We start from the raw sequence: 64,243 nt of genomic DNA, 5'->3' as shown, positions 1-64,243 counted from the left end.
ATCTTCAGTCATTTTCACTCTCCTCTCAATTATTTTTCTTTGATAACGTGTTATATGTTTACATTACTTTTTTGTACGCAAAACGAGCGTTTAGAATATGTGAAAACGAAATATTATGTTAGGGAATTAGGGTATCAAAATAATAGCGGAAGCGGTTTATATAATTTTATATAATTTACCAAAAGCCGATTATATAAATTTGATTTATTAATTCGATTAAACAAATAAAAGGAATAAACAACCATAGAGGGTTTTAGTAATCAACCTTTGACGACTACACCGGAATTGTAACACGCGGGTTACAACGAATCCTCGCTAGTAGGAAGTTCACAACCGAGCACAAGATACCCGAGAGTAGAACCGGCCAAGAAGAAGACGCGGCGATGCTTGGTCGACGGCAAAAGGGTGGAGGCAAGCTTAGGAGGGTGGCTAAGGTTTTGTGGTTTTATAAAAGCGTATCTAGGGTTTCCACCTTAAACATCCTTTTATAAAACTCAATCTTACATTAAGGCCCTTTAAGATTATACAATTATAATCCTCTTAATAACACTAGTAAAAAAAAACAACTTTTAGAAGCGTTTGAAATTTTTTTTTGAAGCGGTTTTGATAAGCAAACGCTTCAAAAACCCAAAAGGAGCTAAATTACTACTATAACCCTAATAAAACCGCTACCTATATAAAGAGTCCGATTTACTTGATAAAAAAATCTATTTTAAATAATATTTTTTACATTGAAACGCTTCTAATAATCTCATAAACTCTATTTTAATTCAATTAATAATAGACCCCCAAAATACTCTTTTTTTAACAGCTTTAATCTTCTCTGTCCTCAATAACTCATTTAAAATAAATAACTACTTTTTTAAAACACAAATTTAATTTCAATCGATTTCTAAAGATATTAACTACAGCCATATTATTAAACCCAAAAATAATCAGTCGTCTTTAACTTCGTAACAAACGTCTTCAATCTCATAACAAAGATCTTCGTGTGATAGGTTTTAACATTAGATTATCTTATTACAAAGTTATTAATAAATTTATTTATGTACAATTATTTGTTTGTAGTTTTAATGACCGCCCAAAATTAATCAAGTTCAAACCGATTTTCAGAATTATTGGGTTTCCTTCTAAATTGGTGTATAGAGATGGATATGATCGGATGATTCCGTTGGTAGCACGATAATACTTTAGTAGTCCGTCACCGATTTAACTTTGGCGTTAAAAAAAACAACCATTTAATTACTCGAGGTTATTTTTTAGGCCAAATTACACTTTTCGTCCTTTATGTTTCAATGTTTCGACAGACGCTGTCCTTTAACTTTAAAAATTACACTGTATGTCCTTTATGTTTGCAATCATTAACGGGCGGTGTCCTTTCAGCTAAACACATTTAACTTTTTTATGGTAAAACCCCTCACGTGTAACTTTGTAAAACTCCTTAACAGCAGGGACCATATGTGTAACTTTCTAAAAGCCCACACCTGCAACCCATTTCCATTCTTCTCTTTATCATTAAGATGAAAAAGAAAACTTCATCTTGCTCTTCAATTATTTATATTACCAATGTCATCATCTCTCTCATTTCAACATCCTTGTCTAACAGTAGCCCGGTTTGTTCACCGACACCGTCCTCTTGTTCTCTCTTTCCATCGCTGATGAGTGTGTAGTGTAATATATTTTTAATGTATAATTAAGTCCTTTTTTTACACCTTTAGCCAAGTTTTAAATTTATAAAACACGATATTCACTAACACTAAACACACATATGGGCAAGTGCACCCATCGTGGACGTAGTATAGTGTTGGTAAGATACCGAGGTCGTCCAAGGACACAAGAGCTTTTAGTACCGGTTTATCCTCAACGTCTAATCAAATCAAAAAGTTAGAAAAATGTTTTTAAACTAAGAAAATAAAAAACTAACTAAATGCTGAAAAATAAAATAAAAATAAAAACAGATAGACAAGATGAATCACTTGGATCCGACTCGTGTATTAGTATAACCTTTGATTATTTTTGCACTTTTGCACTTGTTTAAGAGATTATCTTAGTTATTGTAGTAGGCCCCTCTTTTGAAGGCGACGTTACCCTCAACCTAGTAGTTTGAGTCAGCAAGGATACAATCCTAAAGGGTTGGATTATTGGAAGATAATGAATTAGGTTATTAATGCAAATTGTGGTAGGCCCCGCTTTTGGCGGTGACGTTACCCTCGGCTAAGTAGTCTGAGTCAGCAGGGATACAGTCCTAAATAGTCGGGTTATAGTATTAATAGTAGTTAACTTATGAGGGGGTCAAAGAGTTTGGATCCCCGCCATCCAATACCTATGGGCATTGAAGGAGATCCTACTAAATTTGACCCAGGTCCCTTGCAGGACCTCTAAACGCTGAACAAGGGCAAGACCCTTACCAAACCGTTCCCTTAACCCCCGACCAGGTAGCCAACATACCTCCATATAGACCGTGGAGATATGAATGGTGAAAATCTTTTATTTTATATAGACAGTAAAATAATGCCAAGACACCACGGACAAACGATAAGGAAAGATCACCTTCAACATAAGCAACTAGTTATTAAAGTCATTAATACAAAACCAAATAAAAAGTGCAAAAGATTAAAAATAAAAAGTATTATACTAAACACTTGTCTTCACCAAGTGATGTAAGAGACTTAGGCAAACATGGCCTTGATTGTCAATAACTCTTACTATCAATCTTGGATCCCGAGACGACTCACACACTCTACGATGGACAATGGATGATGGTGTTATGGTGGTGGTGGGTGGTGGATGAAGTGTGAGAGAGGTGGTGTGCCAAGGGATGGATTGGAATGAAACCAAGCACTCCTATTTATAGGCTGAACAGAAGGCTGGGCACGGCCCCGTGTCCGCTGGACACGCCTCCGTGCCCGTCTGACACTCTCTCTCTTCATTAATTGTAATTCGCAATTACAATTAATGCGCCTGCTGTACTTTCGCCACGCCCCCGTGCTCACTGGACACGGCCCCGTGGTGGGCAATAAAAGCTTCTACAGGTTTGTCTTTTCTGCTGCTTCTTGGGCACGGCCCCGTGCTGGCTGAGCACGGGGCGTGTTCAGGCTTCTGTTTTCTCTTCTTTGCTTGGGAAGATGCCGTTGAGGGTTCGGGCAGTCTACTTTTATTCCTTTTCTTGTATTTATGTTAGAATTAGCTGTCTTTTTGCTTCTTTTGTGAATTTGAGCTCGTTTCATCCTGAAAATACAAAAGGAAGACAAAAACACTCTTTTTCCAACATTAGTACTTAAAAAGGGTTAGTTTTATGCCTTAATTGATGTCATTTATATGTTGCATTTTACACACATCAACCGCCCAAAACCACCGCCATAAAACCCCTAGAACCATCGCCGCCAAGAAACCCTCAGCTGCCTACCACCATCTACTTCATCCCTAGATCCGGCCGGCCAAGCTAGGTTTACGGCAAACCTCCGGCGACCAGATCTAACCTTGCATACCTTATTATGATGTGGATCGACATCTTTAATCTGCATTTCTTGATCATAGTTTAAACGCCTTTGGCTCAATTTTTTAATTCATCGATGTCGTCTTGCTAGAGAACTCAGGTGATAATCGGTTTCATAATATCAAAATATGTTAATTACATTAAAATATCAGTAGGTAAATAATTTGCAAGTTCGTTGTTGATTAAAACGTTTTTTAATGCAAAAAAAGGCATTTTGGCCAAAGTTGGGCATAATATAGAAACTTGCATGTAAACTCATAATCTGATCATGATTGTGAGGTTCGTGTTATGATCGATTTCGTAACTCCGTTGAATGCGTAGATCACGTATCTTGTGCAGAATCCAAGTACGTGAGTGGATCAGACAAGAATCAAGTAATTAAATGTTGTTTTCTATTGATGACGTAAACGTACAATACCACGAAAACAAACGACAAGAGTTTCTTTCTGTCTCTAAAAGTACCAAATGAACAAGACTAACACTCATATATATAGGCCTAGTACATTCGCAGATACCCTGGAACGAACCTACAAGTTTGGCGCAGACCTACACTGAATGCGAATGGCCAATAAGCACGAATCAGCAACTGGCGCGGATCAGCATGCGCGGATCCGTGCGAACCAACTCCAAACCCTAGCTTTGCGCCCTTTCGTGCGAACCAGCATATACATGTGTGTATTCTTCAGTTTAACCAATGTCTTGTCCTATTTGCTTAGCTACGATAAGTTATTGATGCAAGTGATAGACATATGCGCTCACAGACTCCCCCTTTGATATTGATGCAGTCAATTTCGTAGCTTTTTCTTTCACTCTGAGTCTTTAGCAAGCTTTGACCTCTTCCACACCTAAGGACCCAGAACTTCCAGAGAGGATGATAGAATGATTTTAAGAATGGTGCACTTGAAAATCGAGGTCTAAGGTGCTATTTATACTTGGAGATCATGATTCTAATCATCACAGGTGTTAGCAAGAGTTAGGGGATGAGCACAAGTATCCCTTAACGTGGCAAGAGCAGCCATGAAGCCCTCTGGTTCGATTTAATGGTTTCATGCAGGTTTGCTTGGTGCCCACACATTTTTGTCGCTGGCGACCCTCTACGAATTGTAGAGGGTTCGCTTTTGCGCTCCGTAGAGGCCTGGGTGCACCAAGTTTTCACCACCTCCTTGCGGACCGTATAGACTAGTTGTCCACGGTCCGTAGACGACGACCAAAAAATCCAAAAATTTCATATGTTTCCATATATAGTCCCCCCATATGCTAACTTTTAAATATTGTCACAAATGGTCCCTCTCGTCCAATATTTGGCTCATCTGATAGTATTGGATCGACCGTATAGCATCAAGTTCGCGGTCCGTAAAGGGTCACTCAGAGGCATAGTTTCAGAATGTTGACACCTTTAGTCCATCCATATTCATACTTTCAGTAATTGCCAAAATTAGTCCCTCTCGGCAAACATTAGGCAAAATTAGAGTCAACCCGGTTGGGTTGGCGGTTTGACCCGTTTAACCCATTGTATAATATTATATTAATACGCTGAAAAAAAATTCGGGTTGAACGGGGGCCGGGTTCGGGTCAGCCTGTGAATATCCAGGTCAGGTTCGGGTTCATATAGATGAAACGATTTTCGGGTTCGGGTCGGGTTAAACCCGCGAACACGACTCGTTTAGCACCCCTATCTAGCTTTTACCCGCCGTGAACACGACCAGTTTGGCAACCCTATCTATCTTCTATGCTTTTTTTATAAATCAAGTTGTATTATATCATTTCTAAAATGTAATTTGAATTTTGAACTTAATTCATGATAGAAACGTAAGGGTGAGCGGGGCGTTTTGCGAGGAGGAGTTTGGTGAGGCGAGTCCCCGAGCGGGAACACCGCCGCCGACCCCTCGGGGAGGCTAAGCGGGGAGTGGGGAGTGGTGGGTGTTCACCGCATGAAGGGAGAGATGGAGAGGGTGGCCCACCAGATTTTCAACCAATCAAGTTATTTTCCTTTTTTTTCTTTTTGATTTTTTCAACTTAATTAAAAAATAAAAAAACAAGTCCCCCAAGAGAGGAGTGCCGCCATCAAATTGAGGGTGTGGGGGGCGGGGGAGTTAAGTGGGGAGTTAACGTGGCGCGTGCTGATTGGCTGTGGGTAAGAGAAGTCACTCCCCACTTAGACCATGTGTAGTGGTTAAGAAAAATAATGCCCCACCATGGGGCATTATCCGACACATGGCAATCCAGTTAGCATGGGGCGTTATTGCAAAAGTGGCATAGTGGGAATAATGCCCAAATAATCCCCCTTCCAATCATTAAACAAAAAAAAAGCTAACTAATTTCTTATTGGCCAGTCAAAGATCAGTCAACCCATCACACTCCCTTCTTGGCGTTTTAATAATAACGCTAACACAATTTTTTTTCAAAAATAACCTCCCAAAACGCCCTATGTAATGGGAGTGGGGGCGTTTTTTTTGGCTTTTTTTGAAAAATAACCCCCCACTACGGGTGGTCTTAGAGGAGTGCCCCTTACACCCTAAGCTAAATCTTTATACGTGGCAGGAACTTGTAAAGTAAAACTCCTAGGAACGTGGGCATCGAAAAATCTAAACCGCCAATGTTTAGCCTAAAATGCCAAACCGCGCGAAACAAAACCTTACTTTATTTTCATATCCCACTCGTCCACAGCTAGGGTTATTTCTTCACAACTTTTGCTACAAATCAGTTAGGGTTCTTTCAAATACGCGATTTCATCACAGATTTCCTCCAAGTCGCATTTAGGGCTTTTCAGAACTGTATTTTTATCGAAGGAAACAATTCATCTACTAAATCCACCTCAAATTGGTGATATTATTCTACCCTCTATTATACATTTCATATGTTTTGTGAGTTTGTCTGAATTGGATGATGATTTCATGTTAGGGTGAGCTTTTAACTTTTGAAATTAATCGTTGTAGGCAAAGTGTTGTTTGTGGAAGTGTAGAAAAGGTTCTACAGCAAGTGTTTTTGGTATATAGAGGGTTGGACGCAGGGGCGGATGCACCTTGTATCAAGGGGTAGCCTCCGCTACCGCTTGGTCGGAAAATTTTTGACGTATTTAGTGTAAATTTTGGAAAAATTTGACGTTTTTTCGATTTCGTTACCGCCTATTTATAAAACGTTCCCGCTTGGTCGGAATCCTAGATCTGCCACTGGTTGGACGGTAAGATCCCTTCTAGGAAGGCCCTTTAAAACAGATGTTTAAATATTGAAAATGTGATAAGGATTGAAATTGAATGAACTTGAAATTGATTAACAATGGTCAAGTCCTATTAACGCTCAGGGAACTTACTGATTGAATAAGATCCGAAAGTTCGTTAATGGTGGTTAAGAGAGAATTTAGGAGGGAAACTGATTATTATTTCACAAGATACCCTATACTATTACAACTATTACTATTTATATCCCCACCCCAACAACCCTACAACTGTCAGCTAACAATCTTTGTAACCGTTCAACTAACTAACAACCCCTGTTGTAACCACCCACTACTAACAACCCCTGTTGCTAACCTCTGTTACTAATACCCTCTGCTACTGATCCACTGTTAACTAATCACTGCTACTAATCCACTGTTATTAGTAACCCCTGTTGTACATTTATCCACTGATAACATCTCTATCCACTGCCCTTTAGCCCACTGATCATTTATCCGTATCAATACCCTCCCGATAACCTGATCCTTGACCCCAAGGATCAAAATTTGGAAATTTCTGCATCATCATCTTAGCATCTTCCCAAGTTGCATCTTCCACCCCACATGCTTCCATTTAATCAACCATTGCACCAACATTCTATTGAATTTTTTAAGAACCCTAGTGTCCACCACACTCTCAGGTTCCCTAACAGTGGTTTGCAGCACTTCTTCATTAACCACCGCTGTTGAAGTAGGCTCAGGACCATAATACTTTTTTAGCAATGATACGTGTACTGTAGGATGAATAGCAGACCCAGCTAGTAACTGCAATGTGTACGCTACTTCTCCTACCTTAAACAAAATCAAATATGGTCCAAAATATTTGGCTGTCAACTTTTGATTAAGCCGCTGAGTCACTGACTGCTGTCGGTAGTGTTGTATCTTCAAATATACCCAGTCTCCTATTTGGAAACTCCTTTCCGTTCGATGAGCATCAGCCAACTGTTTCATGCGTTGTTGCGACTTCTTCAAATTTTCTTTCAAAATATTAATCACCTCCTCCCTAATTACCAAACTTCTATCCATTGCTTCATTGTTACTTTCTCCCGGTAAATATGGTAAATGTATAAGTGGAGGCTGACCATAGATGACTTCAAATGGAGTGCACTGATAGCTGACTGATAAGTGGTATTATACCAATATTCTGCCAAGGGTAACCAATTAGCCCACTCATGAGGTTTTTCAAAACACATGCACCTCAAATAACCCTCCAAGCATCTGTTCAGCACCTCCGTTTGACCATCTGTTTGGGGATGGTATGAACTAGACATCTTCTGCTCTACCCCTTGCAGTAGCATCAGTTCCTTCCAAAAATTTCTAATAAACACCTTATCTCGGTCAGATATAATTGATTTAGGAGGGCCATGTAACCGATATATGTGATCCAAATATAGCTGAGCCACATCAACTGCAGTAAAAGGATGGTGTAAAGCGATAAAGTGGGCACCCTTGCTTAACCTCTCCACCACCACCAAAATGACATCTTTACCCTTGGATTTAGGCAACCCTTCAACAAAATCCATCGCTATATCTTCCCATACCCCTTGAGGAATTGGGAGAGGTTGTAACATCCCAGGATAAGCCACTGTTTCTGACTTACACTGCTGACAAACTACACAATTCTTAACATAAGCTTTCACCTCTTTGTGCAGCTTTGGCCAATAAAACAGTCTAGCAATTCTGCTAGTAGTAGCATGAATGCCAGAATACCCTCCTTGTCCTGAATCATGCATCCACTGCAGTATTTGCTGCCTTAAGGTTGTAGAACTACCAATGACCAACTTGCCCTTCCTTCTTAATTCTCCATTGGACCAACTATAATGACAGTGAGACATAGGATTCTGTTGAAGATCTTGAATGATTTTTAACAACTCCACATCATTAGACCACCCCTCTTTAATGGCTGCCTACATGTCTGTATGAACAGATGAGGCTGCTAATTGTAATATTTCCCCATGATTCACTCTTGATAATGCATCAGCCACTTTATTATCGACACCTTTTTTGTACATAATTTCAAAGTTGAATCCCATCAATTTAGATAACCACCTTTGCTGGAAAGGCGTGGAAATCTTACTATCCAACAAATATTTCAGACTATGTTGATCTGTTTTGATCACAAAGTGAGCATGAGCCAAATATGGTTGCCATTTTTAGACAGGATAAATGATAGCCAATAATTCTCTCTCGTAAGTGGACAAGGACATATGTCTTGGAGATAAGGCCTTACTGATATAAGCAATAGGGTGACCCTTTTGAATTAAAACAACACCTATTCCAAAACCAGATGCATCTGTTTCTACCACAAAGGTTTCTTGAAAGTTTGGCAGAGCTAATACTGGGGGTTGACACATACTCCTCTTCAAATGTTCAAAAGCTTGTTGAGCTGCTGACGACCACTGAAAAAAGTCTTTCTTAAGCAACTGAGTTAAGGGTTTGGTGATGCTTCCATACCCTTTCACAAATCTTCTATAATATCCAGTGAGGCCCAAAAATCCCCTCAACTCCTTAATATTAGTTGGTACCGGCCACTGTTGAATTGCAGAAACCTTTGATGGATCAGTTGCAACTCCCTGTTGAGATATTATATGCCCCAAATACTCCAATTGAGTAGCTCCAAATTCACACTTGCTTTTCTTAGCAACCAACTGATGTTGCCATAATACAGATAGGACATCTTTCAAATGAGATAAATGAGTATCCCAACAAGGACTATATACTAATATATCATCAAAGAAAACCAGTACATATTTCCTCAAATATTGTTTAAAAACCTGGTTCATTAAACCTTGAAAGGTAGATGGTGCATTAGTCAGCCCAAAAGGCATGACCAAAAACTCAAAATGACCATTATGACTTTTAAATGCTGTTTTATGGATGTCTGCATCATCCATTCTGATCTGATGGTACCCAGACTTGAGATCCAATTGAGAGAAAAATTTTGTACCATATAATTCATCCATCAAATCTTCCACCAATGGAATAGGAAACCTGTCAGGAATTGTAGCCTGATTCAGTTTCCTATAATCTATACACATCCTCCATGTACCATCTTTTTTCTTGACTAGAACCACTGGTGAAGCAAAAGAACTGGTACTGGACCGAATTACCCCTTGTTCTAACAAATCATTAGTCATTTTTTTATCACATCTTTTTGCACCACAGGATATTTATAAGGCCTTAAATTCACCCCATCAGTTCCTTGTTTCAATGGAATTCTATGATCATACTGGCCCCTAGATGGTGGTAGAGACTTTAAATCTTGGAAGACATCCCTGAAATCCTCCAATAGCCTTTGTAACTGGTGCTGTTGCTCCTTAGACTGCTGAGTTTTCTGTAGTACCATTGAAGTACTTATATTGCACCCTTCAATAGCATATACCTGTACCATAGACAATTCAGCCCTCTGCAGTTCCATTTTCTTCAAACTTCCCTTATTAAGTTGAGAAAACTTCTTTCCATACTGCCCTCTCAAAACTACCTTCTGACCATTAAACTTGAAAGCAATAGTTCTCTCATTATAATTCATTTTAATACTTCCCAGCTTTGTAAACCATTGTACCCCTAAAACCATATCACAACCTCCCAAAGGCATTACATACACATCAGCTGTGAATTGAATTCCTTGCATAATCCAGCAAAACCCTTTACCATCTGATCACAAACTTTTTCATGACCATTTGCTACTTTGACTAACATAGCCGGACCTTTAACCATCCTACACCCCAACTGTTTGGCTAATGCCATATCCAAAAACTTATGTGAGCTCCTCGTATCCATTAACAATTGCAATTCATATTTCCCGAAATGACCAGTGACCCTAATAGATTTATACCTGTCATTTCCTTCCACTGCATTTACTGAGATTTGAGCACACTCCATCTCAACTTCATTCTCTTCATCTCCATTAGGGGTGCAAACGAGCCGAGCTACTCGAGCTCGGCTCGAAAAAAAGCTCTAACGAGCCGAGCTTAAATGAGCTCGAGCTCGAGCCCGAGCCTAGAAAACAAGCTCGTTTAGTAAACGAGCCCGAGCCCGAGCTTCGCTTATCGAGCTCGAGCCGGCTCGCGAGCCTAAACGAGCTTTCTGTTTATATATTTTTTTATTAATATATTAAACATATATTTATATAATAATTACCATTTATATAAATATAAAAAAAATAACTTAATTATATGTATAATAATAATTATAATTAATATATATTAATTAATAAATACTAAACGAGTCGAGCCCGAGCCGAGCTCGAGCTTGAAAAATTACCTTCGAGCCGAGCTCGAGCTTAAGAAATAAAGCTTGAATCGAGCCGAGCTCGAGCTCGAGCTTTCATATGTTAAACGAGCTCGAGCTCGAGCCTGGTCGAGCTCGGGCTCGGCTCGGCTCGTTTGCACCCCTAATCTCCATCCTCTTCTTCTAGCCATTCAACCTCTATGTGATACAGCTGAGGTTTCTTATTACCCCTGCATATATGTTCTTGTGAATACTTCTCATCACAATTGAAACATAAGCCCTTAGACCTTCTTTCATCCATTTCACTTTTGGTCAAGGTCTTCCTAAACACATTCCTTTTAGGATCCAAACCTACTGACTTACTAAAGGGAACTGGTTGTTTATTGTTACTTGGGTTAGGTAAGATGGGTGGTTTAAAACCAACCCTTCCCTTCTTAGCTTTAATAGTGGCTTCTTGTAGTTTAGCCAAACAAAAGGCTTCTTGAATATTCTTAGGATTGAACATTCTTACCTGCAATTGTATCTCCTCTTCTAATCCTGCCATGAAGCAACTTAAAGCATACTCCATTGGCAATTGAAGCCTACTAATAATTGCATCAAACTTGTCATGATACTCTTGAACAGAACTGATTTGTTTCAAGTTCTTAAGATCAGTCATAGGGTCATCAAACAGCTTTCCAAATCTGACCTTCAAAGCTTCTACCAATTCCACCCAAGTCAAAACTTCTCCTTCAATTCTTTGTCTAGTAAAAGATTGATACCATTGTAATGCTTTTTCCTCAAAATGAATGGCTGCTAGTCTGACCTTTGTTGCATCAGACACTCTATCCAACTGAAAGAATTGTTCCACCTTAAACAACCATGAAGTTAAATCATCACCTTTAAACCGAGGAAGTTCAATTTTGGTCAATCTTGCTGCAAAATTGAATCCTTCTTCTTCATGTTGCGGACCTTGTCTTTGGTAATCTCTGCCATGGCCTTGGTTATTGACTATTTGAGTCAATTGTAAGGATAATCCAGTCACCATGTTCCTTAGTTTTTGGGTAAAGGGTTACCCCGGTGAATTTTATAAAGAATCAAAGAACAGGGTGTGACAAAAGTTGACACACACTACTAGACTTGACAGGCCAAGCCTAGGCACACAAAAACAAACGACCCAACACACCATGTTCCTTACTTCTTCTAATGCTTTTGTGTTTTCTTCGATCCGAGTGTTCATCTGCTGACTGCTTTCAGCATCATCGGTATCATTATGGCCATGTCTCTTTGTCATCTTTGAAAATGGAATTGATCTGAACAAGGATCAATTGGAAATTGAATTGAACGAACAACAATTGAAGGAATTCGATCGAAACAATGACCGAATTCAAGAATCGAAATTGAACGCAACAAATTCCCCAATTGACTGATTAGGGTTCAAAATTGAATTGAATCGAGAGTGTCCAAGGATAGACAGCTCTGATACCAATGATAAGGATTGAAATTGAATGAACTTGAAATTGATTAACAATGGTCATGTCCTATTAACGCTCAGGGAACTTACTGATTGAATAAGATCCGAAAGTTCGTTAATGGTGGTTAAGAGAGAATTTAGGAGGGAAACTGATTATTATTTCACAAGATACCCTATACTATTACAACTATTACTATTTATATCCCCACCCCAACAACCCTACAACTGTCAGCTAACAATCTTTGTAACCATTCAACTAACTAACAACCCCTGTTGTAACCACCCACTACTAACAACCCCTGTTGCTAACCTCTGTTACTAATACTCTGTGCTACTGATCCACTGTTAACTAATCACTGCTACTAATCCACTGTTATTAGTAACCCCTGTTGTACATTTATCCACTGATAACATTTCTATCCACTGCCCTTTAACCCACTGATCATTTATCCGTATCAAAATGCCTTTGATGGCAAGGGCAAGGCTACTTCTCTGCATAAAACTTTGGAGAATTTCAAGGAAACGACTTATCTTTGGCTTTCAAACAGGGCGAGCTCTTCGTTTCAGGTTTGGAGGATATGGGCCGGCCAAAATGTAGTTATGTGATTTGATTTTTTATGTTCTGTTTTTTTTTCCTGTTTGCTTGTAATTTTGTTCTCTCTCAGTTACTTGTTGGGAAGAGTTGTTTGGAATGAAAAGCCTTTCCATTAAAAAAGTTGCATTTTTTAGTAATCCTAGTAGCAAATCAACAGTTGTGAAGTTCTACTCTTTCTGATATTAATTTAGTTGTTATTAATTAATTATTTGGTGTTTGTTACATATGTCTGTTCTATATCCCGTTTCACTAATTATTCTTTGAGAATCGTAGATGACTTGATGGAAGTGCCTTGTAGGATTATCTCCTCTATTAGGCCAGTCGACACGGCAAACAAATAGAAATACGTGAAGTAAGGAAATAGGTGTCTTTTCCAAACGAAGATGAGCTTTGCAATTTGTTCCTGGATTAAGAGGTACATTTACTCAGCTACAAACTATCAGTACCTATATTCTATTTTCCTCAAACATATACTCTGCATTCCCCACATACATTTCATCTTCATACACATATAAGCTTATGAATACATATACTTATGCTTATATACACTTATATAGCTAACTTCTATAAACAGGGGAATGTTATGGAAGCTTATGCCACAAGTCGTCAATTTGAATCCAAAATATTTCTTCAGTCATGTTACAAGGTCTCTAATTGTATATCCATCAACCCAAGGGAATGCTACAACGTCGTTCCACAACCAGCAACAATCCAGCTTGGCAGAGGAACTTCATTTACCTCTATACTTGACTCTGGCTGCCCTCTTCACTATTTCAACTTTTACTATACTTATAGATTTTATCACTAAAAACTGTTAAAAGTAATATACTGTCTTTTGCACTCGATTTTTCAGATTACATTGGAAGATTTGACACTTTCAATTGCGATAAAAGAACAACATCTGGCAAAAGGCTTCTCAAGTTGTTGCTTCAAGATGAGAAGTAAGTAGTTACTCTCATTTATCATTACCTAACACTTAACGTACACTATAAACGTTGCTGTAACTACTAACTCAATCTTTTACCTTAGTGAAAAGTTGGATGAGGTACCATTATGGGAAGAAATTGCCAAAACAGTAGATAAAACAGCTTTAATACATGCCCCGTATCCGTGCATCGTGCTGTTACCTCAACGAAACTTACTGAATTCAGACGTATCCAGCTAACATGTACTACTGTTACTCACGTTTACATCAACCCGGCATAGAAGAGGCAAAGTATCTGGCTGCAAGGTTAAAACCTCTTGTTTTTACAAAGAGTATGTATCCTATTTGTAAATATAAATACTATATATACATTTATATCTATAATTGGTTACCAGGTTTAAAGAAAAATATAACGCTCTTTCCCCTGATGAAAAAACTCAAATGACACTAGCCAAACTCAAACAGAAGAATCCTGAAGAAATGAGTGTAATTTACAACTCCCTTTATAATTAAATTCATCCTTTCTTTATTTATACATATACTTTGATACTGTAATATAACTTTATCATATAATTTTACAGAAACGGAGTTTCACCTGCCAGCCTCAATTACAGATTTCATTGAAAACAGAACATGGTACTACAAAGGATGCACGCCCGTTGCAACAAGAAGCTAAAACAAGAGACGGCGTGTTAGTTTGCATCGACCATCTACACAAACAACAACCAAAATTCATGTAATACAATATACACACACACACACATTCATATACATATTAACGACAATTAAATCATTTGCATCCAACAGCAAAGATAAAGGACAGGACTGACGAAGCCACACAAACGCTATGTGATGATGCGGTTGTTCCCTTACGAAAAAGAATGCAGCCAGATAATTGTGCACGAAGGTACACTGATCCGGATGTTATACCTGACTCACTTCAAGCAATAAGGCACATCCCAAAAGTTTTCCAGCTTCAACTCAGCAACCGCATCCAACCAGGCTCACTAAGGTTTATTGTAAATCGTGTATTCGATTCCACTATCGTCCCACATGAGACATATACACCAATTGCTGCTAACAAAGGTAAAAAATCGCCTCACTTACATTTCACTTAGTTTATACTTGCAGCTTCTGATTAGACCATCAACTCATTTTTGTAGTGTCAACAACAGCTTTAGTGAACACCAACCCCAACAACATCGACCATCTCTCCGAGCACACAAACAATAACATCCGCTGTCAAAAGACAGCTCCAGTTCCCAGGTATGCATTCACTGAAATCCAAAAATTCAACTACTACATTACTACATCAAACCATAAACTGTACTACATCAACTTTTCCATGTATAGAGAGACCTTTCTAAGATTCTGGCATTTGCCACAGATGAAAACGCGGCCAAGAAAAAGGAGCAGTGAAGCACACTTCAACACCTATGATAACTTGTTGGCCTTTTTTTCACTGATGTAGATATACCTTTTGGGCAATGAAGAACCTCTGAAGTCCAACTTGAACACCGTCTTTACTGATGTAAATATACCTTTTGGGCAGTGAAGCATTTCTGAAGTCCAGCTTGAAGGCCTTTACTGATGTAAATAATATACCTTTTGGCTGGTTTACATATAAACCGTAAAACTTAGTTTTGGCGACTATAAATATACATATGCATATGTTTACTGGCACTACTCTTTATCTTAACTTTACTATGGACTTCTGAATCTATGTGCGCCTACCCGCAGCGTAGCACGGGTCCTGTTATTTGTTTCAATTAGATTAGCTGTTAATCTTTTTTATCTTCTTTATAGATTTATATCTTGTAGAAATTTGTGTATTGTTGGATTTGTGAACACAAGTAATTAATGTTATTTAATTTGAATTCGTAACTTCGTGAATTGGTGTAGTGATGTTTTAGCAAAATTGATTTTGGCTGGAAATACAATAAAAAATACATTCGTTATTTTGCAGCGTTTTCAAAATATTATATATTATTTATTTTATTGTTTTTAGCTTATGACAAAACCGCTGCTAAAGCTATTATTTATTATTTTAATTTATTTTTGGTAACCGCTGCTAAAATAACTTTGACAACGCTGCAAAAGACTGCGTATTTTTCGAGGCGCCAACTTTTGAAGCGCTCCATAAACGCTTCCAAAAATAAATTCCACCACTTCTAAAATTATGTTTTGTACTAATGTAGTAATCTAATTAATATTAAGTCCCTCGGGTTTAAACTATTATTATTTCACAAATAATAATCTACCTACTCGTGAACATATACGATTCGTGTACCAACGTGTAACTCTTCGGATCGTACCGAGTTAGTTACGTTGACTTTAATTAAGGTCGGACATACATATATCCAACAATCTCCCACTTGGACGATTTTAATTAAATGAGTCAACGTGTGCAGAGTTGGACGCCTAGCTGCATCGCACTGCTCTTAACACGGCATGACACTTTACAGTCGTCAACTAGTTCTTTGCGTTCAAGTAACACTTTACTTAACCAAATACTATAGCCCTGATAATTCTATCAATAAGTCCCTTCTTTATAGAACATTCGTTGATCATAAGACATGGATCATTCATTCTTATATAGTGATCAACCATTCTCTATTCTCGTCTTTAATTCAAAGTTGTTTAACGAACTACTTTTAGTCCGAGCGTGGCCACGCGTTTATTCCAGCTTGAGTTAACGAGGGCGCCAGAATGTCTAAACTTCTAATCCCATAGAAGTATAGAATTCCATCAGCATCATACAACTCCCACTTAACCTTGGATTCCTCCCAACGCTACCCGGATTACTACCCATGTTTCAGGACAGTGTTAGATAACATTAAAGATTGTCCTTGATCAATGTAGTTTAATATGTGCCTAAGGAAAAAGGACAGATTAAACATATCAATATCAAAACATCTCATGACTTAGATCCATGGAGATCGTTTTGAAGCGAGTCACATCCAATATCATTCCCTAGTGATATCTGTGAATTTTGATTCTCAAACTCTTGAGTTATTCATCTCATGAATACAATCATCCCAATTCACAATAGTCTTACATTCAAATTCATTCCCATGTAATTTGATCGACTACGGATATTTTAGAATACGCTTATTCAAGGATATAAACATACAAATAACGAACACAGTTACAAAATAATTAAACTTGCATTTAACCAATAAATCAAATAACTATTTCAATGTTACTGTTGTAGTTCAAAATTAAAACATCAATACTAACTACAGATCATGCCCACTGTCTAGCAAATCTAAGCCCTATTTTTCCAATATGCTCCTCATGTTTAGCTTGAGGTAGAGGCCTAGTAAAGGGGTCAGCCAGATTTAGATCCGTATGAACTTTGCTTATTACGATGTCTCCACGCTCTATTATCTCTCTAATATAGTGGAATTTCCTGAGTATATGCCTTGTGGTTTGATGCGACCTTGGTTCCTTTGCAAGGGTAATGGCACCAGTATTGTCACATAGCATCTCAATCGGTTTATTTATGTTAGGCACAACATCGAGATCAGTAATGAACTTCTTCATCCAGGCAGCCTCCTTAGCAGCATCCGATGTAGCATTGCATTCTGATTCACAGGTGGATTGAGAAACCACACTTTGCTTCGAGCTCTTCCGAGTAACAGCCCTACCATTCAGAATGAAAACATATCCCGTCTGTGATCTTGAATCGTCACGATCAGTCTGGAAACTTGCATCACTATAACACTTAACTGATAGCTCTTCATCCAGTCCTCCATATATTAAGAACATGTCCTTAGTCCTTCTTAAGTACTTAAGAATGTTCTTCACTGCAGCATAGTGACTCTCTCCTGGATTCTGTTGATATCTACCCGTCATGCTAAGAGCATACGAGACATTAGGTCTAGTACATAACATGGCGTACATGATGGAACCGATAGCAGAAGCATATGGAACTCTTTCCATTTTCTTCTTTTCCTCTTCGGTCTTAGCACACTGCTCGCCATTAAGAATGGTTCCATGTGCCATGGGCAAGAGCCCCCTTTTTGAGTCTTGCATTAAGAAGCGTCGTATGACCTTATCGATATATGTACTTTGACTTAAACCTAATAACCGCTTTGATCTATCTCTATAAATCTTTATTCCTAGAATATAAGCGGCTTCACCAAGATCTTTCATTGCGAAACATTTTCCCAACCAAGCCTTAACATCTTTTAGCATAGGGATATTGTTTCCAATGATTAGTATGTCATCTACATACAGAATTAGAAAAGTGATATAGCTCCCACTAGATTTCTTGTAAACAAACGGTTCATCTTCGTTTTTAATGAAGCCAAACTCTTTAATTTTCTGATCAAAACGAAGATTCCAGCTGCGAGATGCTTGCTTCAATCCATAGATGGATTTATCTAGCTTGCACACCTTATTAGGATTATTTGGATCGACAAAACCTTCAGGTTGAACCATATAGACATCTTCAAGTAAGTGTCCATTAAGGAACGCGGTCTTGACATCCATTTGCCATATCTCATAGTCATAATATGCAGCAATGGCAAGTAGAATTCTAATAGACTTAAGCATGGCTACTGGCGAGAAAGTTTCCTCATAATCAATTCCTTGAGTCTGAGTGAACCCTTTCGCTACAAGCCTTGCTTTGTAGGTTTGCACATTTCCATCCATGTCGGTCTTCTTCTTGAAGATCCATTTGTTTCCTACAGTCCGACCTTCGGTAGGAAGATCAACCAAATCCCAGACTTGGTTATCATGCATGGATTGCATCTCTGCATTCATGGCTTCTTGCCATTTCTTAGATTCTGAATCCAACATTGCAGCTTTGTAAGTAGCAGGTTCAGCTTCATCAATCATGAAGATATCGTCATACCTTTCTGGGGCACGACGATCCCTAATACTTCTTCGAACACTTGGTGTTTCTATTATTTCTTGAGTCCTCTCAGGCTCAACTTCAACAACTAGATCAGTTACTTCTGTTTCTGTCTGAACAACTGGTTCAGTCACCTGTGATTCTCAAATTTCTTTAAGATCCACATGGTTTTCTCCAATCCCTCGTGCCAGAAGCTCTTCCTCCAAGAAAGTGCCTCTGCGTTTAGTGAAAATCTTATTTTCAGCGGGATGGTAGAAAAGGTAACCGATCCTATTAGTGTATCCGACAAAAACCACTTTTTCGCCTCTGGGATCTAGTTTATCTGAAGATTCTAGAGTGACATAAGCGTTACATCCCCAGACCTTGAGATAGGATACTTTTGGTTTCTTTCCATGCCATATCTCATAAGGCGTTTTGTCAACCTTCTTCGTTGGAGCTATATTCACAAGTTTTGCGGCAGTTTCCAGATCATAACTCCAAAAGGAGCGTGAGAGGGTTGTTCGACACATCATTGATCGAACCATATCTAATAAAGTTCGATTTCTCCATTCAGACACACCATTATGTTGTGGCGTTCTAGGTGGAGTGAGCTGTGAAACTATTCCACAATCCTTTAGATGGTCGATGAACTCCTGACTAAGATATTCACCGCCTCGATCTGATCGAAGCATCTTAATAGTTCTATTTAGCTGATTCTCTACTTCGTTTTGGTGCTCCTTGAACTTTTCAAATGTCTCATGTTTATGCTTCATAAGATAAACATAACCATATCTACTAAAATCATCAGTGAATGTAACAAAGTATCTTTCTCCATGTCTTGACATTGTTCTGAATGGACAACATACATCTGTATGTACAAGTCCCAATAGATCATTAGCTCTTTCTCCAACATTTGAAAAAGGTGCTTTTGTTAACTTTCCACTTAAGCATGATTCGCATTTGCCAAACGTTTCCGAACCCTTAGAATCTAAGATTCATGCGGTTTTAAGTTGTTTAACACGGTTCTCGCTTATGTGACCAAGGTGGTGTTTGTTTTTTACAAGAAGAGCTTCTTGGCCTCTTCTGTCTGCACCGTGCAGACGCGAGAAGAGGTTTAGCCTCAGGAGAGTGTTTGTTTTTTTTTCTTTGAGAAGTGCTTTTTACCTCTCCCCACCTCTTTTTGAGGAATAGATAAACCTTGAGCTTTTTACCTCTTCCCGTCATTTTTTCTATTCCCCTTTTTTTCTAGGGTTCATCCTCTCCAAAAGCAAGCCACCACACCTTCCGCCACCGATTCCGCCGCCTCCCTCCTCCTCCTCCCTCCGCCACCAAGACCGCTGGCTCCCTCCTCCTCCTCCGTCCGCCACCAGGTAAGCAGATTCGTTTTTTGCTCTCTTCTTAACTGTGTTGCTAGGTGCCTTCTATGTGGTAATATGCATCATATGAAATTATGAATACGAAATAGTAGATGTTTTGTTGACAAAGTATTGATTAATTTGTTTATTCAAGTTCTATAAGCATATTCATTTTTTGATTTAGTTTTTTTTATTCAAGTTCTGTAAGCATATTCATTAGTGGATTTGTAAGCATATTCAAGTTCTGTAAGCATATTTATTAGTGGATTTGTAAACAAAAATTATTAAATGGTTCCATGACGATGTAGTGGATTTGTAAATAGAAATAAATATTTATTGAATTTCAATTTAAATATTGAGATGTTTGATGAAAAAAGGTCATCTAGTTTTTTTTTAGTGTAACTGAGATTTGGATGGAGATATGGCTCTACTTCTAGAATGTAAATGTGGTTATACATTTTGGTTGAATGATTGTTGTTTGATGAAAGTTTCGTTCTTTATCTTTGTTGAATGATTTTTTTTTAGTGTAACTGAGATTTGGATGTAGATGTTTGATGAAAGTTTCGTTCTTTATCTTTGTTGAATGATTGTTGTTGATTAATAGAAATGGGAGATAAACACGTTTGGTCAAACGATCAACTAAAATGCTTGCTTGAAACTTGCATTGAGGAGGTTAACAAAGTGGGTAGAAAAGGCTTGAGTTTGCACAAAGAATCTTGGACTAGGCTAGGAAACGTTCTCAAGGAAAGGTTTGGCATTGATTTGGCTCAAAAACAAATGAAAAACGCTCATGACAATCTTAAAGCCAAGTATGTAGGTTGGTGTTATTTGAGAGAAAAAACCGGTAACATATACAACCCGCAAACAAATATGTTTACATTAACCAATGAGGAATGGGAGGATTTTAAGAAGGTATGTTCGATTGCCTTTACCCGGTAACAAAAAAAATACTATTAACTTATAATTTTTTGAGAGAAAAAACCGGTAACAAAAAAATACTATTAACTCATAATTTTTTTTACTTCGGGCTTAGGGGCATCCGAAAGCTGGAGGTTTGAAAACGGGTCCGTTACCTTTCCCCGAACTATGCGCACAGCTGTTTGATGGTAACACCGCTACTGGGAATTCCAGGTGGACCCCAACCCAAGTGACATCGGGTGTTGGATCTAATAGTAATCGGGGTCAGTCACTGATGCTTATGGACTCTGTTTTTAATGAAGTGGAAGATGATGCTGGCACTTCAGAGGGCCCTACCGAGCCCACTGCCGAACCCACTCCTGAGCCTACTCATGAGCCTAACCCAGAGGGCAATCCAAAGAAAAAAGACAAAAACCTCCAAAAAAACTATCAACAGTGATGATTTAGCAGCTAACATGAACATGGCTTTGCAGACTTTAATCAAAGGCAAAGAAGGGTCAACATTCACTGATTGTGCTGAGAGGTTGAAGCTAGTTGGCTTAAACAAGATGGATCCTTTATTCTTAGTTGCTTTTAACATCTTTGGGAGAGGCTCGGATATGAGAGAGGCTTGGATGACATTGCCAGAAGATCCTGAGGTGTTACACGGGTGGATCACGATGACGGCAAAAAATTTAGGACTTATTAAGGAGTAGTAAACATTATGGTTGTTTGTTATTGTTTGCTTTTATGACTTTCTTGAAACATTGAAAACTTTGTATGACTTTTGTGACTTTCTTGAAACATTGAAAACTTTGTATGACTTTTGTGACTTTCTTGAAACATTGAAAACTTTGTATGACTTTTGTGACTTTCTCGATGCTTAATGGTTTGTTTTTAACGCAGGATCACGATGGACAATAATCAAAAATTACTTCTCGTTATTCTTATGTACTTGTATGTCCGTTTTTTTTGGAAGAGAGGTTTGAAAAGAATGCGAGACAATGATTCAAACATGACGGGGCATCAATACACGTTAGAGTTATTAACTGGAAATCCAAAACAATGCATTGAAATGCTTCGTATGTCACGTGAATCTTTTGTCCGACTATGCGCACATTTTAGAGTTAATTATTCGTTAGTTGATAGCAAACACGTATCGGTTGAGGAGAAAATGGCAATGTTTTTGATGGTAATCGGTCATAATCAACGGTACGTGGTTATCAAGCGTAGATTTCAACACTCGAAGCAAACAATCCATAAATTTTTTTATGAGGTTTTGGATAAAATGATGCTCTTCGCCAGAGACATGATAGTGCCAACTTCTTTCAACCCGAATCCCAATATACCAGGACATAACAAGAGACTTCGACGGGTTTTTAAAGGAGCGGTAGGTGCATTGGATGGAACTTTGATACATGCTGTTGTCCCTGCTAGTAAACAAGATTTATACAGAGGAAGGGGCAAAGGTGATTGTTATCAAAACGTATTAGCAATTTGTGACTTTAACATGATTTTTACGTTCATTGTGGCCGGCTGGGAAGGAGTAGCACATGATGCTAGAATATTATCCGAGGCACTTGTCGATCCACATGCACCATTCCCGATTCCACCACCAGGTATGTTTATGTTGGTTAATTATTCATATGTTAGATTACTAATCTAATAATTGAATTGTTTTACAGACAAATATTATCTTTGTGATGCCGCATATGCACACACTCGAGGGTTTATGGCTCCATATCGTAATGTGCGGTATTGGCTTGGTGATTTTCGTCGGAGACGCGCATTGACTAATAAAGAAAAGTTTAACCATGGACATGCAAAACTTCGGAACGTAATCGAGCGTTCATTTGGTGTCTTGAAAGCACGATTCCCTATATTGAAGCGGATGGCACCATTTCCTTTAATCACACAAAGAAACATTACCATTGCATGTTTCGCGCTACATAATTTTATAAGGAAAGCGGGTTTGAACGATGAATTGTTTACTGAATATGATCAACCCAATGTGTCGTTACATAATAGGCAAGTGCATGTTGATGCTGATGAAGACGAGGTTGGAGCACATGGTACTGCAGCTGATCGAGAATATATGACTCACTTACGTGATGAGATTGCCGAGCAACTAATGCAAAGTATGGAATAAACGATTAAAAAAACATTGTTCTGTTTAATAACTATTATTTCAATGTTGTGGTTTTATGAATATTATTTTAGTGTTACGTGGTTTTATGAAATATATTTCGGATTAATAAAACAGTTTTCTTTTTAAGTTGAGTCTCTTTCAGCAGACTGCAGAAGTTAAAAAAACAAACAGTCTTCTTCTTGCAGACTGCAGAGGTTTAGTCCACCTCTTCTCCTGTAGATGTCTGCAGATGTGGCCTGCAGCAGAAGAGGTTTTCATGCAGAAAAAACAAACAGCACCCAAGTCTACAATGCCACATATACGTATCGTTAAAGTCCAACTTATTATGTTTATGGGAGATGTTGCATAATATGTTATTGTTTTGGATTTCTATCTCACAGATTCCATTGTTTGGTTTTGTGTCAAAGTAAAATACATCATTAAAATAAGCAGAAATAAATTCACCATTAAAATGATGATTGAAACCTTGTCCATGCAAAGCAGAAACCGAAACAATATTTCTAGTAACACTAGGAATAAAATAAACATTGTTCAAAACAAGTTCTAAACCAGAAGGAAGTAAAAGAACATATTCTCCAATCGCCTTCACAGCAAGTCTTTGTCCATTTCCAACATGGACCTCCAAGTCGCCTTGTTTCAGCTTCTTAATCTTTCTTAGTCCCTGCAAAGCATTACAAATGTGAAAACCACATCCTGTGTCAAACACCCATGTTTTGCCAGAAAAAGAAAAGATTTCAATAACATATATACCTGAGGACTCTCCTCCTGAAGCCTTGGCTTGCTTCAGTTTAGCTAAATACTTAGCACAGTTCCTCTTCCAGTGCCCAATTTCATTACAATGAAAACACTTGGCATCCTTCTGAGGCTTCTTGTTTGCAACTAATTTGCCTTTGCCCTTCCCTTTGACCTGATTGCCCCTTTTCTTGGTGTTAGGTTTCTTAACATGACCCTCCTTGATCATCAACACTGGTGCAGTCTTGCTGGGTATATTCACCTCAGCAGTTTTGAGCATCTGATGCAGCTCTGCAAGTGTCTTCTCCATCCCATTCATATTGTAGTTCACAGTGAACTGATCATATGACTTAGGCAATGAGTTGAGGATGATATCCCCAGCTAATTCATCACTCAAGGGGGATTCCAGACGAGCCAAGTGATCAACATATGCCTTCATTTTTAGCACATGAGCACTAACTGATGTACCCTCTTGCATACGAGTGGTTATGAGTGATCTCATCACATCAAACCTCTCATGAGGAGCCTTCTGTTGGAACATTTCAACCAGGTGCTCATTCATCTCATATGCCATCTTGTCATCCATGGTCCTTTGAAGTTCAGGAATCATGGATGCTAACATTAAACATGAGACTTTCGTAGAGTCATCAAAGTGCTTTGCATAGTTTCTATATGCAACAGTTTGCTGATTGATGGGTTCATCAGGGACTGGCGTTTCAAGAACATACAGTTTGTTCTCCGCCTTGAGAACAATTTTCAAGTTGCGGTGCCAGTCCATGAAGTTGGAGTGGTTCAGTTTGTCCTTCTCTAAGATGGACTTGAGAGAAAATTGGGAGGAATTGTTTTCAGTTGACATCTACAAAGTTCAAAATTAATTAATTAGTATTTTATGTTTTTAATATCTTAATTTAATTTTATGACCCAAAAACAAAATTTTAATTAAGATGAGATCCCGATTCATCATATGACAGTGAATTGGCTTAAGCACTATCCACTGGTATGATTATGTAGGTAAACAACGATTGTTAATTGTGTCCACTACACAACTCTCCATTTGTGGTTATCGCTTAAAACGATGTATGTTTAACCCCAACTATGCCCATTTGATGAACAAGCGATGTTTTGTTCTTTACTGTTAACTGTAACACCGGCCTATGTTACACAGGAAACGCGATGATTACCTTTTTTCATGATGGACGCCCAGATGCAGGGTATAGCACTAACATTTGGGTTCGATTTAGAATGAAGTGTTAACTCGTTAAGGGTGGCATAAAACATCAATTTAAAATTTGGTATTTATTTTAATATTTACCAAAAATATTTTGAATAACTCGTAGCATGAGGCGAGTTACACAGTAGTTTATAAAATCCGATTTTATATAATTCGTGATAATAGAAACTCCTTTCCACGCTCGCACGATATAGTTTTAAATACCCTATTAAACTATGTCGGTCGTTTTATCGCGAATGATCTTGTTTTAAATATTAATAAAAACCTTTTATTAATTATACTTTTCAGTTTTATAAAACTTGTTTTAATAAAACCGTTGTCTTGATTGTGAAAAATTTGTTTATTTTGTGTTATCTAGATTATTTACAATAAATAAAACACAACCACAAAACACAAATAAAAAAAACGAGTCGAGCCCCCAATAGGTTGGCCGTTTCGTTTTAGCCAGAAACGAAACGAACTAGTCAAAAAGGGTTTCAAAAGCTAATTTTTGAAAGCTCCCACTTGACCCGCGATCTCTATTTTCATGGTACCTGTTCGCCATTTATCTTGATCTTGATCTTGTACTCGAAGGATTACAATAATAAATTTGAAAATACAATAAAACCAAATCTATTCTAATCCTATCTATTACATCGGATCCAATATCCGCAACAAAATACAAATCAAAAATACTATTACATCGGATCTAATATCCGAAAAAAATACAAATCAAAATAAAACCATAACCAACACAACCATGACAAAGGTCATAACCTAGGGCTCGATTCACATCACAATCCATAGACAACCAAAAGCTTTTAATCTTTTGTCAAAACAAATAATTTTTGACAAATAAAACATAGATCAAAATTGTAACTTTACCATCTATACGCGTGTAACCGTGGCTCTGATACCACTGTTGGGAATCATGCTATCAAAATAATAGCGGAAGCGGTTTATATAATTTACCAAAAGCCGATTATACAAATTTGATTTATTAATCCGATTAATAAATATTCCCAATCAGGATCAAGGTTATACGCGTATAAACAAATAAAATGAATAAACAACCATAGAGGGTTTTAGTAATCAACCTTTGACGACTACACCGGAATTGTAACACGCGGGTTACAACGAATCCTCGCTAGTAGGAAGTTCACAACCGAGCACAAGATACCCGAGAGTAGAACCGGCCAAGAAGAAGGCGGCGGCGATGCTTGGTCGACGACAAAAGGGTGGCGGCCAAGCTTAGGAGGGTGGCAAGGGTTTTGTGGCTTTATAAAAGCGTGTCTATGATTTCCACCTTAAACATCCTTTTATAAAATCCAATCTTACATTAAGGCCCTTTAAGATTATACAATTATAATCCTCTTAATAATAATCTAGTTAATATTTAGTCCCTCGGGTTTAAACTATTATTATTTCACAAATAATAATCTACCTACTCGTGAACATATATGATTCGTGTACCAACGTGTAACTCTTCGGATCGTACCGAGTTAGTTACGTTGACTTTAATTAAGGGCGGACATACATATATCCAATATATAACACATTGAAAAATGAAAAAAAAAATCATATACATAATCATAAACTTGGAAAATAACATATATATCTGACAAAAACTAACAAATATCATGTATACCTAGGGGTGTAAATGAGGTGGAGCGGCTCGAGAGCTGCTCGGTATCGAATCAGATTGGTAAAAAGCTAGAATGACCCGAGCCTTATTGAGCCATATGACTTGTTGAGTTATCGAGCCCCAGCTCGAGCTTTACATACAAAACTCTTATAGACTTGCGAGCCTAAACGAGCCCAAATAAATTTTATATTACGTTGTTATATATAATATACCTACTATTTAGCATTGGCAAGCCGAGCACTTGTTGAGCCTTGGCTCGTTAAGCTATCAAAGCGAGCTCAAGTCAAACTTTTAGCCCGTTTAGAATTGATTTCAAATTACCTCGAGCCGAAACAAGCCAAATTCGAGCTCTTGGGTTTTACTTTCGAGCTGAGCTCGATCTCAAAATAATAGGCTCAAACCGAGCCGAGCTCGAGCTTCATAATCGCATGATGAGCCTAGCTCGAGCCTAGTTGGACTTGGACTCGGGCTCAACTCGGCTCGTTTACACCCATATTAATATACCTAATTAAAGGAGATTTTACTTTATGACCATTTTACCCTTTTTCATGATTCTTTTATAATCTAATTTCTTTTATCCATATCCATATCAAAATCCAAAATCGTCTTTGTCTCTTCTCTCTTACGAGGCTCAGTGGCAATCGCCTTATGAAGAATCATTTTCGCTACGACTCCAGTGGGTTCCCTTAACCAAGCCAATGCTTATGAGTACCCGACTCATTCTCCAACAAGCACGCGGTTAAATGCCTGGATCCTCTCACTGCTTGGAAGCTTACGGGTTCATATTCTATTTCATTCCCCGATGGGGATTCTTTTCATCATTCCCTTATGGTACAACTTCGCTATCGGTCGATCACCCATGAGTATTTAGCCTTGTAAGGTGGTCCTTGTTGATACACACGGGATTCCACGTGCCTAGTGCTACTCAAGTTAGAGCGTAAGCTAGTAATGCTTTCGGCAACTTAACTTTCGCCCCTTAGGGTACAACATTCTACTACTTCGCTTAGCGGCATGACAAGAATCTAGTAATAGCGCAATTAATATTCCAATCATGTATTAATCACATCATATATCGCAAAAAGAAGTTGCATGAAAGCATAATCACATGGGTTCTGAACGTTTTTTATTCAACATTAGCGCAAATACATTTATATATTATATTGCAACAGATCTTCCAACCAACTTTTTGGAAGATTTTGGCTCTTTTAAGCCTTCAACTTTAAATCTCAGCCCTTTAAAGTCACTTAAAAACTTTTAGAAGCAGCAGTTGATGACAGTTTCACACATTCTCTCTCTCCTATTCCTATTCCTATTCCTATTCTTATGCATTTAGCGATGGTTAGAGTTACACAATTCTTTATATCTAGTTCCATCCACAATAGGCAAGTGTACCTATTATTTTTAGTAAAGTTTATATAAGAACCAAGTATCGAACCCAAAGAACATGACTTTTACTACTCAACTTTTTATGTTACCACCTAGTTAATTGAGTAAAATGCACAGATAGTCACTATGGTTTGGTGAAATTTCACTTTTAGTCCCCAACTTTTTAGAATTACACTTTTAGACCCTATGGTTTGACAAGTTGTTACTCGGATAGTCCATGTGGTTTGACAAGTTGTTACTCGGATAGTCCTCCATCTGCTTTGGGGACTATCCGAGTAACAACTTGTCAAACCACAGGGACTAAGATTGTAATTTTGAAAAGTTGGGGACTAAAGATGAAATTTCACCAAACCATAGGGACTATCCGTGCATTTTACTCTAGTTAATTACTTATCTTTTGCTTGTTTTTTTTGTCGACTAAACATAAAAGCTAGAAAATAAATGTGAGTAATAGTAATAAGTGGAGAATATCAAGATCACAAGAAGTATTGATTTAGGTATGGAATCCACTTGAGATTAATTATAGTTAAGTTATTGGTGTTGTGGTTTGGTGAACTTAATTGAATAGATCCGGCTCCTAGCTACGGTTACCGATGGGTTTTTATTAAATTTACAAATTATGTTTTTGATGTTAAAATGGAAGGGCTTCGGTTAAGGTTACCTCATTCCCTTAACCTAGAGGAAAGCTTGTTTATCAAGCCATCATCCTAGGTCTAGATTAAATATATCTAACTACGCTAAGTTGTCCCTTGATAAAGCGACATAAAGTTGTCCATGCGAAAATACTGAATCCGGAAGATAAACACCAACATGCGGAATTGTTTGACCTTGAGCTTTGTTGATTGTCATGGAAAAGCTAAGTCGAATGGGAAAGTGTTTTCTTTTCAGCTTGATTAGGAACATGTCGTCTTCATAAAGACACAATGGGATTCTTGGCAAAAATACTCTTTTTCCGGCATGTTGCCCGATAGTTATCTCTGCATCAATAACATTGCGTCGGAAGCCTTTACATATCAATCTAGTGCCATTACACAGACCATGTGATGGATCGATATTCCGCAAAAATATTATAGGGCAACCGATTTTTAAACGAAGTATATGAGGCGGCAAACCACTAACAGTTAGTAAGTTTAAGAACTCGACCGGCTAGAAGTTGTGCCGATCATCTTGGACTTTATCAAAACTGTAGTAAACCTTTTCATCCACTTGAAACATGTCAATCATTTGAGCATTGATTTTTACTTTGTTTGGCAATAGACATAGGTGTGCACTATTGTTATATATTTATAGGATAACTTTAATAGCACATTAGGGTTTAACTTTAAAAAGTTTGTATTTCTCGATTGGATTTCTATCAGATTTGGCACCCCTTTAGTTAGAAAGTTTGTTGTGTTTTTTATCCAGTTTTTGAAGATGTATTATGTTTAGATTACTGAGATTTTTCCTAAAAGTTTTTTGGTTGAAAACTTATTTACCAAACTTCTAAAAAACATTTTTATAAAAAAGTTTTTATGAAAACTAAAATTCCAATTTGTTGAATATGGTATTTTATGTATAAAGTTTTTTTAATTAGATTTTAAGACGAATATAATAGTTTTTATGTAGGTTTTTTTGAATTACATATTTAAGACGGATAAAAAGTTTCTACGATATGTTTATTAAAAGGTCTGGAAAATGAAGAAACTTCGTTGAACGTAGATTTAATTTTTCAGCCACCGACCACAACGAAATATAAAGCTATTTTTGTTGCGTTTAATATAATTTAGTGTATAGTTATTTCACTTGTAGGAGACATGTCTCTCATAAGAATAGTTCTCGTCTCTTTTTCATTCATGTTGCTATGTTATATAAATTACAAAAAGTTGAGAATCTTGAAGGCTTGATGATTTGGTTATTAATAAGGAAACTTAAATATGAAACTTAATACTTTTAGGAATTTGCATGGGTTGATCCGTGTCAGCTTTGGGCTTAAACCGAACCAAAACCGAAAATCCAGTTTCTAAGTTTTAGACTCTTATCCGGTTTTGGTTTTCTTGTTTTGGTTTTTGCGTGTGGGTTCGGTTTAGTTCAGTTATGATTTTGTTCATTTAGGTTTGAAATGTTTGGGCCTGTAAAAATATTCCAAAATAATTAGGCTTAAAACTTTTGTACTAAATTTTTGTTAATCATCTTTTTAATAAACTCGGGCTTAAAAACTCTTGGCCTAAAATAATGAAAGAACAATATATTTAATAATATAACTGAAATTGAAGCGTAACTACTGGTTAAAAAAGACCAAACTGTCAGTCATCAGCTTAGGTAAGTTTTTATGGTTTGCTTTTGTCAGCTCTTTCGATTTTGGTTCGTTAATCAATTATTTTAGTTGAGTTCTTTGTTATCGACCTTGTAAACTATCATTAATATTAATTACGAGCTACTATTTTTTATATAAAAGGAGGATTTCATTATGTTGTTTATGATTACTGACTTTGTCTTGTTTTTGTAAATAAACAATAGCATTTTTCAATGGCTTAGAAGACCATATTGAAATTATCTTCATGGCAATTTGGTGGACTCAGTCTTCTGCTCGTGGGTTTGTTGTTGATCTGGCTGTAGGCTTTTTTTGTTTTGTTTTGTTTTGTTTTGTTTTTTTTTTTTTTTGTCGTTATGCTTGTAGGAAACACGCTGAAAAGGGTTGGAATGTGACGGTGTAAACTGGACAAACCTGAACAGGGCACCGTTGTAAATTTTAATCCGCACAACACTTACGGTTGCAATTAAATATGTATAAGTAAAATGATATTATTTTATGGTGTTTACTTCTGTTCAACCTGCTTATCCTTTAAATAAAATATTATGGATATATAACGTGGATCTTCGACTAAAAAACGTAATGTAAATAACCTGCTAAAATCGAGAAAAAGGTTATTCCATTATTTAGGGGACATCATCTAATTCAAACAAGTGTGTTTTAGCCTATTAAAGGTTTCTCTTTTTCATTACGGCCACATACGAGTTCATTAGGTATAAAACATTAATTAGATGGAGAAAACAAATAAATTTTAATATATTCAATTAGATAAAACAAGTGAGCTTGTTTGATTTACTACCTGCGAACCCATATAAGTGTGTGCACCCAATCAAGTAAATACACAAACATACAGAATACGAACCAGGCTCACATCAAACCCGTATGTGCAAGGTTTCAAAATTTTATCTAGTCGCCAGAAGTGGTGAACAATCTTAATCAAACAAAAATCCGAGTGAAAATGGTTGGAATATTATTAAATTGATAATAATGACAACAACATAGAGAGTCTTGAGCATTTGAAATGTGATAGGACACATTGCTTTAATCACGTGTACACTAATGTATCATCTACTTGTACATTTTAATCCGCACAACAATAATGACCAAGACAACTATCGAAACGTCAACAAAAATGAGTAGGTCATCACGGTACCTTTGGATTTTTTTAAAACATTATAATTTGTAAGATTTGACAAAAATATGTAAAAGAATTCTACGTTTGTTGTGGAGGGGAAAAATGTAATTAATTAGCCATAATTTTGTTAAAATAAAAGAGATTTAAATGTAATAATATGAGGGATTAAAATATAATTAGTGTTTAAAAGACCAATTTACCCTCATTTTAGAGGTATTTTTATAAATAAAGAGAGAAAAAGTTCTTATTTTTTAGGTATATCATAATGCATGAGGGAGGGACATTTTAAGATACCCAAAAAATAATAACTTTTTCCCACTTAAATTGTAAATACAATTCTAAAATGATGGTAAATTGATCTTTTAAACAATAATTGTATTTTAGCCCCCTATTTATTACACTTAAATTCTTGAGTTTTAGCATAATTATGGGTAATTACTTACACTTTTCTCCCTCCACAACAACTTATAATTCTTTTACATATCCTTGCCATATCTTATAAACTATAATATTTTACAAAAATCCAAAAGTACCGTGATGACCTACTCATTTTTTTCGATATTTCGATAGTTGTCTTGGTTAGTATTGACGTATGGATTAAAAGGTATAAGTAGATGATGTCTTAGTGTATAAGTTATTAAAGGCCAACGTACTTAGCCATTATCCCAGAATGTTTAGCCATTATCCCAGAATGTCAAGTGATTAAATACCGTTAATTTAATCCTCTCATCTAGATTACACTTTAATCACTCATCTTTAACAAAATTATAGATAATTAGTTATTAGTTACAATTTATCCTCTAAAAAAACTAATTGTCCCTACGAGTTTTAAACGGTCATAACTTTTTGGTACGTTAATATTTTTTTTTTTAAATTACACTCTATAAACGAGTATTTTATTCTCTTTAATTTAAGTATAGTATTGATATAGTTTTTTTAAATTAAACACGGGTATTTTATTCTCTTTAATTTGAATATATCATTGCTATAGTTTTTTTTAATTAAAAAATTGATTTATTACGTGATTAACAATGTTTAAGGGTGAGTAATAACTGAATCGTAGTGCTGGCTTAAGGGATAGTCAAAACAAGCCATTGCTTTGGGCCTCCAATATTCAAGGGCCTCCAATGTTTAATTTATGTTATATGTATCTGCACTTTTATTATTTGGGCTTGGACTCTGGAAACCAGCAGAAGCTTGGGAAGTTAGGAAACATGTCTCAAACTGAAAAGGGGGGGGGGAATCGAAGCGCTCGTTTGAACAATGAAAGGTCGAACATTGAAATCACAACTGACTATTCCTTTATTCGAACATTGAAAGATAGTAAGGTAAAAAGAGCCGATATTAAACATGTTCTTGTCCTTTAAAATCGACCAATAAACTCTGTTATGTTGTATCGCCGTTCAGTAAATCGAAGTGCGAATTTGAAATCGAAGCTGTTAATCTGTCTTGCTGTAGTAATTTATTCTGTTCAAGCTATTGATTGTTGAAGACTTAAAAGGTACAATATTTTCTTGCCTAAATTATACTCCTAATTTTGTTTTGTTGACTGTTCTTTGAGTTCTTCAATAGAAAAGCAAATAATCTAACATGCTAACTCTTAATTTAGCATGTTGTAGTTTGTTGATTGTTCAAAGCTTTTTTTTATTGTTATTTTATAACTGTTAATTTAAGTTAAAGTATCTACATTTGTAAATATCTATTTGTTATCTGTTAATACTTAAAAAGTATTGTGCAGGTGTAGTCTGATTGCCAAATGAGTTACTTCTTTGTCTTTTAGGATCCTTGTAGCATAGAGTAATCTCATCCATACATTATTTTAAGAATGATAATGCATTTCTTTTATACATAAAGCTGAATTGAGATAACTAACTTGACCAAGATTTTGCACCCGTAGATGAACGCATTGTGACACAAATAGCACACCATGATCTAAATAGATGGGTAAAATGAGCGAGTGGGTTAAGTTGTCCATTTAACATGAAATATGTAAAAGGGCCCCAAGTTTCTACTTCCGCTTTAAGCCTTCAAAACGGTTGAGCTGGCCCTGCTGAATCGTTAACCGAAACCGAACCAAAATAAACCAAAAACTGAATTAACTGAAAACTGATTAACCAAAAACGGTTATCGATTTTTTGTACCCTCATTTAACCAAAATTAACTGAACCGAACCATTCATATTTTCATATATTTCTAGCATTTATACCTCCAGTCAATGTATTTCATATTTATACACTCATTTATGTATTTATACCTCCATTTCATGTACCTATATATCCATTTTATGTATTTATACCTAAATTTCATACATTTCTAATCAAAAGTTTAACCCAAGTTTGGTTTTGACTATTAACCGAAATTAAATGAATCAAACCAAAATTCGTCAATCTAACCGAATAAACCAAACCGATTAACTGAAAATGGATTGATTAACTAACCTCGATTTCGGTTGAGGATAATGATGTAACCAACTGAACACTGCACATTGTGGCAATGTCTGTGTTTCCTGCCGCATCGCGCACACACCTATCGATTACTAACCAAAATTGGTTATCGGTTAGCAATAACTAAAGCGTTAACTTAAACCAAGCGGAAAACAGGCGAAACCGAACCAAAATCAACCAAAAACTGAATTAGCTGAAAACTGAAAACCGAATTAACCAAAAACTGGTTATCAATTTTTTCGTACTCTCGTTGAACCAAAATTAGCTAAACCTCACCAAATCATTCATATTTTCATATATTTCGAGCTTTTATACCATCGATTCATATATTTCATATTACATATATCTCCATTTCATATATTTATACTTTCATTTCATGTATTTATACTTCAATTTCATATACCTATAAGCAAAAGTTTTAGCCCAAGTTTGGTTTTTGCTATTAACTTAAATTAAATAAACCAAACCAAAAACCGTCAATCTAATCGAATAAACCAATGTGATTAATCGAAAACCGATTGGTTAATAAAATAGACTAAACGATGACTTTGGTTTCGGCTTCGATTGAGGATAATAATCGAACCGACCGAACCATGCACAACACAATGAAATGGATTACCCGATTCCTTCGCTTTTGATGCATATCTATCACAATGATGCTACAATAAATATTATATGAATAAGAAAACTACCAAAAGCGAGTATCGCAATGCGATGTGTCGCTCCCCCGAGCATCCTGCTAGTAATATAGTATAGATGAGTGTCGGTATCATAACGAACTGATATTGATCAAATTCCCGCTGAGTAACGCTGAGGAATCCCATTTGTGATAACTTAAAAACAAAGACAAAAATATGGGGGTGTTTATGTCATCATCATCCTCATCCTCATCATACTCAGTAAATCCTACAAATAGCAAAACTAAGGTAGGGTCTGGGGAGTGTAAGATGTAAACAACCTTACCTCTACCCGATAGAAATAGAGAGGAGACTTCCAACAAAACCCTCGACTTAATAGTAATTTTGCATCAAGCCTTGGATATAATACACATAAAAGTCAAGACAAACGACGAACTGTATCCGAATTATAGTTGTGATTTTTAAATTGGTTTGACCAAATATCCGAATTATAAATATTGCATTTCCAAACTAGTCTGACCCGATGAAGGAATTATATAAATTATTGAGTAAACTGCAATTTTACCCCCTAGGGTTTGGGGTGATTGGCACCCTTACCCCCCTAACGAAACAATTGCAATTTTACCCTCCAACGTTCGCTGTTATGTCGCAACATTACCCCCCGGCCTCAAATTTGTTGACCGGTCAACTAATCTATGGAAGGGTCAAAGGGTAATCTTGTAATTTCACCAAAATTAGTACCTTATATATTATAATAACCCCTAAATATAACCTTCTATTCAACCTTACCCCCTAAGTTTCCACCCAATCCTTCTTCTTCACTCCCCCCACCACAGAGAGCACCACCACAGCTTTGGCTACCACCGTCTACATCTCCACCGCCACCGGGCGTCAGAATAACCACCAAATCGGCACCATCTACATCTCCACTCTCTCTCTCTCTCTCTGGCCAACAAATCTGTGAAGAATGAAGGTGGTGGCGTTGTGGTGTTCCGACCAATAAATTCTAGATCCGGGCTGCCATCTCAAATAACCATCATCACACCCATCGGCTTTCAGATCTATATTGTTTTTTTGAAGCTTTCAGATGTGTTGTTGAGTGGAATTCAAAGCTTTTAGATCTGTATTCTTCTCCGGTCATATTTGAACGGTGGCGGTGGTGCTTTGTTAGCAACTATAAAGATTTAGAAGAAATATTTTAGGCTATGTATCTGGGTCGGTGGTTGTACAACAAGGAACATCTGATTGCTTTGTAATTCGGGTCAAATTGTTGTGTAAAGATCGGTAGGTGAAAAGAATGGAAGAGTTTTAAGTTCTCAAGGGAGATTTATTGATTTGGGATTCTTTGACTAAATTTCTGAAAACAGAGCATGAATATGGATTTATTGAGTGAATTCTAGAAAGAGAACATGATTATTTCTGAAAACAGAGAATGGTGGTGGCTGGTGGTGTTTGAGGGAGAAATGGGTGAGAAAAAAAGAGAACATGATTATTTCTGTAGGGGCCATGCAAATATGGACCCTGACCTCAAGCAGAAGTGAAGAATGCACAAGTCCATTATTTCTGGTTCCAATTTATAACCCTTGGTGGTCCAAGTATGATCCTGCACCATCTGCCAACTCTGATCGAGCCACAAGTGATATGGTCCAACCTTTGTAATTTGAACATGGCAGTGGTGGTTGTGGTGGTGAATGGCGGTGGCAGGGGAGGAAGAAGATGGCAGTGGTGGTGGTTGTGGTGGTGAATGGCGGTGGCAGTGGTGGTTGAGGGTGGTGGCTGGAGGTGGCAATGGTGAATGGCGGTGGCAGGGGGTAAAATTACAGAGTAAACAAAACACAGGGGGGTAAAATAAAAGGGTAAAATAGTCATTTCACCACCAAGTCAACAGATCAGTCAACAAAATTGAGGTTAGGGGGTAAGGTTGCGACATAACAGTGAACAGTGGGGGGTAAAATTGCAATTATTTCCTTAGGAGGGGTAAGAGTGCCAATGACCCCTAACCTCAGGGGGGTAAAATTGCAGTTTACTCTTAATTATTTTTTCGTTCACTTTTTTCCCATGATTAGGGTTATTCGAATCAAGCCGAAATCAAGTTGCTTTCTCTGATTCTACTTGGAATTCAGTTTCAAAAATTTCACACTGAAAATTTCTCTAACCTTGTAGACGATTTGACCCACTCGGGGATTGGAATGCCATAAGTTTCTGCTCTTAGTATATATAGATGCTGCAATAACAAACTTCAGGTGACTTTGGTCGGTCTTCAACAGAAAACTCCAAGTGAAGGTCAGCTTTCTGTTTCACACGGTTAGCAAAGTAATCTTCAAACTTTAAGCATATTCCACAAACTCAATATCATCACTGACTGACGGAACTGAACCTCGTTGATCATCGAAAACACTCCGGAAAACCAACCAAAGTGAAGAAACAAGTTTGATTTATTTTATGCATCAAGGTAGATTTCAGTAAACAAGGGATCAAAGGTATGTTCTAACGACTCCAATTGGGGATTTTCTTTAAATCGAGACCTATGTTTAGATGATTGTTTCCATTCCTCAAAAGAAAATTGGTATAGAATACATGAAATTTCCCTTTCTGGTACTGTTTTCAGTTGTGTAGCTTGAAATGATTTGAGTTTTTTTTGGGTTTTGTAATTGCTGTGTTTCTTGTACACAAGGTGTTCGATGTATTGCTCCAGTGAACTTGTTAGTGTGTAACGTAATTTAGAAGTTAAGAACAACCTCAATCTCCGATGCCCAACATGTTTTTTTAATCTGGTTTTTTGATCATCGTTGATATGAAGTTTATCTCCCAAACGGGTTTACGAATAGTTGTATATAAAAACATGTGATTTTAACGTAGGCTGATGCTGTTAGTTTGGGACAAAATGCTTCCTGTATTGTTATTGTCATCTATTTATAATTGGTAAGTTTATAGTAGATGATAGATTCTCAAATTTCAAATTTGCATTACAAGAAATATGTATAAGGTTAACGTGGGGATTGTTTTTTTTTTTTTTTTTGAATTTTTGACTGACCATTTCGTGTATATCTCGCGTATGAAGCAAATGAGCGAACCAACACCAGGTGGTGTGAAAGAGGGCGACAATGTGGCTCTAGAGTACAACACGGACAATGTCAAGAAAGCGAGGCTAAATTCAACGCTAGCTGCGCTCCTTGATGATCCTGTACTTGCAGATGTACCCAAAAAGCCGACTCTATCAGATGTTGACACCCTAATCAGCTTGGAACTAGGGAGTGCTATGCGTGTTTCTGTACTTAAATTAGACGGCACATCTTTTGGTATAAAATTATGCTTGCTTCACTTTCTATGTTCAGCTTTAATATCATCAACGGTTGTTGGTTACTTGTATTGGACGCAGATGTTGCAGTGATGAATTCCGCAACAGTCAAAGACTTGAAACTTGCGGTCAAGAAAAAAGTCAACGACATGGAGCAGTCAAAGATGGGTCATCGCCACATTTCTTGGTTTCTCCCTTAACTTTATCATTTCTCGTTTTAAAAAGTTCTATCACAGTTAGAGGCTGTTTGTTTAGCTCTTAATGAGGCTCTTAATGGATCAGACCTCTTACCGGTTCAGCACTTAATGGTTCAGGCTGTTTGTTTCGAGAGCAGATGTTTGAATGATTCAGACATTTGCCTCTGAATGGTTAAGCATTATACAGAGTCTAAATGGTTAAGGCCTCTTATCTGAATTGGTCAGATATTTGCCTCTGAACAGTTAAGCATTATACTGACTCTTAATGGTTCAGACCTCTTACTGGTTTAGCACTTAATGGTTCAGACCTCTTACTAGTTCAGCGCTTACCCATTCAGAAGTTGCCAAACAGCCCCGTACTCTATTATTTGCAATAAAAATATAATAGAAAACAAAACATTTTTCCTATGAATAATAAATGTTATTTTGTGTTTGTTGAGCTTTCATTTGTTGCTTGTGTTTCCAGGAAGCATGTGTGGCGAAACTTCTGTCTATCACACCACAATGAAAAGCTTCTTAATGATGATGCAAACCTTCAAGATCATGACGTACGCAATCACTCTCAGGTACACACGTCGGTTAAATGTTACTTTTGTTGCGTGCTTTAGTCTCTAAATCATTCTGTATCTGCCGTTTTTATGGTCTTTGTTTGATTAATCGGGATTCTTGTTGCTTAGGTGCATTTTATTCCGTATGTAATGTCAAGAGCTTCGAAGCAGCATTCACGAAGAAGAAAGCATCGGTTTTTTCATGGTCTTAATAGACGGGAATGAACTGCTGATCCTTACCTATGTTTTTGGTGTTAGATGTTTTGTTTCATAGATGAAATGGACTAATAAGTCGATAACTAGATGTTCTGTTGATCCTTACTTTGAATTGTGACGAAAATTATTAAACTTGACTTTTAGATGTCGATGAATTAGAGAGCTAATCTCAATTTTAAGACGTAATTAATCTAAATATAGCTACTAATCGTGTGTGGCCGTATTTTTATAACATTATGAAACACTTGTTAAACTACTTGTAAGTGCATTGACTATGATTTAAGCCATAAAGTATGCTCACAAAAAACACCTCAATATAATCAAGTGTCGGTCGCATCTCTGAGGCAGGAAAACATAAAAACGGGTCAGGATAACCATGGGTTTATCTAATACTCTTCTTTTGGTATTTAGCTTCCGCGTCACTTGGTGAACTGGTATTTAGCTTCCACGTCATTGGGTCGTTCACCATTGCACTTCCGACAAACAACATTCCCGGCATAGTTGAGGAAATCACACCTATAATATATACCAGGTGTTAGTACGTGTGTCGTAAAAGTGGTTATGTAATTTTATATGATTTAAACAATGATAAAAAAAATTAAAAAAAAAAAAGCATTCCTGTGAGAAAACGCAAGACTTACGAGGGGCACTCCCACTCTCCGGCATTTAGTTGTCTCTTAGGACGGTGCTCTCGGCAACGTAAACACTTTGTGTTGCTTGCAAAATTCATAAATCGACACCTAAGAAAACATAACAAATATCATAGGTTAATAAAGTATTTACAAATATAATTAAGTGAGATGAATTGGGCTAGACAAACGCTAATCATGCCATATATAATGTGTGTGTTTAGCGCATATAATTATACAAATATATAAAGTAATGCATGAATTGCTTACTGTGGGCAGTTCCAGTCTCCTTTCTTCATTTCAATATCATCTGTTCCGACCCTCTTCGGCCCCTCCGTTTTGCATTTCAAGCATCTAATGTTTCTCGAAAAATTCATAAAATTGCACCTGCAATATAATTGAAGAGCATTTATATCGTTAAATATACAATCATTAAAACAACTAACAACTATCATCTGAGATTCATATGACATCATAATTGAAAATTTATGTTTTCCTCTTAAATTTAGTTTTAATTTAACACACGATGAAAATAACAAATAATGAACACGATAAGATTAAATGTAAATGCTTTATAACCACAACACCTCATTTACAAACTTACTGAGGACAAATCCAATCGCCTTTTTTCATTTCAACATCCTCATCACTAGCTTTTTTCGGACCATCTTCATTGCATTCACGGCATTTTGTATTCCGTGCAAAATTCAAGAAATTACACCTGCAAAAGATCCATGGAAATAATTATTCACTAGAACAAGTATGAACAAAAGAACCATAAGCCAACTATTAAAGAATTCATCTCAATGTAGCAATCTGTGAGCTAAAATTCTTACAATTGTAACCCTAGCGATTTCTGATTTCAGGAAACCTCATATTATAATTATAAAAAGAGTAAAATGCCATTTTCGTCGTCGAGGTTTGGCCAGTTTTGCGAATTTCGTCCAAAGGTTTGTTTTTCCGCACGTAGATCCAAAAGGTTTGAAATCTTGCCATTTTCATCCGGCTGGTTAACCCCATCCATTTTTCTCCATTAAGTCAGGGGTATTTTGGTCTTTTTTGTTAACTTAAAGGGCAATTCGGTCTAACGGATTCGGTCAAGGGTATTTTAAATGCTTGTAGATAAAGTGAAAAAGACCGAATTGCCCTTTAAGTTAACAAAAAGACAAAAATACCCCTGACTTAACAGAGAAAAATGGACGGAGTTAACGAGCCGGATGAAAATGGCAAGATTTCAAACCTTTTCGATCCAGATGCAGAAAAACAAACCTTTGCATGGAAGTCGCAAAACTGGCCAAACCTCACGGATGAAAATGGCATTTTACTATTACAAAAAATAACCAACAAGTGTAACTTAAACCATAAAGCAACATTAAAAAATATCGAAACATATACTCACTTGGGACACATCCAATCGCCTCTTTTCATTTCAACATTCCGTGATGAATCACGTTCCACATATTGAAAAGACGGTGCCTTTCGAGCAACAGGTGCAGCTGCTGGTCTTTGCAACTCAGGGTCAATGTTCGTGTCACTAAGCGTGGTCAACTCCAAAAGCAATTTTTTGGCAGATGCTTCAACGATATCTGCCCCTAAAGGCTTCTTACTCAAACCGACAACCGGATCGAGTGCATAGTTCAATAATATCCTCACAATATCCACAGTCCGCGCAGATGATTCAACGTCTTTTAGTATTACATATGCCCTATCACACGATCCACGAAGAACACAAACACCACATGCCTATAATCAAAACCAAAATTTACCATAATTAATCACAACGATCAGTTTATAACGATGAAATGCATAAGACTGAATCATATGAAAAAATAACTCACATCTCCTTCATCAAGTTGTAGATGTGCTCGTAACCGTTTCCCGGAGTTAACAGTCTTTCGGTTAATATTAGGGCAACCCTTTTCTACAAGAGTTTGGACATCTTGCATAGATAACGACCTACAATGCAATTTAACTCATTAAATGCAGGTTCGGCATTCTCAATCACACAACTAATCTATACCTAAGAAATAAGTAACTGGTTGTGTCACGTGTCAGTGTGTCACAAACTCACAATTATGTGGGCCCAAAATGAACCCACCAATGAGGGAGTGCCTCATTTTTACCCGGATTGAACCCGATTAACCCGAATTCCACTTTTCCATTTTCTAAATAAAAAATACATTATATAGTTTAAAACAAATATACACAGCTTCATTAACTTAAAATTAAAAAAAAAAAAAACATAAAAAGAAAGTCTTCATACGTTAAAATTCAAATTTAAATTACTAGAAATTAGAAAACACAAAAAAAAACTAGAAATCGCAAGACCAATTGCGATTCTCGGGTATGTCGAGTTTACTTTGAAGAGTAGAAAATAGTTTTTTGTGTAAAAAATGGATTAAAAAGACGCAATTTATAGTGTAAAAAAATATTTCAATTTTTTTATAAACCAACGGTCATGTGCAACGTTCAAAAGACCCAAACGGTAAAAAAAACGGTCATCTTGTTCACTAGCTAAAAAAATCCATCCCGATTCCAATCATGAGCCAATTGTGACGGTGTTGCCGCCCATCCCCAGAACGCCCCCCTCACCCTTAGTATTATATGTCTAAATTTAAGAAGCTAATAAATATCGTTTTATAGATCATAATCTTCATCACCAACTATTTAATATTTCTTTATTCAATAATTGTAATACACAGGTTTCTAACCCAGAAAAGCAATATCTAACAAATAATTGAATTTGAAGGATCAATGAATACTAGAGCTCGTAATGCTCGCTTTACAAACAAATTAATCTATTATTCCTACTTCTAATAAACGGTTCCAATTACAGCCACATGGTATCATTTATTCAGTCCATAGTAATAGACAAGATCAAAGAAGATAGTTTTCTCTCGTTGCAACTAAAATTCAACGACAATTGCTATACAAAGATAGTTTGTTTTTAAAATAACCAGTTTTTTCAAGTATTTTCACATGGTCTGTACTTGGCTTTTTCCAGAGTCAAAAGTAGAGATGGACTTAAATAGTTAATTGCTTATAAAGATGTAATCTTCCGAGTAGGACATCCAACGTTGTCTACAAATAAGTTTTAGAGATTTGTAATTGTATTATAGATTTGTAAATTGTAAATGTAACATTACTTTGTAATTTTTCATTATTACATGTAACTATTTTGATAAATGTTTTTCTATTGTATCATTTTTGGTACCCAACCCCGTGTAGCAATGTTTTAAAAACCGGTTTTTACCGGCCAGTTGAACCGGTTAAACCAGATGCAGGAAGCTTGGCTAGCACGAATCATACTGGTAAACTGAGGGAACGACAAAGAAGTTGTACCGCCGGTAAATTGAGTAATACCGGTTTAAACCGGTATACCGGTAGCGGGTCAATGGTTAAAATTTGGACTTTTAACCTATTATGGGCCCGAAAAGGTGACGATTTATCTTCTTAGTAAAACTTAGCGCCCAAAAAGGTACCAATAGTGAATTTTTGGATTATTTTTTTATTACGGATTAACTTTTGGAATATCTTTTATAATGAAATGAAGTAGTTTTGAATTATTTTTTGAGTAAAAATTGTATTTTATGGATTTAAAGGGTTAATTGGTTAACCAGGTTGAACCGCCCGGTCCAACCCGCTTCAACCAATGAATCCATTTCTAAGCCTAACCCGGTACGATTTAAAAACCGGTTTTTAAAACATTGTCGTGTAGTACACAGGTCTATAACCTAGTAATCTAGTAATCTAATAAATAAGTAACTAATTACGCCACGTATCATGGAGTGTACTAAATATAAATTGCAAGACAATTAGGATAGGCAGAGGATTGATTTATTGATTTCTTATGGATTGTGGTGAGAAGAGAAAGAGTACAGTTACAGAAATGGTGATGGGAAGAGAATAACAACTTTCTAACAATCAGCATACTTCACTCTCCTCACACTCTCTCCTTATAACATACATTCCTCATGCCAAACGTCCTAGTGCTGAGGTGGCAGGGACCACATAATCTTTCAAGTAATTTGGTGTTGTCATGGGCCTGGTAGTTCTTCTTGGTGCTACTGGATCAGAGGGTAATTCACTTGGGCCTGGTTCATTCATAACATATCACATGATACCAAGATTATTTTTCTCGTTTTTCTTATTTCACCAATTCTTAATCTAATTCTTGATTTGAAAAAGCTAATTAATTAAATCTTCATGCTAACTATTTAATATTTCTTTTATTGAAATACACAGTTTTATTTATAACCTAGTAAATAAATATCTAACATATTAGGGCTCGTAATGCAGGCTTTGGATCCAAATTACAACAAATCAGATTCATCTATTATTTGTAAAACAATTTCTTACTTGAACAAGTCGAACCGATCACGACCGAAACTGAGGCAAGCTTCCTTCAAAACACTCATATCTTTATACAAAGCAACGTCATTTCCCCCTTCCTGATTAATGTAACCTTTGGATTTCAGTCGGTCAACGAAAGTCAGCCACTCAGGCCACGGATGTGGCTGAGGATCTCCGGCGGCGGCGGAAGTGGTGTGTTGGAGATCATCGGATGACACGGAGGCGGAGGAAGATGAGTAGCGGCGGAAGAGTAGGTTAGCGGCGGCGGTTGCGGTGACGGTGGGGTTGGTTTCGAAGAGAGAGAAGAATCTTATTGCAGCCATTTTTTTTTTTTTGCGGAGAGTCCCCTGAGATTGAGAATTTGAGATCAGGGTTTTTGTTCTGTGAACAAGGAAGGGTTTATCATGAGCGAGCTAGATGATGAAATGAAAAGGGTTATTATATTATAATTTAATTAAGAGTGAATTGCAAGAATTATCCTTTATCTTTATACCCATTTACAGATGGTGTCCGTTTAAAATTGACGAGTTTTGTACTTTATGTTTTAAAATCCTGCACTGTATGTCCTTTAGCCCTAACCCAGATAAATTTTTCTGTTAAATCTGGACATGTGACTTGCATGTAAGGACATTTTTGTCATTTCATCTCTCTAGGGACTAAACATGTAAATAAATTAAATACCCCAACATTTAAAAAATACTTCAAAACAAAATATTTAAATAAATAAAAAAGTTATCTCTCTCACCTCTCTCTATCACTTACCACCACCCCACCGTCACCACTTAACACCCCCTGTTTCCACCACTTCCAACCCAACCCAGCCCAACCCACCTATCTCTCTCTCACTAAATAGCCGTAACCCACCAGCCTCCAACTATAATCCAGTTTTTCTTTTTGTCTTTCTCACACCATATAAAACACCACAGAACCCAATTGACAAAAAAAAAAAAAAAACCAAGAAGCTTATTGCAACAATAGTAACAAAATTATCATCGGCCAGAACCATGTCTGAAGCACTCAACCCAGTTAGAGAAACTAGTTGATTTCAAAGGAGGGTTATTAAATGACAAAGCCATTACCTTGGCAACTGATGTTCCTGATCCCATGGCTATTCCTATATCTTCCTTCTTTAATGTAGGTGCATCATTCACTCCTTCCTCTTGATAAATAAAAGTTTTATCTTTCTGGTTATAATTACAAATATACACAATTTCCCTAATCCAAAACCCACATCCACACGCGCCGCCGTCCCTTTTCAAAACTCTAGATTTCTTCAAGGAGGAACCCGACTCCCCTCCTCGATCACGCGCATAAACGGTCTTCACCACGATGACCACCATCGCTTGTAGATCTAAAACCCCCAAATCTGTTTGCTTCAAGATCTGTCGGTGAAAAGAACGGGGAAGTTAGGGTTCTAGATGTGGAAGAAGGATTGGGGCTTTTGGTGTGAGAATCTTCGTCTTTTTAATGATTGTAATGGAAGTCGGTAGTGGCTCATGGCTGTGGAGGCGGTGGTGGCTAGTGGTAGGCTGGTGGTGAGAGAGATGGGTAGAGAGAGAGAGAGGATGAGGGGTGAAAAGAAATATATGTAATATAAATATTAGAAATAAGTTTATTTTCATTTTTTATTAAAATAATTTTAAATATATAGGTAAAAAGACTAAATTACCTTGTGTGGTTTGATTTAACAGAAAAATCTAACTAGGTTAGGGCCAAAGGATATAGTGTGCATGATTTTAAAACATAAAGTACAAAACTCGTCAATTTTAAACATAAAGAACACCACCAGCAAATGAATATAAAGATAAAGAACAAAACTTGCAATTCACTCTTTAATTAATATAGATTTTTTCAATGGGTGCCTTTATAATTTAGGTTAGGGCTATATAATAATTTCAATTTCAATTTTATAAATTCTTAGGTTAGTGTTATAATAATTTCAATTGTGCCTTTATATTTTAGATTAGGTTATTGTATTTTAATAACCTAAAGTTTTATCATTTATAATAACTAGTTGTTTATCATGCGCGCGCGTTGCGGCGCGCTAAACCAAATCGTTCTATAAGAATGACAAAACATGTCAAATAACAAAAAGTAGCTCGAACTAAAACGTAACGTATTTTCGGTACCGGTTCGGCACCGGTGTTCACCGATTTTTACCCTCAAATACTAGTGTTGTACCAGTACCAACCGGTACCGAACCGTACCGTACCAGGTATATTCGGTACCGGTACATACTTTTTGGGATTTCGGTAACGGTATTTTCGGTACCGATTGGTACCGTCCTGTAACAACGTAGCAATACAAGTAATTGCACAGTTTAGATTACCTTTTATACACACAGTAAGTAAACTGACTGACATCATTCTTCAAACGATTCGAGATAAACGATGCGTAACCAGTCATATCCGGCATCGTGGAGTGCATTAAAAAGGGAGCAATTGGACGATTGGATGCTGGGCTAGGTGTTTCTTGGAATGCCCACGGATTGTTCGGGTCAAAACCTCGATTATGAGGATTCATTTTTTCGTATTGTGGTTGGGTGAGAATTTTTTTTAAAAATAAGATAGAGATCATTATAGAAGAGGTGGAGTAGTTGTGGTAAAAAATGAATAGAAGTGTGAGTATTTATAGTGAATAGATATTTTTTTTAAACACATAGCCGTTGGCCAACGGCTAGCCTAAACGGCTACTTGTCTTGGCCAATGAGATCCCACCATGTCATCTTGATAGCCCCGCCCAACCCGGGCTGAAACCCCCGCCCAAGAGGCCACGCCGAAACCCAAGCCCACCCGGGGTGGTGATTTGGGCGTTTGTACCCAACCCACGCCACAACCCCCGCCCCATACCCCATATTCTAATATTTCCTAGATCTTTTTTTTAAACACATAGCCGTTGGCCAACGGCTAGCCCAAACGGCTACTTGTCTTGGCCAATGAGATCCCGCCATGTCATCTTGATAGCCCCGCCCAACGCCCGGGCTGAAACCCCCGCCCAAGAGGCCACGCCGAAACCCAAGCCCACCCGGGATGGTGATTTGGGTGTTTGTACCCAACCCACGCCATAACCCCCGCCCCATACCCCATATTCTAATATTTCTTAGATCTTTTTTTTAACACATAGCCGTTGGCCAATGGCTAGCCCAAACGGCTACTTGTCTTGGCCAATGAGATCCCGCCATGTCATCTTGATAGCCCCGCCCAACGCCCGGGCTGAAACCCCCGCCCAAGGGGCCACGCCGAAACCCAAGCCCACCCGGGGTGGTGACTTGGGCATTTGTACCCAACCCACGCCACAACCCCCGCCCCATACCCCATATTATAATATTTCCTAGATCTTTTTTTTTTAACACATAGCCGTTGGCCAACGGCTAGCCCAAACGGCTACTTGTCTTGGCCAATGAGATCCCGCCATGTCATCTTGATAGCCCGCCCCATCGCCCTGGCTGAAACCCCTGCCCAAGGGGTCACGCCGAAACCCAAGCCCACCCGGGATGGTGACTTGGGCGTTTGTACTCAACCCACGTCACAACCCCGCCCCATACCCTATATTCTTATATTTTCTAGATCACTATTGATTTAGTTTGTTTTAATTAATTGAAATCACAATTTATGTAATTAATATATATTAAATTTACTGTTCATTCAGTTTCTGTTTTATTAGTATATAATTTTAATTTTAAAAATTCATTATTACAATCTCAACTTTTAAGATTTTGGCTCTTATTGATCTTTTTGTAACCTAGTTAGTTCTTGATGACGTGAATGTTAATGCGGACGTTGATGTGGAACACAACTTTATTATTTGCTTACGTGGACGATAATTTAGCACCTCCACCACCATCAGCCACCGCCGCCGCCACCACCTACACCGCCCACCACCACCACTACCCTTAGCACTACCATCTCCACCAACACCAACACCACCGCCATCTCCACCACAACCATCACAATTGCTAACCACCATTGTCATCCTTTACATCGACACCTTCACCCACCGATTACCACCACATTCACCCACCGATCTCAGAATTATCCCCACTAGATTAACCATTATGCACGTAAAAAACAACAAGATCTAAAAGAAAAATTAAGTGTACCACTAGAGTTGTTAGATTCGACCCTTGCCATTCACCCTAGGTTGCAGGAGACAAACACAACACCAACCGTCATTAATGTCGCTATTGGTCGTCGGATAAAGGCCCTACCAGACCACATACTTTCAGATCTAACTGACTGAAAAATGAGTTTGAACATGTTAATATGAACCCAAAACCCTCGATCTAGTCGAAATCCGTAAGAAACTCCCACCATCGCACAATAACTACCACCAATATGGTGGTTCCGCCGCCGCGTAAATCTAAACCCAAAAACCCTTGATCTACCATCGTAACTCCTCCACAATCCGCCGCGTACCACCCAACCAGCCCTCCTGCCATTCTCCCCCTCTCTCTCTCTCTCTCTCTCTGGTGGCAGTGAGGTGGTGGTTATGGTGGTAATGAGGTAGTGGAGTGGTGGTGATGAAGATGGTGAGTGTATATAAGTATGTGTGTACATATAATGATTTTTTTCATATCAATATTCACATCATTATCCACATAATCAACCAACCAGTTCTTTTCTTTACACATCAACGTCCACGTCATCAAGGACTAACTGGGTTATAGCCCAGTTACAAAAGGATCAATGGGGGCCAAAATCTTACAAGTAGGGATTGTCACAGGGAAATTTTTAAGTTGGGATTATTATCAGACAATTGATGAAACTTTGGATTATTAAAATCCAATAACCCTATATTTTATACTTTTGACTTTTGATATATATTATTACATCAATCTGTAGAAGGGTTGTGCAAAGTATGGTTTGGTTCGGTTTTTACCTTTAACCATAAATATAACCCGTTAACTTTGATTATAGGATTTTCATACTTATATCCGAATTTCTGTTTTAGTTAATCGGTTATAGTTCAGTTTTGATTAATTATCAATCCTTCCCATATTACTTTTGACTCGTAATTTCAAACCAAACAATAGATATTTATACCGATATTAGGTCATTATTGTCTTAGTTACAATCATATTTATAAATAAAACAAAGATGGAAAAAATATTAACATGCATAAATTGAGTCAAATTTTATATAATGATTATTTTTAAACCTTTTAAAACTAATTTTATTGCATAAAATTTGTACATATTTTTTTATGTATATAAAGAGTTTAATTCCTTGAGCATGTGTATTTTATATATAGATATAGATTTAAAAAAAATATCGATTAATGGTTAAAGTTTGCTCACCCATAACCGTGGTATTTTAACCCATTAAGTCCAGATTGTGCTGAGTATATTCATGGTGCTTTGTCTATGTGGCAAGCTATGCATAGTGTATGATTAGATGACAACTGATCAGATTTCAAGATGTCAACATGAATACAATTATGCCCTTCATAACGACATATAATAGTTTCTAGTGTATTAATAGGGCTGTAAACGTACACGAACAAGGCTATGTTCGTGTTCGTTCGTTAAGGAAATTTGAATGTTCGTGAACTGTTCGCGAACACATGACGAACAGAAGTTTGTGTTCGTGCTCGTTCGTTAAGGAAATTTGGTTGTTCGATAACAGTTCGTGAACACTAACCACGAACGCAAACGAACACAAATGAACTTTAATTTTGAAAATTAAAAAAGACACCGTTAATCTTAAACATTGTACACAAAGAAAGTAGTTAAATATAACCATTTAAAGATTGAAGGGATGGATGATATTGGGTTCAATCGATTGAAGATATGCTGAATGAAGGAGCGTGATATCAAAGAGGGAGAGGGTCAGAGAGAGGGAAATACATATGGGGGAAAGTAAAAAATTAATAAAATATTAAAAACTTTTAGAAAAATAAACATAAAAAACCGAACACGAACGAACAAACATGAACGAACATATTACCGAACGTTCACGAACGCAGTCGAACGAACGAGACCTTTGTTCGTGTTCGTTCATTAAGCTTATCGAACGAAATTTTTTGTTCCTGTTCGTTCGTTAAGCTTATCGAACGAACATAAACGAACTTCCCGCCGAACGGTTCACGAACTGTTCGCTGAACGTTCGGTTCATTTACAGCCCTAAGTGTATATACATGTGATGACAAGTGATTTAGGTATTCTACTTCTCACCACTCTCTCTCTCTCTCTATATATATATATATATAGAGAGAGAGAGAGACCGTGTGCGCGCTTTAGCATAGCAAAATCCTTATATATGAAGATTCAATGGAAAAGAAAAATAGGAGAAATCTCGAAAATTTAAAGCGAAAATTTAAAGATGAAGACTTCAATGTGAGTGCTCCTATAAGACGAAATTTATGTGATATAATAATGAGAAAATACCGAGTTGAAAAAAAAGTTAACAGATCCTTACTTAAACCAACTAGACACAAGCACAACGAAACAAAATTGGACTCAACTTAAAAAAGATATAACTTAGACTATATTTGGAGTTACGGGCTAATAGTGGACAGAAATGTCTTGGTGAGCTAGATAATGTGATTTGGGACCCGAATTTCATCGTCTACAACCTGATTTTAAATTCAGATTTTGTACCAATCTTAACTTCAGATTTTAAATTCAGATTTTAACTTCAGATTTTGGAGTTACGGGCTAATAGTGGACAGAAATGCCTTTATTTTTTTTTTCTTTTTTACGTAACTGTGAACCACTGGTTTGAGTAATTTACACATATTTAGAAATTCAATTTCATAAATAGACAATCAATTTTCGTTTCACTTTTTGCTTGACCAGCCAGCTATATGATATCTAGACTTCACCAAATAAAAGGAGCCTTATGTAATGATTTCAATACTTTAAATTATTCCAATTTTCCTCTCAAAGTCAAAGAGTTTATTTTCTCAGTTGTGCTTTTGTCCTGCGTCAAAATACATACATATGTATATCTATTTAATTAGCATTGGTGTAATAACGATAACTACTCTAGAGTTCAGCAACTGAATTGCAATGTAACAAAGAATGAATAACAGATTAAATTCTTATACAAAAAAAAAAAAAACTATTACAACTATATATATGTCCTATTAAATCTATAACTTTTATATATACTAACAATTCTTACTAAAATAATTACTTTTCTTAGATATATATATCATATACAATATACAAATACCTCTAACTAATGGAACTTCTGTCAATTACTTCGTACCTAACTTCTTCTTGCGAAAAATTAACATATATATGTATAACCATATGTAGAGAGGAGGGTACAACGGTATATACATCGGCACACCGATCCAAGACACAAAAAAAACGCGTGTTCAAGGCTCCACTAGGACAGGGTCGTCGACTTTTGTTTCTGGGATGACACGTGGGGCCCGGATCATGACACTCTGGATGAAGGCGATCATCTGAAAATACATAAATTTTGATGCAAGGCTTTGTTAATTCTTGCGAGGTATTATTCAAGCTTGTAATTTTTGTATATAGAGTTCGTAACAGGTCAAAATGGGTTCAAGTTGAAAGTGTCCTTTTCAGTATTGGTAGAATAGGTCGGGTTTGGTTGACCCACAAAATACTTGTCCATTTTATCTAAGTCTCTTTATAATTAACGCGTTAATTATGATTACAGAAAGGATATTATGTCAAAGCTCTTACCACAGCAAATGCAGCACACACAAGACTAAAACCAGGAAACACGAATGGCGCGTCGTCAGACAAGAATAAAGCTGCAGGATAAAATTGGAAGCACGAATTAGATTCAGTTAAAAGCAACCAAAAACAAAGCATCCACGGATACTTTGCTAATTACCTGTTAGAGGACTAAAAATCAGTGGAGAAACAATACTGGCAAAGGAACATAGGCCTGTAATACACCCTTGAGCCTTTCCCTGAAAAGAAATTAAAAAAAAAATCATGTATTGTATTATTCTGCAAAGACCAACCAAATTTACTTCAAATTACCTGCTCGGTAGGGCCAACTTGTTTGGATACAATACTCCGTAACTGAAAAGTGTCGATATACTTGTAAGATTAAAGATATATAAAAATCTAACGAATGAAAATACATCAGAAACAAATAACTCACGCTTGGTCCGGCAAAAACAGCTAGGATTTGAAATGTGGCCGCAAAATAAATAACCTGTTTGATACACAGATTCATTAGCCAAAACCGAGACACACATTTAATAAAGAGAACTTGTTCTTGATACGTGAGCACATCTACATACCCATGATGACCAAGCTACACTGTATAGGAAAATCTGCATACATTAGGGAGTAATCAAAATTGAATTCTTTATAATGTTTGACGTTCTTGAGAATACGGAGGTCTGTTGTATATGTGATTTTATAAAATTTTTAAAAATAAATATTTAATTGAGAATATACTTACATGTACACAGTTGAAGACGAGCCCGATTGCAAGAATCTTTTCTTCACTTATTACTCTAGCCAACAAGGGCATAAGAACCATCTGCAAGAGTTAGATACAACATAAGTTTTAACATTTTACCTAAAGAAGTTACCCGAGAAAATTATATTTACAAGACGTACTTGCGATATGATCCCTGCTATCCCGTTGATGATCATCAAGTCAGCAAACTGATCTTTATCAAAATGGAATTCGGCCTTTAAATAGTACTGCATGTTACAAAGATAAACGCTTAACAAACAATATATCATGTTTTAATATAAATGCTGAAAGTAGTAGTATCATGGTATATCATGTACCAATAATGCAGAATAAAGGCCTAATTCACCCAAGCTGCTGAAAAACGCCACAATAGCTGCTTGAGAAAATGTCCAGCTGAGAGTATCATCCAAAATAAAATACTTCAGTACTTCCATTGTAGCCCCAAATTTTGAGGTTTCAAATCAAAATCAATGACCTAAATCTATTAAAACATAAATCTCATCCCAGTTTGTACTAATTCACAATAATTTCATGTTACATTACTAGTCAAACCAAGGGCGTAGCTTTGTGGGGGCTGGAGGGGGCGACCGACCCCCCAAATTTTTCGCTCAGTAGTGGAGGGTATGTAGTTTTGCCTTTGGTATAGAAATTTTTGGGCATATACGTTTTTGACCCCCCGGTTTTATAGAAATTTTTGGTATATACGTTTTCGACCACCCGGTTGAAAATCTCAAGCTTCGCCACTGAGTCAAACAGTTACGAAATTTAATATCATTACATATTAGGTTTGAAATTCTAATCACTTAGTTCGAAACCAAACTACTCTGATCTAAATCGATAGTCTAGATACATCAAAATCCGATTATGAACGGCAAACAAAACTTACGCCAATTTGTACTAATTAACATATATTTCATATTAAGTCTAAAACACATTTATAAACAACATACCTACTCCTCAACAACGAGATCGAATCCGTCAAAGAAGGACCTGTACGGAATGGTCTTCGATTATCCGTACACATCTTCTCAGTCTTCTCAATAAGACATTCATTCATCGTCTCGTCTTTCAACGAAGCTGCGATCACCGCAGCCTCCATACTCGATTCCGGCAGGAAAATCCTCATATACACAACAGAAACCATTGCAACAGCTGCAGCTACCTATAACAAACAGCCGATTCGATTTACATTTACAGTATATATTTATAGAAGCATTTGATTGAAGAAATGTTATTACTTGAAAAACGGAGGCGGTTGAGGGGAGGAAACGAGTGGAGAGATTGCCGAAGACGAAGGAGCAGGATGAGATGCCGGAGAGGATTCCGAACGCCGATGCCCGCCGTGGTAACGGTACGTTATCAGCCTGACAGTTATAGAGTTCAAAAGGTTGTTACAAGTCAACGTTGTTTGTTAAAAGTCAAAATAGTCAAAGTTGACCGAGGTAGTTAAATTGTGAATTGGGTTTATAAAACTTTTATCACATTGATGTAGATAGTGGGTGTGTAACTGTCCAAGTCACTTTTAAAAAACGGTTCAAACCGGCCGGCAGAACCGGTTGAACCGTCCGATAGAACTGATTAAACCGCCTGGTACACCCAGTTAAATCGTTTCTGAGCTCAATCTGGTACGGTATAAAAACCGGATTTTAAAACATTATACACTTTGTTCAAATTCATTATAGGATTCTCATAGTACTTTTTTGTTTAAAATTAAATATGGAACAAACATCTCGTATTAAAAGAGGTATTTTATATTTTTCTTACAAGTAATCACATATCCGACTTTTAATCAACATTAAATAACTTACTATAAGTTTTTTTTCCTTTAAAAACAATAAATACCAATTTTGAACAACAAAATCACCTTAATAGTAATTTTTAGGTATATATTTGTATCTAAACTTTCATGTCGGACATGTCATCTATACACATGAAATGTACGGAATTATTACGTGTATATATTCCATATTCTTTATATGCTTTATTTTCACGTATATGCTTTATTTTCTTAAAAGTTGGTCATATTTTGTACGTTTCAAAACAGTTATGATAATTTACGAGTATAACATGAATATGTGAAACTTTTTCTCATATTTCAATTTTATAGAAGTAAATAATTGTCTGGCCTATAACATAAAAATGGTTATCCAATCTTATGATTCCATTAAACATCTAACATAGCATAATAACCATCTTCTGATTCAAAATAGTGGTGTAATGTGTATCCTCCCTTGTTCCAGTCATAAAATAGATAAAATAAATCAGAAGGTATGTACGTATCATGTATGAGTAAAGTAAAGCTACAATACGATGTAATCGTTGTGTAATGTGTATCCTCCCTTATTCCAGTCATGGAATAGATAAAATGAATCAGAAGGTATGTTTAACGTATCATGTATGAGTAAAGTAAAACTACAAATACGATGTAACTTATTGACTTGGGGGGGGGGGGGGGTGGAGGGACAAGACTAGATAGAAATGATTACCACGTAAGCATGTGCAAGACAAAGCACACTTCCTTCACAAATCATGGATGTGAGGGTTTTGAGTGCATAGTATGCAAAGAAATAATTCCTCTCCCTGCTGTATGCCAGAATTACTGTTTCATCCACCAAATAATGAGTTAGTAACTACTATGTACATCATGCTTAGACATTTGTACTTTCTAATTCTTCTATAAGAATTCACTTAGTATTATCTTTGTTCAAATATGTGGTTAAAAAATACAAACATAACATAATGAGGTTAGACATCAAGAACACAAACATGAAACCAAATATTACATTCGTTGTGATAGAATTTTAAGTGACATACGAGGCGTCATTTGTGAATTGGGTTGTTTCCGAATGTCATTCTGATATAGGGCTATAAATTATATGCAAGGTAAAATACTAATGTGAGACCGATAACAAAGGAGTATCAGAGTCGGAAAATGAAAAGGATTTTATAATGACATTCTAAGAGTTTTTGTGATTGATGGGAAGGAAGCGAATGGAAGTTGATGACTTGTCTCGGTCAGATGTGGAATTGTGAAAATCAGTTCGTCGACTGACTCGTACAGTTAGATATGGACCGGTGCGGATTCTATAGTTACAATTTAATAAACAAAGTAGAATCAATATTCAAATTATATAAAGAAAAATGCATCCATGTAGAAGGTGGTGGCCTTGTTTTGTTAGAATCTTTTTAAGATTGGGTGGTGATGACATAGAAATAAGAAAGTAGATGTATAAGTGTACTAAATGGGTAAAATCAATGTGGACTTGGGAACTTGTAAGCTAAACGGAAAAACAAAGGGTATCAAGATAAAAAAGAAGACAAAGAAGTTGGACCTAAAAGTTAATAAAAAGTAGGATATATGTGCTTTATTGAATGAATTACCAAAGATGATGTAACAACAATGGCTATTGACAAAGCAATAAAAGTTGTAAAACCATAACTATATCTTCTTCCATAGGAAATTCTCAAAATCATAAATTTATAATTTTAAAATCCAGTTAACTGTATTATATTTTAATTTTACCCAAATAATTTTCGGCATATAATATACTTTTCATCACTTAACCTTTTCATGTGTACATATGTAAATCAATATAACTTATAATATCATTATATTATTTTCTTCCTTATAACTTCTTACTAATAACAAGCATATTATATTTTAAACTTTCTTAACCTAAACCCTAACCGTACATATGTAACTATGTAAGTCAATACAACTTATAGTATCATTATATTATTTTCTTCCTTATAACTTCTTAATAATAAACATATTAGATTTTCAACATTCTAACCTAAACCCTAACCAGTAAATAACTCATAACCCGTTACACCCAAAGAATATAGAGATTGATCAACAACTACTTTTTTATTCTAAAATAAGGTATAGAGATTAATCAACAACTACTTTTTTATACTAAAGTAAGGTAAATGTCACGAGTTTGAAAATACATATTATATCATTTTTTTTTGTAAAATAAATATAAATTCATGTAAGTTCTACGAGGATATACAATCATCTCATATAATAAATCAAAAATAAATTATAATACAATAGTTACTTATTAACATATTTAATTGACATAAAGGACAAAACTAGTTAGGAAAATATAATAACATTTTATCTCTTATTATTGCTTATGCATTTTAGACTTTAGTTTACAAATTAGTTTATTCTTTATCACTAAAAGCCACCATTATCATAAGACGGTCTTTCTTAGTGGCGTTAAATACCAATCATATCCTTACATCTCCTCTTAACTTTTTCGTTCTTTTGGTTCCAAAATCTCCTGAAAATTTTATTTTTGTTTTAAAAATTATCCAATAGAAATTGGCACCTTCCTTTTATTTGCAATACTATATGTAAACACAGAAATATTAGAAAATTAAAAAAAAAAAAAAAAAACTCTTTAATTATCATATCAAATTTATTATTAATCACAATATACGTACACATAAAAAGGAAAAAGGGAGGATAATGGTTGTGAACGACTAGAGGTAACGAACTAACGATGCAAGGTACATAAGATTTTTCGATTATAGTTTATTTATTACCATGGTTATTATTATTATTTAGTTAAACTTAGGTATACAAAATATAGTGAAAATAAAACTCAAAAAGACTCGACACAAACAGGAGAAAGAAAGAAAAAATAAATAAATTACAATCTAACATAAACTGGGTGTTTATGATTGCTTATTAAATCAGTTTTTCTGTTTATTACATTTAAACAGTAACAAATTATTACAACGAGTTCTATTATAAAACTGTTTATTAAAACGACCAATCTACTAATTATTTATGAACAAAATAAATGGTTTGAAACTTCATATTTGCAACATAAAATAATCAAATAAACATTTAATAACAATCTCAATCTTTCGTTTAACTAACAATCTCAATCTCCCATTAATTCAATCATTTCTTAATCATTAATTTTCTTATTTTTTTTTTCTTAAAGAACATAACAAATTAAAATAATAAAAAGTAAAATGGTAGAGAATGTGTACCCAAAGGTAAAGTAGTGAGGAGCATTGGGAGAGTGAGCATGACCTTCCTCCCATAATTGTCTGAGAAATTTCCAATGAGAGGCATCATCACCAAGCTCCCCATCCCTGTTATCTGCGATTTATATTACGTTTAATTTGTTATAATTATTTAAAAAAAATAAAAAAATAATAATTTTCAATATTATCTAGATAAATATATTAGTCGGGGATTATGCTAAGTATCTTAATCATGCATCGAAGATATAGTTTTATTATGTTTAATATATTTTTTTTTTGCAATGGTCCTATTTCAATTTATATATATATGATTAATAATAATAATAATAATAATAATAATAATAATATATAATATTTGACGAGGTTTTCATAATTTTATATTATATTATAGGTTTAGGGTTTTGCTTTACTCTTTTATCTCCCTTCCTATCTCTCTTTGTTGCTTTTATCGTAAGATTTAGAGTGATCCGTCTTCCCCGTTATCCCCTTTTGTGATGTGTTTTGTCATCGTCTTCATCTTGTTTGCTGCATGAACGCCTTATAAACCAACACACACGTCATAACTTATGTCACCTTAACCCTAATAGAGTGACTCTTGTCGTCCACTAGAATATTCTACCAATATATTCATTGTTATTTGCTCTAATCCGATCGTCTTATTTCCTTTCGTTTCAATTACGAAGGAGTATCATATATAACATATTAGTTATATGATTATTTTAGTCTGATCGTCTGATTTCCTTTCGTTCCAATTATGAAGGAGGATCAAATATAACATATTAGTTATATAAAATTTATTAGATTTCCTCTATATTTATTCGGACACAAGAAAAAGGTGTACGTACATAGAAAAATACAAATAAAAAAAATATGATTATATACATGAGTAATTTAAGTCATCTTACAATTTTGAACGTAATAATAAATAAAGCCTCACTTCACCTAGAGGCGAAGTTGAGCATATTTATGTGTGGTTTTTTAAAAACGAAATACTTTCACTTTAAGAAAAGAAACAAGAAGCTTTGTCAAAAGCAATGGAATCTTCTAAAACCCAAATCAACTACCACCAAACTACAAATTATATTTACCTTTCTAAAAGGTAATTAAAGTGGTGCATTCTAACTAGGAACCATGTAAGTAAAGAAAAGAATTGCTTTCCTATAGGAAACACAAACATAAATAATTCTTTTTTTTTTATTATACAATTATACACAAGCATTTATTCATTACAAACATATATTAATTTTAACACTTAGATCAATTGCATTTTGTGGGTGTATTCTTACTCTAATATATAATAATTTAACGAAGGATACGATCAAATTTACATACCACATGTGAGATTATTTGTACAATTAGATAACCATTTTGATTTTTCTAATAGTTAAAATGAAACATTTGAACTAAACTGTTAAATGGACCAAATCACAGGGACTAAAATGACATTTAACTCTAAAAAAAATTGTGTACGAAACGTACGTGTATATTTATCTACCCACGTTTCATGTGGATTAATACGATGTTATATTTATATGCATGCTGTACCAAAAAGAATTTTTAATTCAAGAGTTAAATGCTATTTTAGTCCTGTGGTTTGGGTCATTTTACCAGTTTAGTCCAAAGGTTTTATTTTTCACCTGTGGGTCCAAAAAGGTTTCACTGTTGCTATTTTAGTCCATGGGGTTAAATTCATCCATATTTTCTGTTAATGAAAAGGCCAATTCGGTCATTTTATATGCAATTCTATTAACTAGAAGGGCAATTCGGTCATATAAAATGACCGAATTGGCCTTTTCGTTAACAGAATAAATGGATGAAGTTAACCCAGTGAACTAAAATGACAACTGTAAAACATTTTTTGACCCATAGGTGAAAAATGAAGCCTTTGGATTAAACTGGCAAAATAACGCAAACCACAAAGATTAAAATGGCATTTAACTCTTAATTCAGTTTACAGAAAAGTAAATAGTAAAAAAAAAAAATCTCATCGATGGAGTCGGATATTATTGACGAAAAAAGCAAGAAAACCCACATGGGAAATATCAAAATTCAAAAACACTTTTTCTTTTGTTTTATAAGTTTGGATTAATTTATATTTTCATATATAACATAAAGCGCCACTAAAAATATTAAACAAATAAAAATTGTTACCGCTTGTGTGGCTCCGGTGAGGTAAATCGCCAAGGAACACTCATCTTCTCCGGGACAAAGTGCCGTCATGGTGACGTCGGTAATGGCCGGAACCACCATGAAGTTAGCGAAATTGAAGACGAACACCGTCATGAAAAGGTGTCCTAGCCCGGATGTTGCGATGGTCTTTTCGGCCATGATGGTGGTGGTCATGGTGGTGGTGGTGATAAGTGAAAGGATGGAAAGCAATGCTTAATGTGGAAATAACAACACCTCTATATTTATAGCAAAGTGAATGAGGTGTCACTATTGGTTATGTCATGAAGCAAGTGAGTCTCACAAGCCAAGTTACAATTACTCCCACTCTCAACGCCTAGACCCCCTTCATTTCTTTCTTATATCATTTATGCCTACTTATATAGGGTAAATGGGCCCTTTTATGGCTATAATTACCATAATACCCCCTTGGTTAAGAATATTTTTTCCATGAAAAAAAAAAAACACAAAATCGTTTAAAGTTATGAATATTTTATTATTATTTTTTTAAATTTGATCATTACTTTTACTTTTTGTTTTCCGGTATCATTAATATTCGGTCTATTTCTTCTTGTGTATGATACCCTAACAATATTTGATAGTTACATTCGTATAAGATATTTGTTGTAATAATGACTTGAGTGATCTAGTGATCGAAATGTTATGTAAAGCAAAGAAGACCACTAGTATCATCACGGTAGTTTCATTTCTCGTAACCTAAGTTTGACATAAGAGCTTGTGTTTTCTTAGAACGCTGCATTGTATAGATAAACAAAACTAGTAAGTATCTGGAGAACAATTACTAAGAGTAGTTAAACAACGCAAATTACACGAAGGAGAGAAATCTAAGCTTTCCAACTTAGCTCTACCTTTCAACCAATTAAACTCAATCAATATATATAGTTTTGTTCATTATTAATGTATATTGTAGTAGCCTTACACACCGTCTTAGCGTCTACATTGTGTCCACTGCAATTAACAAGATGTATTGTAGCAATTATAGTTTATAGCTAGTGTGTCGTTTGAGAGCTTACAAACATAGCGTTATGTCAGTGGGCATTTTTGAGAAACACGTACTATAATGATGTTTGAACAATGCATAAGCGATTTCTACTATATCTTGTAGCATTTGTGGGTTGGAATCATCTTATTTGGATCAACCTCGGTGTAGTTGTCTTCTCATATAAAACTTATGTTATGTTTGACGTCTGTCTTATAATTAGGATTCGTGGGTAACTAACTTCTATCAATGGTAGGAATGGGATGACAAGGGTTCGGGTTAGGTTGGCATATATGGGATATGTATTGGTAACCCAATCCCATATTCGATTATAAAACAATATCCAATACACGGTGTGTTGGTTCCATGTATGCCCCATGAGTTTTGGGTATACTTCTTTATGATCTTATATGCTTATGATCAGTGGTGAATACAATTTTTTTTTTTGTATGGAGGGTACAACACGAGTTGGCTATAATTCTTATTCTATCAGCAGGATCCCAAAAAGATTATGCAAATCAAGTAATTTAGATAAAGAGCAAAGATAAGTCTATGAATACTTCTAGATAGATAGAAACTTTTATTTTTAAGAAACTGTTGTTTCTACATGCAAAACAAATATAATATATAAATTAATTTGCACAAAGCAATCAAACACATTACACACTTAAAGAAAGCAAATACAATTATAACTCTATAAATTAATTTACAAAAAAAAAACAATAAAAAGATTAAAACATACACAAATTATGGATTAGAATAAAGCATTTTGAATCACAAATCAACAGACGGGAGTTAGGAATTGAGTTCATGGAGTCATCATTGGCTATTAGGTATTTAGGGTTTTTTTTTTTTGAACGAAAAATTTGGATCACTGACGGATCATTGGAGTATCCTCGTGCCACCAGTGGAACCATCCGATCATATCCATCTCCACTAGGCATAATGCATATACACCAATTCAGGAGAAAACCCAATAAATATGGGAAAAACCCCTCTTGTGGGAATCGAACGTAGGACCTATTAGTCCCAAAGTCTTATCCTACCCCCAATATGCTAATAGATTATAAAGCCATGCGCAGGTATTTAGGTGCCTGAGTGTATCCGCCACTGCTTATGATTTGCCTACTGTGATGCTCATTACCCGAAACCAAACCTAAAAGCTTACCTGAGTTTACAAATACTCAACAACATATATTATAACTCTACAAGTTTACTAATTTCAAGCTTATAACAACTTTAATAATCTACTTTTATAATTTTTATGGTTGTATATTATCTTAATATGTTCAGTTTTGATAAAATATAACAATGTTGGGTAGTAAAACTTGTATCACCTAATTTCATATTCATCATAACTCCTAAACTTTTTTTATATCTAATCCCATATTTGGTTCAGATACCGGTCTTGTTACTCATCATACAGTTATTTTACCATCGTGTAATTCATAAATCATGTATAAGCTTTAGGTCAACCAAATAGAAAGTAATATAAGTATTATGAATGTTTAATAGGTATTTTTTTTTTTCAAATGTATAAAACCCATGGAAAATTAATTTCAAGATATGTTAGAACGAAGTAGTCTCCCAATAAAGAGAAGGAGAGAATAAAACATAAAAGGAGTAGTGCAATTTCATGCTTTACTTGAGAGCAAGAGAAGGTGACTTGTCTATGAAATAACTATATTCCCTTCCAGAAGTTAACCTCGCATATCTTTTTGTCATTAGTTAATGTATAATAACTGGTTTTTTCCCTTTTTGCGTTACGAGACACTAAGCCGAATATTTTTTTCTCATAAAATGTACGTCTGTGTTTCGCTTACTTGTGCATACTACTCATAACACGATATCAAAAAAAGTGCATTAAGTCAACCAATTAAAACAAAACATTACCATACTTTTGCTAAAAAACTAAAACGATGGAAAGACTGTAATTTTAAATTGGGGGCAAACTTGTAATTTTTTAGGACAAATGGAGCGTGTGCCAGGCATGAATAAAAATTACACCGAGTCAACCAATTAAAACAAAACACTACCATATTTTTCTAAAAAAACGATGGTATGATTGTAATTTTATACTGGGGCAAAAAAAACCCTAATTCTTCCCTTCTCCAGCCCCACTCCCAGCGACACCACCCTAACCACCGGCCGGCGAGAAGAAAGACAAATATTTCGTGTTCGTGTATGGAAAATTGGACACGAAACCTTATCGTGTCGTGTTCGTGTATGGGATTTCATGTATCGTGTATTATCGTGTACGTGTATTATCGTGTACAGGTATACACGATATGCCAGCCCTAAGTGGTTGTGAGTAAAGATAGAATATATAATGATAAAAGTATTATTTAACTGAAAAAGAGATATACAAAATTGTGTTTTTAATATAATTATAGAGATGGAGTAGAGAATCGATTGTGAATGCTCTAAGTTATGCCAAAATTTGTATTAAAGTGTCATGTCATCTGTGTTTTTGAAATGATTACATTTAACGCATTAACTGTTAACTCTATCGTGCCACGCCGTGTAACCCATTTAACAAACATGTTCATATTATTGTTTAAAAAGACATATTTGATTAAGTGTGTTTTATTGAACATGACATGTTTAACACAAGTCAAATTTCTATAGAAGTAATCGCCATACATCTGATCATTTGCTAAACAAAATATAACCTTTACCTCAAGTCATATAAAGAATACATAACAAATGTTCTTGAATATTGTTGGATTACACGTCTCATAGTTGCTAGAACAATAGAAAGCACTTATAAAAAAAGTATCTCTTTGAATGTAATTTTGTGATTCTGTTTTATAGGTTATTATGTGATACACACATTACTTATAGTAATTTAATAATAAAAAAAGAAGAAGTAAATTTAAAGAAATTAAGAGACATATAAGTCAAAGTTAACAAAGACCTTGAACATGTGAAAAGAGATAGGAGTGGAGCCGTGGGGGTGGGGTGGGGGTGTGGGTGGGGTAGGGGCCGTAGCTTGCAAGCGAATACAAGAATTTCAGGAAATTAGCTTTCGGCAAATTAAAATCTTAAACACATCGTTGCTTGTATATATATTTTTTATTAACAATAAGCAACATGCATTCTGATTTTTTACGAGAAAATCTCACGACTCAAATCTAGCATATTAAAATTCATAAGCTTACGTACTCATGAAAAATTTCTAACGAATTGATATTCTAAATTCCTATGTAAAGTAGTTAAAAGTTGATAAATTAGTGGTATGCGTCAACAAAACAAAACAGGGATCATAATATAACATCAACATCCAAAATTGTTTATTTAGATAGCCTTCACATATACAATATCTGTGTAGTGCATGGAATAGTGCATGGTTGAAAAAATTCCGTCTAGGTGTCAATTAATTCCCGATTAATCAAATTAATCCCCATTAATTCTGATTAATCCTCGATTAATCGCTAGTTCCCATCCCACTGCCCGACTAGCGACTAGCGATTACGACAACACCGGTGCACTGTACTAGTAATCGAAGTTTATCTTTGATTTCATAAGACCAAAGGGTATGGGGGTCGTCCCCTACCCGTCCCGCTCCGTCCCCGGCGTCGCACACCGCCCCCTTGGGCTGCATCGCGGCTCTCACGGCCTCTCTAAGACGTTGGAGACGAGGCAATTTGGTGGGGCCCCCTTCATTTATTGCCATTGACAACGTCTACTTTAAAAAAAAATTAATTTAAAACCTATAAATACCCACACATTTAACCATCACTTTCTCCAAACAACCCTCTTTACACTCCATTTTTAT

The 64,243-nt window shown here is 36.0% G+C and overlaps 5 protein-coding genes across 6 annotated transcripts; 3 read left to right on the top strand and 2 right to left on the bottom strand.

Annotated features, from left to right (window-relative positions):
* The first annotated feature begins 20,077 nt into the window (after positions 1-20,077).
* On the top strand, positions 20,078-21,465 carry LOC110896601. Its single transcript, XM_022143845.2, has 3 exons — positions 20,078-20,123; positions 20,713-21,020; positions 21,142-21,465. The coding sequence occupies exons 2-3, from the start codon at positions 20,715-20,717 to the stop codon at positions 21,463-21,465; spliced, it is 630 nt and encodes a 209-aa protein (XP_021999537.1). The 5' UTR covers positions 20,078-20,123; positions 20,713-20,714.
* A 425-nt stretch (positions 21,466-21,890) lies between these two features.
* On the top strand, positions 21,891-23,186 carry LOC110896600. The gene is made up of 2 exons (XM_022143844.2): positions 21,891-22,624; positions 22,691-23,186. Exons 1-2 carry the CDS (start codon positions 21,919-21,921, stop codon positions 23,152-23,154), a joined length of 1,170 nt encoding a protein of 389 aa, XP_021999536.1. The 5' UTR covers positions 21,891-21,918; the 3' UTR covers positions 23,155-23,186.
* A 13,503-nt stretch (positions 23,187-36,689) lies between these two features.
* LOC110894670 (U11/U12 small nuclear ribonucleoprotein 25 kDa protein) lies at positions 36,690-39,074 on the top strand. Its single transcript, XM_022141897.2, has 6 exons — positions 36,690-36,882; positions 37,093-37,114; positions 37,696-37,933; positions 38,014-38,119; positions 38,596-38,695; positions 38,807-39,074. The coding sequence occupies exons 3-6, from the start codon at positions 37,699-37,701 to the stop codon at positions 38,900-38,902; spliced, it is 537 nt and encodes a 178-aa protein (XP_021997589.1). The 5' UTR covers positions 36,690-36,882; positions 37,093-37,114; positions 37,696-37,698; the 3' UTR covers positions 38,903-39,074.
* Positions 39,075-39,122: 48 nt separating this feature from the next.
* Positions 39,123-45,442, bottom strand: LOC110894668 (zinc finger protein VAR3, chloroplastic). Of its 2 annotated transcripts, none has more exons than XM_022141894.2 (8): positions 44,955-45,442; positions 43,882-44,222; positions 41,361-41,478; positions 40,922-41,265; positions 40,127-40,243; positions 39,793-39,909; positions 39,535-39,633; positions 39,123-39,409 (listed from the first exon to the last, which is right to left on the bottom strand). In XM_022141894.2, exons 1-8 carry the CDS (start codon positions 45,213-45,215, stop codon positions 39,313-39,315), a joined length of 1,494 nt encoding a protein of 497 aa, XP_021997586.1. In that variant the 5' UTR covers positions 45,216-45,442; the 3' UTR covers positions 39,123-39,312. The 2 variants fall into 2 exon arrangements, with proteins under 2 accessions (XP_021997586.1, XP_021997587.1); XM_022141895.2 differs by having other exon boundaries at positions 39,136-39,409; positions 43,882-44,256; positions 44,955-45,091.
* Positions 45,443-50,897: 5,455 nt separating this feature from the next.
* On the bottom strand, positions 50,898-59,812 carry LOC110894669 (tetracycline resistance protein, class H). The gene is made up of 14 exons (XM_022141896.2): positions 59,451-59,812; positions 57,303-57,414; positions 54,779-54,891; positions 53,531-53,656; positions 53,243-53,454; positions 52,610-52,685; positions 52,433-52,519; positions 52,272-52,352; positions 52,108-52,140; positions 51,966-52,019; positions 51,842-51,883; positions 51,690-51,768; positions 51,536-51,606; positions 50,898-51,288 (listed from the first exon to the last, which is right to left on the bottom strand). Exons 1-14 carry the CDS (start codon positions 59,640-59,642, stop codon positions 51,199-51,201), a joined length of 1,368 nt encoding a protein of 455 aa, XP_021997588.1. The 5' UTR covers positions 59,643-59,812; the 3' UTR covers positions 50,898-51,198.
* Positions 59,813-64,243: the final 4,431 nt, after the last annotated feature.

Source organism: Helianthus annuus, chromosome 12 (genome assembly GCF_002127325.2).
Source record: "Helianthus annuus cultivar XRQ/B chromosome 12, HanXRQr2.0-SUNRISE, whole genome shotgun sequence".
NCBI lineage: Eukaryota > Viridiplantae > Streptophyta > Magnoliopsida > Asterales > Asteraceae > Helianthus > Helianthus annuus.
Note: the sequence above shows the minus strand (reverse complement) of the source record. Positions and strands in the feature narration are given on the sequence as shown.

Coding starts and splice junctions, on each gene's coding strand:
- LOC110896601 (XM_022143845.2), top strand. CDS start 20,715: ATGGGAGATAAACACGTTTGGTCAAACGATCAACTAAAATGCTTGCTT. Junction 21,021..21,141: donor AATGGGAGGATTTTAAGAAG/GTATGTTCGATT, acceptor CTTCGGGCTTAG/GGGCATCCGAAAGCTGGAGG.
- LOC110896600 (XM_022143844.2), top strand. CDS start 21,919: ATGGACAATAATCAAAAATTACTTCTCGTTATTCTTATGTACTTGTAT. Junction 22,625..22,690: donor ATTCCCGATTCCACCACCAG/GTATGTTTATGT, acceptor ATTGTTTTACAG/ACAAATATTATCTTTGTGAT.
- LOC110894670 (XM_022141897.2), top strand. CDS start 37,699: ATGAGCGAACCAACACCAGGTGGTGTGAAAGAGGGCGACAATGTGGCT. Junction 37,934..38,013: donor ATTAGACGGCACATCTTTTG/GTATAAAATTAT, acceptor TATTGGACGCAG/ATGTTGCAGTGATGAATTCC. Junction 38,696..38,806: donor ACGTACGCAATCACTCTCAG/GTACACACGTCG, acceptor CTTGTTGCTTAG/GTGCATTTTATTCCGTATGT.
- LOC110894668 (XM_022141894.2), bottom strand. CDS start 45,215: ATGGTGGTCATCGTGGTGAAGACCGTTTATGCGCGTGATCGAGGAGGG. Junction 44,223..44,954: donor CAGGAACATCAGTTGCCAAG/GTAATGGCTTTG, acceptor TCTCAATCTCAG/GGGACTCTCCGCAAAAAAAA. Junction 40,244..40,921: donor GGCGATTGGATGTGTCCCAA/GTGAGTATATGT, acceptor GATCTTTTGCAG/GTGTAATTTCTTGAATTTTG.
- LOC110894669 (XM_022141896.2), bottom strand. CDS start 59,642: ATGACCACCACCATCATGGCCGAAAAGACCATCGCAACATCCGGGCTA. Junction 52,520..52,609: donor GCCTTTATTCTGCATTATTG/GTACATGATATA, acceptor TGTAACATGCAG/TACTATTTAAAGGCCGAATT. Junction 51,289..51,535: donor TGTGTGCTGCATTTGCTGTG/GTAAGAGCTTTG, acceptor ATGTATTTTCAG/ATGATCGCCTTCATCCAGAG.